Here is a 72,089-nt window from a genome sequence, read left to right on the forward strand (position 1 = left end):
AAGGATGCCGCTAACTCGAGGTATTAAGGAGAATTATCCACAAGGTGTTGGTAAGAAATACGAGCCTCTACCTGATGATGCTTCCAAATCTGTTCGCCTGTCACCTTATTTATCGAGAAGGGAAAGAAGTTTTTCTCCCAGTTCTGGTAGAGGCGTTCATATTCCTTTAACACGCAGAAGATCTCGGTCAAGATCGAGAACACGTTCCCCAATAGCCTGGCATTCTAATAAAGGACGGGAAATGGGTAGTAGAAGGCACATCAGATCTCCAGATTTTAGGTCTGAGGCGAGGATGGATAGAACGAAGTTTCCGAGTTCGAATTCCACTTTTACATCAGATTATCGTGAGGGTTACTTGTCCCCACCGAGGGGCCGTTTCTCCCCACAACACAACGGCCGATGGTTCGATGATCTTGATTTTGCAGACAACCATTTAAGATGGCGGAGATCACCGGTCAGATTATTTCGACGCTCTCAAAAGTTTGATGCTATCGGTTCTTCAGGTCGACTAAAATCAGAAGGCTATTTTAAACCCGCAATTCGCCCGGGAAGATTCTCCTTGGCTAATGATGGCAGGGAAGGTAAATTTGAGACCGACTATGAGCATAGAAGGCATGATGACCGAGGTGAGGTGATGCATCGAAGACGGGATGCTGATGATGGTGGAAATTCGAGGCGGTTTCGGCAACCTGCAGAAGCTGATGTCATCGAGATGCCCAACTTGAATAACAAGGATGATGCCCGAGGTACTGACCCAAGTAATGTGCCTCAGAGATAGAATAACGAGGATAAGGGAACATTTCAAATAATCTGACCTGCTATATTCTCTTTCGAGATGGAGAAGAGAGTGGTTATATACATATAATGTATATATGACTAGGAGCATTGATGTAGAAGAGAAACGGCGATTGAATTCGAGTGTTCATTTGTTCATTTCCTCTCGAGGTCGATAATTTGTGCTAGATAGTATTCGTGTTCCTGTTGGTTTTGTTTTGCCCTTTCCTTTTTAACATGGGTATTTTTTTTTACTAATTTATTTTACTGATTTCTTTCTTGATGATCCAATACATGGAGAGATGGGAGCTTGTTTGAGTTTAAGCTGCTGATGAGGTCAGTGTAGTGACTGTTTGTGGAATCCAGTCTGATGTTTATGGTTTGGAAGAGTGAAATCTATGAGAAGAAAAAGCTGCCATGGGTGAGGCCAACCCATGGGTGCGGTTTGTTGGCCAAACCAACTCGTTATCATTCTTTTTCGTCTTGTACAATATATTTCTAGAATTGATGGTGAATCTTTCGTAGCAGTAGATATCGTTATTTATTGAATTTGTCACTTACCTCCGATAAATACAAAAAATATAATAACAAAGGGAGATAAAAGTGTCAAATTCATTGGAAGATAATTGCCAAATTCCATTATTATATAGATAGATATTAATTGCTAAAAAAAACCCGATATCGAAATATTGCAATCAATACAAGTTTTCGACCATATATGTAACGTACCGTACTTTTACTACTCAAAATTTGCGGAAGAAATTAAAATTTTTCTTAAATAAACGTGAACATTCAAAATTTGCTTAAAATAAATAAACTGTACGCCTCACAAGTTGTTGCAACAACAGATTTGAAAGTTAAGGTTTGACAAAAGTGTTCAATATTTTCATAAAGCTTAAAACATGGCGGTCCTCGGGTTTAGCCTCCCGCTCAGTCCAAGCCTGCTCCTCGGTCCCCACCTTCGGTCTCCTCATAAACATCCTCACATGCATCGATCAAGTCTAGTGAGTCTAAAGACTCAACACGTATAAACTGGAAGTAACGCGTAGTACATAATAAAAGCACATGCAACTTTAAAATAGGACATACATACTGAAAACTTGAACTTGCATAATAAAATTGAACATACGTACATACATACTTAGACGTGCCATCAACATAAATTTTTCTTAAACGTGCTTGTATACATGAACATACTTGAACATACATAACTTCATCATTTTGCGTAGAGGATGTTTCAAAGCAAGTGACCCATAACATAATTCGCATGATCAGACTAAACCACAGTACTGGGATGACATGGACGTATCCACTGCCACATACATGAGATCCCCGTTCATAATTTAACGGGTTGATTGGTCCACGTTCATGATTTAACGCTATCCAATCACGATCTAAACCCGTTCATAATTTAACGGGGTGGAGAGGTCCTCGGCCACGTTCACCGACTTCCAAACTCATTCATAATTTGGTCACAAGACATTTAGCATACCTCAAAAAGACTTGAAATATTTTCTTTTGCACGTCAACATACTTACTTGGCGTTGATGGATTCGTTGGACTTCGATTGGGGCCGTTGCTGCACATACTAATCATGAATTTACATGCTTAACTTGCATAACTTAGACGTAGGTAATCATGCTTACTTACGAGTTCATTCAATTCCTTAGGACGTTCTAAAATTCCCATGACCCGACCTTGTAAATCATCGTACTAAACCATGACATCAAACCCCGAACATGCTATATAAAATTTTTCCCAAAGTATGAAGGACACGGACCCCGTGCCTAGGTCCGGGTAAGGGTCCGTGTTCGTGCGCTAAAATGTGTCGTGCAGAAGGAGGAAGGCACGGACCCCGTGTCTAGGTCCGTGTAAGCGTCCGTGTGTGTGCGCATATTGACAGCGAAAATAATACAAAGGCACGGACCCCGTGCTCTGGTCCGTGTAGAGGTCCGTGTCCGTGCGCAAAAATGACGATCAAGAATAGACAAAGACACGGACCCCGTGCCAGGGTCCGTGTTCGGGTCCGTGTATTCTCGTTGGACGCGAACTCACGAAAATCCTGTACGTGTCATGCTTAACATTCTAGACTCGTTTGTACGGACCAAGAACCGACACCTCGAGACACATCCTAACATGCCAAAACATCGAACCAATTACATACAAGCACCGAATGCAACAACGTTCACCCTACGACACATACAATTCAAAAACGTGGCAATTGACACCAAATCGGTTCCTACGACTTCTAGTGTATTCGAGTGCCTAACAACACCGAACGACATGTCAAATAACAACCCAACATCATACTAATCATACCTAGACGCAGCAACGATCACCCGTCGATTCCCAACGAAACCTGCAACAATAAAATCTCAAAAACGCATCAACACATAATTTTCTGAAAAACGAAGTTTGAGTAGTCCCACAAAAAACGTCATAACTCAATCAATTTTTATCCAAATATTTCGAATTTTATATCAAATCGAATGTATCAAAAAATTCTACAATTTTAACGTTGAAAGTTTTCTCAGAATCCCGACCGAAAAATATCAGTTTTCAAAAGAACAGCAAAAAAGGGATTTGAGATCTAAACTTATTTCAAAACTGATCCAAATCGTTTTTCGCTCAAACAACGAACGTCACCCATGAATTTTTACACATAAATAACAACGCAACACATAATATGACGAGATCGATGCAGAAATAACAGAATATACGTGCCTTTTGATATTTAAAATACCGTAACGACGATACCGAAGCGGAGACGGAGTGAGGGTCGATCCGGGACGAACGTGGCGCTAAAATTCTTGAAGAAAACCAACGAAAACTCGCTAGGAAATATATAGGGATGAGGTGGCTGCTTCTAGGAGCAAGAACCCTAGTAATTCTCCTCTCAAAAGTAATAAAAACTGAATGAAATAAGTGTGTGTGTGTTTTGATCGGTTCTAGGTGTGTGTAAAAGTGTGTGTGTGTGAGATTAGTAATTTAGGGAAAAATTGCTTAATTAAATAATAAATAAAACTATTTAAAATACTAACACTCTTAATTAAATCCCCTTATAAAATTAACATACTCAAAGTGCTAACTTTAAAAGTTTCAAACTCTAAAATTACTGAGTAAATAAAATTAGGCTTTAAAATATTACCAACTTAATAAATTAGTTAAAATGCCCCAACCTCAACTTAAAGTAAAATACCACATTTTAAATTGCCAAAATCGTCACCGGTCTTTTCCTCGATCCCGCCTCGAGTAATCGCCTGAAACATGACTCGAAAAACATTTTAACGTGCATCACATAAACATAATTAATTTAAAATAATGCATTTAAATAAATCATGCATGGCTAAAAACTCAATTTAAACTTAAATAAATGCTTTAATAATTAAATAAATGCATGAGTTATACGTGTACTGAATCTGGGCACTACAATATATCTAGTTTCCATCTTTCGCACGACAGTGATTCAGAAGATCTATACCCGAGTAACGAGAGTTCAGTGTCACGGACCCATTTCGGGAGTGAGCGTCATGGAGCCGTGATGCACTCGCAGTCTCGCTCTCATACAAACACAAGTCACGAATCTGTTTTTGGTTGTCTTCATGAATCTGTTTCGGAGTGAGTCAGTAAGGGGCGGAGCCAGGATATTGGTTCAGTGTAAGCAACAATATATTATAATTAATAAAGCAAAAAAAAAAAAGCAATGATTAATTGATAACTAAAAATAATGTGTCATAAAGTTTGAACACAAGTTACGCACAGCCAATAACATTGATAATTGATGGGAAAACGTCAGAAAAATGACGAACAACAGCGTGCACAAAATCCGAAATCAAAACAAAATATGATATAAAATATACGTTGAAAAAATAAGCATGAATTCATTATCGATTTGAAAAAGCATAAAATTATAAAACAATTGAATGATCGACAAATATTGAATGAAAAAACGAACCTAAAATTTGGTAACATTTTGGATTTTTTAGAGATTATGAAAGATGAAACAATAATTAAAATGAATTGGAGTGATTGTTAATCAAAGTATATGACGTTCGTGACTCGAGAAGAGAAAACATATACAGAAGACTATAAAGTGTATACTTGGATACTTGGCTCAGTGTAGGCATCGGCCCACACTAGGCCTATGCTGGCTCCGCCAGTAGTGTGGGCCTATGATGGCTCCGCCAGTGGGAGTCACGATGCTCGCTTTCAAACACAAAACCCGAGAGATGCGAACATACAGCCCGAGAGCTTACTATCGTGGTTGTAGTCCATTCACTCGAGACAAGTATTTCTATTACATCTATGTAAATGTGATTTTGATGCCCATTTTAAGAAAATAAATATAATATGGTGATCTACTCGCGGTAGACATTACATCACCTGTTCTAAATTTACCAATATATCGTTAGTCAAGTCAATTCTCATTTTTTCAAGTTTCCGTGGGAAGATAATTTTACTAGTGTATGCTTGAACTTTCTTTGAAATAGTTATTATGGTCTCCTTTGTCTTGTCGATGAAGTGGTTGGAAAATGACGTTGGAATTATTTTGAGAACTTGGTCAAATATATTTACTATCTTGATACAATTCTCTAATAAATATACACACCTAGAAGATCAATTCGCGTGTTAAAAACCTTTATATATATATATATATATATATATATTTCATTATTTTTTTTCTTTCAACCATTAATTCAATCTACGATACATCGATAAAGTTCAGATTTATTTTTTGTTTGAGTTCTTGAATATGAATATAATTGAGTTGTTTTAAGTTTGATATACATATAAATATATAGAGTTGTAATATTCTATCTAAATATAAAAATATTTATTATTGTAATCACTAATCAAAATCATATTTTTACTATCATTGTGTCGCCTATTTTAATATCAAAAACCTTAAAATTATACAAATAATATGGTTAGACTACGTGTATTCAAAGTAATAAAATAAAAACAAATATATCAATTGTAATTTTTTTTTACATTAATCGTAATTAAATTTTTCTTGATATATTTTGAAGTTATAAAGTTTTCTATATAAATCATGTCCTTGAAAAAGTAGCTAAATGAAAATTTGAGAGATCATAAAATATGAATATAACTGTAATTTTTTTAAAAAAATTTTATTTTTAGAGCAAAAAAAATATTTAAACATAAATTTTTTAAAAATCTTAAAAATCATTTTAAGTAACTTAGATGTAAGATTAATTTTTTTTAGCATCAAACGATTTGAATTCATTTTGATTCTTCATTTTTGTATCATTTTGATGTATATAAGAGTAACTGTTTCACACAAAATCAATTTAAACTCATTTTGATTATTTTGAAGTATTTTATTATGGAAACAATTATTTGTGTTTGTCATGCCTAAAATTTTTATAGTTTGGCCCTGATATTCATCATCATCATTGTTGTTGTTGTTGTTATTATATAATGAAAATAATAATATATATGTAAATTTCCAATTCAATGTCATATATTTATAGTGTGTATATATATAGATTTGATTTATTTTAAAATTTATTAATTAATGGAAAAAGAAAATTCAAATAAAAAAATGGAGTTAAATTGCATTTCGAAAAAATAGAGGTTAAATTTCATTTTTCTTCAATTTATTTGTAAATTTCATTCTAAAAATGAAGGAAAAATTTTATTTTCTTCAATTTATTTTAGAATTCAATAATAAATGCGAAAAATAAACAAAAAACATGTATTTATTATTATTTAATATTTAATAAGAGCTAAATTTCATTTTTTTTTCAATTTATTTGTAAATTTCATTCCAAAAAATAAGACTAAATTTCATTAATATATGTGAAAAAACAAACAAAGAGATATTTATTTATTTATTTATTATTATTATTTAACAAAGATAATGATATAGATATAAATTCACAATTTAAGTCATATATTTAAAGTGTGTGTGTATATATATATATATATATATATATATATATAGTGTTTATTTTAAAATGCATTAATTAATGGAAAGAGAGAAATCAAACAAAAAATGGAATGTAAATTACATTCCAAAAAATGGGGGTTAAATTTTATTTTTCTTAAATTTATTTGTAAATTTTATTCAAAAAAATGAAGGTTAAATGTCTTCAATTTATTTTAAAATTCATTAATAGATGTGAAAAACAAACAAAGAGATATGTATTTATTATTATTTAATATTTATTAAAGAGTTAAATTTCATTTTTTTTTCAATTTATTTGTAAATTTAATTTTAAAAAAAGGTTAAATATCATTTTCAATCTATTAGTGGATGTATGTATAAACTTAGTGGTAAAGTACCAAGATATGTAATAGAATCTGATGCACACAATTCAGAGATCGAGTTGATACAAGCTGCGAAGACTAAAGAACATAATGACCATTAAAGATTGGATCTATTCTATTCTCCTTTGCTCTTTTGCTTTCGTCGACCGAGAGAAAGGCTTCTGGAAATAGCATCAGATGCTTGGGCAGGGAAAGACAAGCTCTTCTCTTGTCAATGAACATGGCCAACTTTCGTCTCGGGAAACTGGAGAGAATAAGAGGGAGTGCGGCAAATGGAAAGGTGTTCACTGTCATAACTGGACACGTCACACGGTTGAATCTTAGAGGCTCGTCATGATTTAATGGCTTTTATGAAATTGGCAACACCCTTCATCAAACAATTTCAGGGGTCTTCTACCCAATCCGACCTTTTCTCCATCCCTAGAAGTGCTGTTCTTTCGTAACTGTTGGACTGTGGAGGGCTATTGGACCTTTTCCATTTTGAATGAAAATTGGATTTCCGAAATCAAGTCTATTCCTCAACACATGCATTGGTCTTTTGAGCTCTTTGGATTCTCTTGATCTCTCAAGAAATCACCTTTCTGGAGGCATTCTCACCAGCATTTGGGAACATATCTTACAACAACTTGTCCAGAAAAATTCCAGCAAACTCACACTTCGATGATTCGGCGTATATAGGGAACCTTTCACTTAATTTGTTGACGTCCTATACTCAATAAGTCTTTCCCCGGAGATTATGGAACACATCAAGATTCAAACTTTAACAGTGATGACACTGCACCAACATATTTGGAGCAGGAGGGATGATTCAGTTACCACACAAGTGATTTAAATCTTAACCGTGGAATAGTAGGAATGATAACTGCGAACAAATCAATCAGATATGCCTTTCATAGATCCATTAAATCTTATGTTTGCTTATTTTTAGAATCACATACATCAATGTTCATATATGTAATGGCAGATCTTCATCTATATATCTACAAATGTATACAAATGTGAAATATCGATAAAGTTTCATAGAAAAAAACAAAAAAAAAAGTGGAAAATGAACAATTTTTGTTTAAAATTATGTAAAGCCCCAATTAATATTTTGTTGAGAATTACAATTATCAATGCTAAGTTAAAATATGACGTTTGAACCGTTTTATAATTTAAAAGTTTTGAGTAATACCATCATTACCAACTTTGATTTTTAGTAATGCGGCAATACTCGATTAAATAAGGGGTATCAGAATTAAGGTTATATTTTTAATTTTCACGTGGTGCAAGTCGATGTAATTATTAGAGAAAATATAAGTGAAACTTATTGTATTGTACCAAATAATTTGAACAGAAGAGACATTAAAGATAACACAATTAGTTAGATGAATTTTCCTATTATATTGTGTTAAACTTCAGGATAATTAAATATGTGAAGTTTTGTTGATTTTTTTTTTTCCAGTTCGGCTTTGCTGAAACTTTTTGGAACGCACTATCAATTATAAAATCAATGTATATTTTAATGATAAATTTATTTTTTGACAAACACTTGAAAACAAAGGACATAGCTAGAAGATAAATTTTTGGCAGTGATTTAACAATTAAAATATAAAGTTTTGGCCTTTATAGGACTAAGATTTTAAAGTATGTCATTTTTCAGTTGCGAAAGTAATTCAAATTTGTCTCAAACTTAAAAATTGGACAATGTAATTGAAAGTTCCGTTTCCATAGAATGAATGTGACGAGGGTGAGTGTTGTGTGTATCAGAATATAGGTGTTGTGCGTAGGTGTTGTAACACCCACGAAAACATGCAACGGAAATTATAGTTTGACACACTAACACGCAACTTGAATGATAACAATACGAGATACGAGAGATAAATCAGTATAACCAGTGCAAAATAATTCACTAGAAAAACTTGTAAGTTTACAAAAATCAATACTAGTGAAAGAATAAAACTCCCTTATTAAGGCTGAGTAACAAATTGCATCCTAAACCTCTAACAAACCGTATAACCAAAATACATAGGATGCATCAACTGAGAAGTGAAAAAGTCTTCAAAAATCAGCGCACTAATCAAAACAGTGATTAGGTGTTGTCTTCAGATGTTGTCAGCACTTCACAGCAACACTTTATCAACGACGCGAGATTGCTTCAATCAGAAAATATTTTCTTCATACAAATGCATCTCTGTCTCTCCGAAAGTTTTATGCTCTATATCGTCCCTCTCTCTCGTTTCTTCTTCTTTGAGTCCTATTTAACATAGAAACGCAATTTCATTAGGAAACAAACTCTTTTTAAAATAAGGATAATATCTTAAAGATATTGTGATATCATATCTTAAAGATATTATAAGTCATATCAAATATAGTCTTATATCACATATTGAATTTATACGAGATCATATCATCAATTTCGAGATTATTCTCATGTCTAGAAAGGTAAAATATTAAAGATAAAAAAGGAAAATATATCAAGGAATAAAATTCCTTTCAATCTCCCCCTTTTTGCCTTTCTGGACAAAACAACCCAAAAATGGTTGTACGGCTCAGCTCCCCCTGAGTTAACAAATCAGTGACTCAGCCAACTTTAGTTGACTCCCCCTGAATTCTACCGTTAAGCCTTCCCCTGATGAAAAATACAGTTCACACAGGTGTTGTATGTTAGATGTTGCAACATTCAGATCATAACACCGAAATAGTTCATTAATCAGGAGGGACAAAGATCAGAGAGAATAAAAGGACAACTAAAATACTAAAACCATCAAGAGAGACCAAAACCATCAAGAGAGAAAAAAACTCAAAATCTCATTATCCTTCATTACTGCCATCATCATCATCATCATCAGCCATTTTTGCTCCACTGGTTCCAGCTATATCTGTAGGCACATGTTCAGATGTTGTATCATCAGTGTTGCCAACATCCGGAGCAACATTTGAATGCAGCCAAGGCAGATCGATCTTTCTGTTGCCTTTGAAATAAGCAGGAGAAATCTTCAGAGGATCTCTGACAGGGCAATGATCTTCATCAATATCCCTAATGAAACCTTGAGATTCCAAGATTCCATAAATCAGTGAAGGGTAGGGCAGCTTTGTTTTCTTGAAGTCTACTTCAGCATATTGCAATGCTGTCCTGAACACCAGATTTCCAAAGTTAAAGGCCCTTCCAGTACCAATAGCAAACAACACCAGGGCCTGAGATCTAGTCACAGTAGTAGAATTGGTTGACGGTGTCCAATTCCAGATTGATGTCTTGTGCAGCACGGAGAAAAAAGAAGTGAGATTAGCAGCACTCAACTTCTTGGGATAATCAGGGAATACTTTGATCAGGCCTCCAGTGAGCACAGAGGTTACAGCATCCTCTTCAACTTCCTCAATATCCGGAGTGTTGTAGAATGCATTGATCACAGAAGGTGAGAACTTGTAGATACGATCACGAACAAACACTCTCCCATACTTCACCGATTCCTCATCTCCAACACTGCCCAGGAGATTGCAGTAGAATTCTAACACTACACGGCGACAGTAGGGCATAACAGTAGTGACTGTGGATAGCAACCTTCGGTTCTTGAGAAACTCAATCAAATTGTATTTTCCATATGCATTATCATCAATATTTTTCTCCTCAATCAGCTCTCTCTGAACAAACAGCGGCCATAATGCCAAGGCATCCTCAGAATAAAATTTGGGGGAAAAAGACTTACTTAAATCATAGTCAGCCGAGTCAATGTGGTGCTCGGTGTTGTCAACATCCACCTCAACACCGGCAGCAGTAGCAGCAACATCATCAGAAGACTCACTAGCTTCAGAGCCAATATCCTCAGATTCAGCATCACCCTGTTCCTCAGATTCAAAGTCAGATACAGACGATGAAGAGGAAGAAGCTCCAGGTCGGTTTTGCTCAAACTCCTTCATCATTTCTGAATCAGGTTTATCATCCATAGAAATTTGTTTCTTGGCAGCCTTTTCTTCCTTAAGGTGAGCAAGAAACTCGGCCAGAGATTGTTCATCTTCTACAGGCTCATCAGGAACTCTTTCTTCTGCAACATGTTGAGTATCTGTGATGGGGTTTTGTTTTTGAATACCAGAAGTAGAACCATGTTTCTTTGTAGCAACAGTTGGTTTGGGGCGAGCCACCAACTCAAAATCATCATCATTGGAGTCGTCTCCAGATTAGAAATCAGGGTCCAGAAGATTTGAGGAGGTAGATGCCCGTGGTTTCTTGGTTGGAACAAAGTCAGGATCGAACCCTGCTTGTCTCTTTGACCTTCGGCGCATAGGAGCAGTGGGAAAAGCTTTATTCAAGACTTCAAAATCCGGTGGATTCTCGACATTGATCTCGTTCCCAGGTTCACCAGGAGCGATTATTTCCAGCGGAGTTGGTTCTTCTGACACGCCCACAATTTCCATCCCCTCAACATTGGTTTCGGCTGTGGGTGTTGTGTCAGGTGATTTTCCACCCATGATCACAGCCATTTCAATCCTAATGTCGTGAGGATCGAAGCCAGCCATCTGCGAAATCAAGAACAAAAGAAGTAGATCGGTTCGAAGGACACAGAAAATCGCGAAGAACAGAGATATTTTAAGCAAAAACAATGAATAGTGAGGGCAGGAGAAATTTTAGAATGTGAGGGAAAATACTAAACAGTAAAGTTATTCTTCGTCCATTCCTAATTATTTAAGCACAACTCTCCAACAGTAACATTCTGTTGAGCCGCAACTTCAGCACCTTTTCAACTCAATTTTTACTCTCACCCAACGGTAACTTTCTGAAACAGTGCCATTATTATTTCAAGAAATCAGGCAGGATAAAACACCACGTCGAATTAACCTCACAAACAGTTAGAAATCAAGAAATTTCAAAATTAATTCGGTTAGGGTTTTCTTCGTATTTCATGAATTAAAAACTGATAGCCCACTGGTCATGATGAATTCACATAACAGCAGTATGAATGACTTAAATTTATGCCTAAAATATGATCAAAAATGAAATGCACACGCATGTGATCAAAATGTGATCAGTCTGTACTTAGGTGTTGGCAACACCTCTTGGCAACACTCACAAGTTGGACTCAAACTTTCTTGAACATTTTTAATTCAGACATGGTAGCTCCCACTCTAGAAGAACGATCTTCATAGGACTCCTCTAGGTAGCTTTTTCATCTGTATTTTGAATTAGAAGTGGTAGCTCCCACACTAGAAGAACGGTCTTCATTGGACTCCTCTAGGTAGTTTTTTCCATTTTCTTCTAAACAACAAATTTTTTTTATTTTTTTTATTTTTCACCTTATTGCTCAAGAATTTTCTAAGTCATTTTCTACATTGGACAAGATCATGTGGTACACGAACATCCTCACAGCTTAATGACTTAGATTGAGCACACTCCATACTTTAGAAAATTTTGATAGAAAGTTTGATTCACAACTGAGAGCACACCATTCAGTATCGTTCACTTTTACAAGCTTCACACAAAACAGGATGTATGCAATATGTCTAGCATCCTAAAAATAAAATGCACATGCATGCTGAGTGTTGTCCACAGGTGTTGTAACACCGAGGACAACATCCGTGAGTGATCATTGTGCACACAAGCTGAGAGACTTCCTAAGATTGGAAAATCTCTCAAAATCCAATGGTTTTGTAAAAATATCAGCCAGTTGGTTCTCAGTTCTAACAAATTCCATTCGAATTGTACCCTTATCAACCAAATCTCGAATAAAATGATGTCTAATGTCTATGTGTTTCGTTCGAGAGTGTTGTACTGGATTTTTTGAAATATCAATTGCACTTGAATTGTCACAGTATACAATTAAGGTGTCACTGTTGAAACCATAGTCTTTAATCATTTGATTCATCCACAAAAGTTGTGAACAACAGCTAGCAGCTGCAACATATTCAGATTCAGCAGTGGACAGAGATACACAATTTTGCTTTTTACTATACCATGACACCAAATTGTTACCTAGATAAAAACATCCTCCAGTGGTACTCTTCCTATCATTTAGATTTCCAGCCCAGTCAGCATCACTAAACCCCACTAGATTTGTGTTTGTTTCTTTGGTGTACCACAAACCTAAGTTAACTGTCCCGGCTATATATCTCAAAATTCTTTTGACAGCTTTTAAATGAGTGACTTTAGGATCAGCCTGGTACCTGGCGCACAAACATACACTAAACATGATGTCGGGACGACTTGCACTTAAGTAAAGAAGACTGCCTATGATTCTGCGATACTGGGTGTTGTCAACACCTGCAGCAACATCGTCTTTGGACAATTTTTCAGTCGACCCCAATGGTGTTTTCATGTGTTTAGTGTTCTCGGTAGAAAATTTCTTCACCAAATTCTTGGCATACTTGGATTGACACAGAAAGATACCATCATGCATTTGTTTAATTTGCAATCCAAGAAAGAAACTTAATTCTCCTACCATGCTCATTTCAAATGTGGTAGACATGCATTTAACAAATTCATCAACATGCTTTTGAGAAGAAGCACCAAAAATGATGTCATCCACATAAATTTGACACACAAGAATATCATGCTTCGATTTTTGAAGAAAAAGAGTTTTATCAACCTCACCTCGTTTGAAGCCTAAGTCAAGCAGATATTTAGTAAGCCTACCATACCATGCTCGTGGAGCTTGTTTAAGTCCATAAAGTGCCTTCTTCAACTTGTAGACATAGTTCGGGTGGTTTGGATCTTCGAACCCTTTAGGTTGGCTTACATAAGATTCTTCATTCAAAATGCCGTTCAAAAAGGCACTTTTCACATCCATTTGATATAGTTTTATGTCCATGTGACAAGCGATAGCAAGTAAAAGTCGGACTGACTCAATCCGGGCAACAGGGGCAAATGTCTCATCAAAATCAATTCCTTCAATTTGAGTATACCCTTGAGCAACTAACATAGCTTTATTTCTCACAACAATCCCAGATTCATTAGTTTTGTTTTTAAAAATCCATTTGGTTTCAATAACATTCACATTATCAGGTCTGGGAACCAAATCCCACACATCATTCCTAACAAATTGTTCAAGTTCCTCATGCATCGCATCAACCCAAAATTCATCTTTTAAGGCTTCATTTATATTTTTGGGTTCAATGAGTGAAACAAAACAAGAATGACTTACTTGAGAGTATACGGAAGTCATGCATACTAGACCCATCATTTTCCGATAATCTACATTATCCTTTCTTCTAGTTTGCATTCCTCCAAATGCTTCTCCAATGATCTGAGATGATGGATGATTTTTCTGAATCTTACTGGGAATATCAATCCCTTCATTGGTTACAACATCATCATTTTCAGTATACTCTCCTGGTTCATCATTTGATTCTGCCAGTGCAGGTGTTGTCTCAGGTGTTACAACACCGGGTGCAACATCTGTGTTAGGAGTGTCTCACTTATGTTCAGTAGCCCATCAATATCATCCTCGATTGTTTTTCCCGTTAGATCTGCAAGATCGTCAAAAACAACGTTAATAGATTCCATAGTCGTTCTTGTTCTGAGATTATACACGCGATATGCACGACTATTGGATGAATAACCAAGAAATAAACACTTGTCACTTTTAGAGTCAAACTTTGCAAGATGGTCTCGGTCATTCAAAACATAACATACACACCCAAAGACATGAAAGTACTTCAGGTTTGGCCTCTTTCCCCTGATGATTTCATAGGATGTCATAGTAGAACCACTCCTTAAGTACACACGATTTGAAATATGACATGCTGTGTTTAAGGCCTCGGCCCAAAATCGTTTTGAAATATTCTTTGAACTCAACATGACCCTAGCCATTTCTTGCAGTGTCCTATTCTTCCTTTCGGCTATTCCATTTTGTTGAGGAGTCTTAGGAGCCGAAAATTCATGAGTTATCCCTCTCTTTTCACAGAATGATAGAAAGTGTGAGTTTTCAAATTCTTTACCATGGTCGGTTCTTATCTTACCAACCCTCAAATCATGTAGATTAGTAATCTTAGCATGTAATTTCTTAAAAACAGCAAATGTGTCGGATTTTTCTCTAAGAAAACTTACCCATGTAAAGCGAGAGAAATCATCCACACACACACATGAATACTTCTTACCTCCAAGGCTTTCCACTTCCATTGGACCCATAAGATCCATGTGCAAGAGTTCAAGACACCGAGTTGTCCCAAAGTGTCCCAAAGTGTTGCAACACTTGATGGGGAACACGTGTTTGCTTACCCTTTTGAAATGCACCACAAACATAAGGAATTCCAGAGGATAAATTAGGCATACCTCTCACAGCATCGTACTTACCAAGGTTCTTTAATGTCTTGAAGTTTGCAGGACCCAATTTTTGATGCCACAAGTTTAGTTCACTCACTTTTGAATGATTGCACACAAGGTCCTCTCCAAGTTGATAACAATTGTCAGCCGACCCTGTATCTGTCAAAATACATGTATCAGTATTATCAAAAACTTCACAATTGTCTTTATCAAACTTAACATATAAACCATCATCACAAAGTTGACTTATGCTTATTAAGTTTGAGTTAAGTCCTTCGACATAAAGCACATTGTGTAGACTAGGTAGTCCATCAACATTCAAGGTCCCTTTGCCAGCTATTCTTCCTTTAGCACCTCCACCATACGTCACATGACCATTACTTAGTTCAACATAGTCAGTCAAATAGTCTTTAGAACCTGTCATGTGGCGTGAACAGCCACTGTCAAAGTACCATATTCCTGCAATGTTAGTTTTTAACGAAGTATAAATAACAGAACATTGAATATTAGCCTTTGGCACCCAAACCCTTTTTACCGATGGTTTCCTATTGGCAGTGTTACGCCGGGTGTTGTATAACACCTGTGGCAACACCTGTTCAGATTCCCATATTTTGTAGTCATCTCTCAGTTTAAAACAGTAGGGTTTGATATGACCAGGTCTAAAGCAATAGTGGCAGATAAAGTGGCGTTTTCTGGACTTGGACTTCTTTGTAGATATTTGCCTCTTTGATGAAACACCTTTTTCAGTGTATGTAGCATTCGAGATTTCAGCACTTCCTTTGACAAAGACAGTTGGTTTTCTTTCAGTGTTGGAAGACTCTCCTATTTCAAACTGGTGATTCGTATAACCAAGTCCAGCTTTGTCATTCTTTCCAATCATCAAGAGTGAATCAAGTTTGGATTAACTTGAATTAAGCTTCGCAAGAATTTGAGTTGCTTCTCCATGCTCTTCCTTGACTTTGCATAATTCCAGATCTTTCTTGATCAAGATTACTTCAAGTCGTGATACTTGTGACTTCAGCTCAGTGTTCTCTTTGGAGAGAATTGCATTCACTTTATTTCTTTTGATCCAGTCTTCATACAATTATTCATACATTGTCTGCACACTTTCCAGAGTGACTTCATCATCATCTACTTCTTGGTTTTCAGACTGACTTGATTCACCAAGGGTTGTAGAATTAAGACACACTGAATTTGAAGAGATGTTGCGACCAGGTATTGCAACACCTGTGGCAACACCTAAAGGATTGATTTGCATTGAACGCTTCTCCTTGATCACAGCAGACAACGATGTGTGATTTTCAGATTCATTTGATCCTTGATCATCATCAGACTCTTCATCACTCAAAGTGACAGGCATGCCTTTGTTTCTCCGAAGTCGATTGGCACACTCATTGGCATAGTGTCCAAATCCAGAACACTCTCTGCATTGTACTGAGTCCAAATTTCTGACATTTGATTGGATTTGCAATTCAGTTTTTGGTCGAAATTGTCCTTTCATTGGAGTAAACTTTTGAGCTTTTGCAGAAGTGGTGATATTGGGCAACACAGATTTTTGTCCAATTTTCTTCTTCTCTTTCATTTTCTTCAACTAATCACCGAATTTCTTAGTAATTAGAGAGATAGAATCTTTACCTAAATCAGATTCATTCACTTCTTTAGATATTTGAAGGATTTCATCATAAGAGTCAGTTGAAACTTCAAGGGCTATTGTCTTCCCTTTATCCTTCTTTTGTAAAACAAGATTCATCTCAAAAGTTCCGAGGGAACTGATTAATTCATCCAGGTTGATTGTTGAAGTGTCTTTAGATTCTTCAATTGCACAAACTTTGACATTAAATTTCTCAGGTAGAGATCTTAAAACTTTGTTCACCAATCTTTCATTGGACATGGGATCTCCAAGACTGTGAGCTTCATTAGAAAGTTGTCTCAACCGGCTATCATACTCAAGAATAGACTCCTTGTCCTCCATTCTCAGGCTTTCAAATTTTGATGCCACCATCCTTAGCCTAGTTTTACGCACACTCTCGGATCCTTCACAATGTTTCTGAAGTATATCCCAAGCTTCTTTGGCACAGACACAATTGGTGATTAAATTAAACATCCTTGTGTCAACAGACGAGAATATAGCATTGAGAGCCTTGGAATTAAAATTTGACGTTTGCACTTCATCGATTGTCCATGTACTTTCAGGTTTGAGACGAGTGTCTCCATCAACATCCTCAATCTTTGGTGGACTCCAACCATCAAGTACACGCTGCCAAGCTCTTTCTTCAATTGATTTAATAAAAACCCTCATCTTTACTTTCCATAATGCATAGTTTGATCCATCCAATACGGGAGGTCTAAAAACAGTGTTTGTTGATGCTTCCATGATCCTTTTCCACCTGAAAAACAAAACAAAACAGGATCTCACTTAGTAGCGTCAAGTGGAGGCTCTGATACCAATTGAAAGTTCCGTTTCCACATAGTGAATGTGACGAGGGTGAGTGTTGTGTGTATCAGAATGTAGGTGTTGTGCGTAGGTGTTGTAACACCCACGACAACATGCAGCGAAAATTATAGTTTGACACACTAACACGCAACTTGAATGATAACAATACGAGATACGAGAGATAAATCAGTATAACCAGGGCAAAATAATTCACTAGAAAAACTTGTAAGTTTACAAAAACCAATACTAGTGAAAGAATAAAACAACTCCCTTATTAAGGCGAGTAACAAATTGCATCCTAAACCTCTAACAAACCGTATAACCAAAATACATAGGATGCATCAACTGAGAAGTGAAAAAGTCTTCAAAAATCAGCGCACTAATCAAAACAGTGATTAGGTGTTGTCTTCAGATGTTGTCAGCACTTCACAGCAACACTTTATCAACGACGCGAGATTGCTTCAATCAGAAAATATTTTCTTCATACAAATGCATCTCTGTCTCTCCGAAAGTTTTATGCTCTATATCGTCCCTCTCTCTCGTTTCTTCTTCTTTGAGTCCTATTTAACATAGAAACGCAATTTCATTAGGAAACAACTCTTTTTAAAACAAGGATAATATCTTAAAGATATTATAAGTCACATCAAATATAGTCTTATATCACATATTGAATTTATACGAGATCATATCATCAATTTCGAGATTATTCTCATGTCTAGAAAGACAAAATATTAAAAATAAAAAAAAATATATCAGGAATAAAATTCCTTTCCGTCGTCTTTTTCACTTGACATTTGTTTTTAGTTCGGAGGTCATTATGCAGAAATAAATAAACGCAAAAGTACAACGGTTTCGTAAACGAAAAGGTTGTTTCATTATTTTATATAAAATTTTATTTTCTTTATCTGTCTTAATTAATTGGAAAAGTCAACCTTAAAATTTCTAGATACATTAGGAAAAGTCAGAGATGATGATATCTAATTATATTTAATTAAACTTGGCGACATATTCATGTTCAATCATGTATGAGCCGACAACTCATCCTTTACCCCAAATTCTCTGCATAATGATCCGATTTGTCACGAATTTTATTTATTACACTTGGGAAATCATAGATGCTCAATCACAATACAAATATCACATATAGATATAGATATATGATCATACCATGTTGAAATTTCAAATGTGTGTGTGTGTGTGTGTAAAATACACCCATTGAGCTAGAATTTTCATATTCAACTTCAATTCGTACTCAAAGATCCATGCATCACCATCTTCACCAACTGAAACTGATGGACTCAAAATGCAGGTTTTTGGCCAAACCAGACGCGCATATTTTAGCGACTTCATGTCTCATGCTCTTAGGGCCACTCACCAGAACTCCAACATCGGACTCTTTGCATTCAACGAGTATCCCTGTCAATGTCAACGTTTTTATTAACAACAATCATTAAAGCATGTCTCATTATTGTAAAGAGCACAAAATCTTCTATTGCAATAAAATTTCTGTTGAGTTAAACAGATCTTCATTCCGCGTCTGATCACGAAGTCTCGAAAACCCGAGTTCATGAAAGGTGACCTGCAATAGTTTTCATTTAGAAAAACATCTTTTTTTCCATTAACTTGCCCCATTTAAGAAGTTATTTTCGATTTTCATTTTAATATACATTCTCACATGTAAGCCAAATATTATATTGAGAGTGTATATATATATATATATATATATATATATTCAAGATTAATATATAAAGTGTAATACCAAAGGATAAGGAGAGAACTTACTCTTCAGATTAGGTCTTTCACCAAAATGCACCTTAGTGGACTCAACAAGAGACTGATGAGGAAGGCTTTCAAGCTCCCTATCCCCAACACATAACCAAGAAGCAGGCGATGTGGTCGGTGTCGCGAAATCAACATTCTGAATCTGCTTCCCTTCAGCAGAAATCATCTTCTTTTGCCACAAGAAAACAACACTAGCTGATACAAAGATACAAGTGCATACAAGAAACATATCCCAAAGAATCTTGAAGCTGTAATGGTAATTCTCCCCTCTACGTTCCACTGGATAGATATGATAGCGCGTGACAAGGCCTAGAGTTATCAAAAACAAGACAAATGATGATGATATTATCGCAGCAAGACATAGCCAGCTATTCTTGCCAAGAACTGGGGAAATTGGGGAATCAAATGGATTAGGCTTGAACAGTTTGGCTTGGATCTGTTTCTTGGCATCTTCTACGGGTTTTTCCGTTTCTCTTGTGACATATGCTTCAATCTGTAATTGTAGATTGGAGAGGTCTGAAGGGGTGCCAGATAAAGGGAGCAGAAGGTCGAGCATTGTGAGATCGGTTTTGTTCTTGAAGGCGGAGACTAGGAGAATTTTCGGAGCTTTAACGTTGGGTTCTGTTGTAGTTTTGTGGATGATTTCACGTATTATGGAGATGAATGGAGCGATTCCACTTCCTCCACAGATCATCACCAATGCCTCGTGGCTGTGAAAATTTTAACTTTGTTAGTAGGTTCTAATATTTATGGTAATTATATTAATAGCACAATTACTTAAACACTATATAGAATACGAAGTCGTTCGATGTTAGAATAATGATATTCAGCAGTCAGCACCAGTACCATTCTGCTAGCATCAGTGATGAATGGTCCGAACATGTGCCCAGATCAATTGAGAGAATCGACTCACTTTCAGTGCTATTTATATATTACTTAAATGAATTACACAAGAAATCTGATGCCTGATTCAATTAAGTGGCTCTATTCAGGAGATTCAATAATACACTATGCTTAATTACCTCATAATATCAAATGATGCAGGTCCATAAGGTCCTTCAGTTGATACTTCAAGATGATCGGAAGAAGAAGAAAGCTGTGCATACAGCTTTTGAGTCCAACTTCCCTCGCTTTTAATCGCGATACTTAGGGTATGTGGCTCCAGGTTAGAGTTTGAAATCACAGTAAACGGATGCCACTGCAACTTGCATATGCTTGGAACATGCAGAAACAAGACGCTAGTGAGGCTATAACTCAAATCTACAAAAAAAAAAGGGTATATCAATATATATGATCCAAAGACTGTTTGTACTAATTATATCTTTCCTTAATTAGTTTCCGGGCTTATTGAAAAAGAGCTCTTGTATAATTCACCTGGATTCTTGGCAAAGTTGAGCTCCAATGTACCATTAGGCAAAAGGCGAGTAGAAACCAATCTAGACCTGCGTCTCGATTGTAAGAACCTCAAGTATCTATCGATAATGAACAGAAAGATTCCGGGGAGAATCAAGCATGTATATGCTACTCCAACATGGAACAAGTAGAAGAACACAAAGAGAATATATAGATGGTGAGCGTAGAAGAAAACTTCGAAAGCTTTCCTTCTAACACGATCAAAACTGGTGACCCAAATCCCTAACGAAATCACAAACGCGATTACTCCAGCTACATTTGATAAATAAGTACTGCTCCATTCAAGCATCTGCAATACAAGTTTCCTCGTGATACTATATTCTCCTATCCTCAATCCGAGGAAGAAATATGAAACATTTGTAAAAGAAAATAAAATAAAGGATTAAGTATATGTACTTACCAGGTACATTTGACCTGTCAATGCCCCCAGTATATCATGAATCCGATGGAGTGGGCTGCAAAAAGAGCATTTGAAATATGGCCCAGCCAAATGTGATATTTGATACTAGACTCTGACGTAAGTCCAACCAAAGGCAAGAGAGACGACCAACGAGTCACGGGAAAAAACAGGAATGCCCAACATGTGTTACCAAGGTATCCGAGCCTCAAGGATACGCTACGGAATTTCAACTTCCACCTGCAATTAATACCCAAGAAAATGATCATCTTTCCTTATAACATAGATCGAGCATATTGAATTTCCCTATTACGCCTGCATGTTAAAGTGCGGAACTATTGTCAGCTGATCACATCCGTATTTGAGTTTTTGGAAAAAGTTATATCTGATATTAGCAAAAGATCATAATCGCTATAGTAATCCTTTTCCCTTATATATTTCATTTAGTTGATCTCGACCAACATGCACACGGACACCTTAGACATTAATTTTGGACGACGTATACTCCGTAATCTCCAGTTTAAAGTATTTAAGCAGGAGATGCATCAAAACTGATATATTCATCATATATACACTCAGCTCGGAATTCGGATTGATTAAAGTTGAATAGTTTTAGAAACATACACTTCCACTCCTGGTCGCATGTGGAGATGCCCAAAGCTAACATACAAATAGTTCCCCAAGGACCAGATCAAAAGTGCTAGGAACATGGCTGCAAATGTAACTTCCACTGCACTGACTACACCCAACGGCCACGTCACCAGTGCTGGACGTCTCAGGGGTCGGAAACAGCGCCAATTACTGTGACGATTTCACACATCAGTCATTAATATATCAGATCAAAGACATGCATGTTAGCGAGAAGATGTCATGTAGTCAACATCTAGGGTAGATTGAAATTCGTCAATTTAATCATTAATTATCTGGAAGTTAAGTCATACGCTTAGGGTTCGTCCGCAAGAGCATGTAAAAATTGCTCAAACTTCTATTTTACATTCGATTTTAGAAAAGGGTACGTACTATACAAAACGTTAACAAGAAATAAACCGCCAAACCTCTGGTAGTTCGATTTCTTCTTGAAATGTAGATATACACATCCAAGAACAGCAATAAGCATGATTGGAAAACTGAATAAAAGAAGATTTGTCCCTGAAAAAGCATTTATATGCATAACAGATGGTAATTAAGCTTCAAAAGGTTGGAAGAAAGTTAACAAGTTAACATCAATATTAATGCATGGCAATATCCCATCCTGAAACAAATATTAAACCTTGTTCTCTGAAGTAAGTGGAGTTGAGAGCTTTCTTAAAATCAGGAGTCCAAGAATACTTGTAAACTTTTGTAGGAAGCATAGTCCACATAAAAATATACCCTACAAACACCATGAGGAAGAAAATCTGCCATGCTGCTGGGGATTTCATATTTTTCTGTCTGTCTAATCTTGGATTTTCTTAGATTACATGCATTCAATAAGGATGTCTCTTGTATTTATAGGAGAACCCAAAAATTCTTGTCGATCATTTTATGCGAAGTCGAAGAAAAAGCATGATTCATGCAAAAATACAAGGGTTTCTGTACTGTGAGTTCAGTTTCAAGGCATAAAAAAACTGCGGAGTGCGAACTAGTTGGACTAGTTGAGTTATTTTTTTATTAATGCCAAAGTCATAAACTCACTTATTGTCTTTTATATTCAGGAAGAGTCATTTGTATACTTGTTTACAATTTCTTCAAAAGAACATGATTCATTGTTACAAATTTAATGTACATTGGGAAGGTTTCACTTTTTTAGGTTTCCATATTTTGCTTTTTAGTCATGTAACTCGTAAAAATTTGATTTTTATCCAATAACATTTTTTTTTGTTTCAGTCATTTTTTCCTCGAAACCACTAAATTCATCAAATATCAATTAATTGACATCAATGCTCTCCTATATTGCTCATATGACAAGAATAAAAATTATATTATAAACATTAAAATTTAGCTAAACGAAAATAAAGACAAAGGACAAACTTTTTTCCATTCATTTTGAATTATCGAGATAGTTTTACTTCATTTTCCTCTTCTTTTTGCTTACATGAATTTTAGTGTGTGAACTTTATTCTCATCATATTTGCCACGTAGTTGAACATCGATGTCAAATAAATCATATTCAATAGATTTAGTGGTTTCATTACAAGATTAAAATCTAAAATAGACTAATTTACGGGGACTAAAATTACAATTTTTCTATGTACATTTGCTTTGGTAAGATTGGTTCTATATTAAATTGAAGAGTACTTTGCATCTGTAGTTTAGTATGAACGGTGAGACTTTAAAAAGACGGCACTATAATTTATTGAATCATTTAGGTTAGTACTTGGTCTCATTCCGAACCTCGAGATTAAATAAGATGATTTTTCATTCAACAAGAAACGATATGTTTAATTATAGATCATGAAATGAAATAAAAATATATACTGTTCTATAGTACACCATGCAAGTACAGTTGACTTTTGGTTCTTGAAGTACTTGCGGCTGTACATATATGCAAATTGCGAAGGATATAGAAGTTGACAATATATATGCTTCATGTCAAAGCATAGATTAATCGATGTCATATGTTGTACTAAATGGTTATATAATGAATAACATAATATTATTATTTCTTTATTATAATATAATTGAAACACATGGCGTCTGTCTCTCTCAGTAACAAATAGCTTGCATTGTCTAATATTGTCTACTTCACGGGGATGATATTAACTCTCTTCTCTATTAACTTAATGCGGGGGAGAACATGATGTAAAACTTGGAGATATTAGGTCGTATTTGCAAACGCTTAAAAAAAATATGATTATGGACTTTTCATTTAAAAAGTTTTGCAAATTTGTGAAGGAAAAATCTTGGTAAAGAAAAGTTCATAATCTATTTTTAAAGCATATATAAACACTATCGTATTCTACTAGATTCCTTACAATTATCGGATGTTCTTCTCTACTATCACGCACAAACATAAGTGTAATTAATATAATTTTTTTAATATAAAAAATAAAATATCAATTATATCTCGAGATCGAGTGCTCGTCTGGAACATCAAAACTCGAACTGATAAACTCGAGCTTTAATTAGCCTGCTTTCCAGTAGCTGGCTCGGTTGCATCCATGAGCTTAACTGATATAAAAGGTCAGATTTGTAAATGTTTCTCTTATATGATGTATAAGTATTGTTTTTCATTGTGTCTTTAACTGATACTGTAAGAGTAGTATTGTTCGACAGATACTAGTGAATAATAAAAATATCAGTATGGGATGTAAAATCGTGACTTTGTGTTTTATCAGAATTAAGTGTTGTGTCAAATGTTACAACATTTGAGACAACATGCAGCGAAATATTGTATTTTGTAACACAAATTGACTTTAAATAAATAGATGGACAATATTAAATTTGCACAAGTATATACTTGTGCGGTGCCTCAGGGCAAAAATTAATCACTAGAAAACTTAACCGTTTACAAAAACCTATCACTAGTGATTTTCACAAAACTCAATTTCCTCAACAAGTTGAGAAAACAAATGCTTTCTAAAACAAATAACCAGGATAAAAACTAAAACAAGAAAGCAAAACGTGATGCCAAAAGGAGATCCACGAAAAACAGTCTTTAGCCAACTTCTTCATAGATGTTATCTGCAGATGTTCTCAACATTCACGGCAACACGCTATCACCACTCTTCAAAACACAGCACGGCTCTTGAATAGGATTTTCTCTGAAATTCTGAACGTGCACATGTGAGTGAATATTGACCGGGGAAGAGAGAGCATCAATGATGTCCTTGGTCTCTTATTTATAGATGTAGAGTTTTACCTTCATAAGGAAACCTATAGCACAAGGGAAGTAAGAGTTTTATTAGGAATAAACTATTTTTAAACACCAATATCATATCTCATCAATAAATAACATATCTTTAAATATATTTGAATGATTATCTCATTATCTAAGAAAGACAAAATCATATTAAATATTATACTCAATTAGATCAACAAGGAAACATAATATTAGGAAAATAATTTAAATCATTAAAATATATCAATTAAAATCGAAATATTATTTTCCTTCAATCTCTCTCTTTTTGCCTTTCTTGGACAAAATGAGATCAAACTCATTTATCCTTGATTAGCTCAAATCAAATCCCCCTGAGTTAGACCTATTTTCTTCCCCTGAATAAACTACAGACATAAAAAATGTTGTTAGAAATGTTGGCAACACTGGAGACAACATCGGTAACATTCCATTAGCAGTTACATAATCAACACATAGACAGAACCATTAGTAAAACAAAAACAACACAGAAAAATAAACTCTTAACCAAAACACTTAATTCCTCTCATCTCCTTCATCCTTGGTCCCTGAAGGACCAGCTTCGGTTTGATCATCTCCATCTCTCTCTTTTTGTCCGGGAAAGACTGCGACATCCAAAAGTAACCGAAAGTTTCTAGCCAAGGCTTCATAGTAGGCAATATACGCCGTGGCTTGTTCAACTGTTTTCATAGCATGATCAATAGCAGCCCTGGCTTGCTCAATCTTTGCTATAGCGTGAGCAATGTGGGCATGTGCTTCTGGGACAGAGATCATGATATAGTCAGTAGGATGGGAAGGAGCAGAAGGGCTTGGTGGTGGCTCCGCAACATGTGGTGCTTTGGGAGATTCACACCATGGAAGATCAATTCGGCGATTGGCCTTGAAGAATGCAGGAGCAATCTTGAGTGTATCACTGGTGGTGGATAATTGCTCATCAATGTCTCTAATAAAACCTTGAGAGACAAGCATTCTATAGATCAATGATGGAAAAGGTAGCTTGGAAGCTTTGAGTCTCCCTTCGGCATACTGAAGAACCGTCTGGAAAACAAGATTCCCAAAATAGAACACTCCTCGTGTCCCAATGGAGTGCAGTACGAACGCCTGATGTCTTGTCACGATGGTGGAATTTGTCGAGGGTGTCCAGTTTCGAATATCCACCTTGTGTAATACAGAATAAAATGATGTCAACTTGGCAGCTGATAGCTTCTGTGGGTGTGCTGGGAAATGAGTAATAAGACCCCAGTGAGAGTAGAGGTGACCTCATGGATGTCAGGAAGGAGTCCGTCTTCGGAATCAGCTGGTGTGTTGTAAAGCAGATTGACAGCAACAGGATTGAAATCAAAAATTTTGTTACGAACAAATACCTTCCCGTATTTGTCTGACCTCTCATCACCTACCTCGGGTGATAGGTTTGCATAGAATTCCAGAACAGATTTCCTGCAGAAAGGTGTACCCGCAGAGACAGTTGAGAGAAGCTGAGCTTGCTGGAGGAATGCGATCAAGTTCTGTCTGTCAAAAGCATCCGTATCAATGTTCCTTTCTTCTATGAATTCACGGTGAGCATAAAGGTGCCACTGAGAAACCTGCGTGCTCAGTGTAGAATTTGGTAGAGAAGGTAGTGGCCAAGTCATAATCACTGAGGTCAGTGTTGTCCTCAGTGTGGACAACATCCTCAGCAACATCCTCTTCCAGAGGCTCGTGTTCTTCAGGGATGTCATTTACCTCAGCAGGGTTATCAGGAGAACTGCTGGATTCAGTAGAACTTTCAGATTCTTGGGAATCCACAGGAACAGCAGAATTTTCAGCTTTTGGATTTTTCAAGTTGGCCATAAACTGCGTCAACGTGATTTCCTCCTCTCTGGTGGGTGAGGGCTGTCGTGGAGGAACATGGAGTGCTTCCTCATAGGGGTGTCAAAAATGAACCCGACTCGCTAACCCGACATGGGACGACACGAAAAATATCGGGTTTGAGTTTATGATTTTCGGGTTCGGGTTGAAACGGGTCGGACCCGAATGCAAACCCGTTAAAAAAAAATTCCGGGTGGGTTCGGGTTGACCCGGGTTGACATGAAAAAAATATCATGTCACCCAGTGACCCGAACCCACCCGACCCATCATGTTTTTTTTAAAAAAAATAGTTTTACAATTTACACAACTATTTTCTAGGCCTAGAGTTTCTCATTTCTAAACTAAAATAAAGCCCAACCCATTAATTCTCTAATGTATCTAAAGATTAACCCTTGTAGTTGTTGGCTTCTCATTTCTTATCTCGTCCAGCCTCCAGACATATCTTTCTCCGCTTCTCACTCAAGAGTCCAAGTGAAACCTTTCACGGCTAATCCGCTTCATTTAAGCTTCTGCTTGGAATTTTGTGTGTTGTTTTTTTACTCGTAGTGGTTGTGGCCTTATTTTTCATCTGCAAAAGCAGAGCATCGAGAAATATTGGTCCTTGGAATACTGGATTGAGTGGGCAATTGCAGAAAGCATTCATTACAGGTATGCTTATCCATTTCATAGAATAGTAGACTGGATTGAGTATATTGGAAGACTGGATTGAGTGGGCAATTGCATACTGGAATTGAGTGGGCAATTGCAGAAAGCATTCATTGGAATTATTCGATTATATGCTTGTTGAATTATTCGATTATGGATTATTGTGGGCAATTGCAGAAAGCATTCATTGTGAAAGCATTCATTATATGCTTTCAACATATATATGGTCCACTTTACTATTCTATGTATGCTATGTAAATGCTTTTTGAATTATTCGATTATATGAGCTGCAATTTTCGTAAATCATTTCAATTTTCCAAGAAGTCATATAAATCTGCTTTCATAGACTTGTATGCTAGAAAATATTTTGACATTAATTGGAAGAAAAACAATAAACAAATAAAATCAAAAGATTGACCCATTTGTAACAGATGTAATATAATATGCATTATTGTGAAAGTGGGTTTTCTTGGAGGAAAAAAAAGGGAAAGAGTGATATGAGTTGAATATATTGGTCCAAAACAGGATGTCTTATGACTTAAAAATTTCCTTTACACCGAAAGAAAGAAAAGATAGATGTATATGGAGTTCCTTTTGGTTGTATTAGTCAATGACAATTGACAAACACAAATAAGACAATCTCGAGTTGACCAATATGATTTCAAGTATGTGCTGAGATTTGTTCAAAGATTTATATAACAAATAACAATCAATATCTTTATACAATGCCTTGTTTATTTTTCCCAGGTTGTTACTTGTTTTGAAGGAATTGTTAATTTTTTGCTTGTAACTAATAATATTTTTATGCCTTTTAATTGATAGAATGAGTTCAGAACCTATTGGTCTTGTTCACGAGGAGGATAGTGTGGAAGGTGTACATGTGTTGGATTTAGATGTTGATGAAGAAACAGGTACTAACTTGCAAGGCCGGGCCTCCGGAAGTGTTAAACGAAAGAGACCTTTAAAATCACAATGGTGGAAATATTTTGAGATGCTTCCAGAAGTAGAAGGAGAAGAAAAGCGTTGCAAATGTAAAGCATGTGGGACTACGTACAAAGCATACAGTAGCATGGGGACAGGTAATCTCCAACGCCATATTCTCAAACAGTGTCCTAGACAGAGAACTCGTGATATTGCTCAGGCTTTGTTAGAACAAGGCGATAAAAGTCTTGCCACAAGGTCACAAAAGTTCAGCCAATAAAGATTTAGAGAGTTGCTAATATTAGCAATTGTGAGACATGATTTATTGTTTCAGTTTGTGGAATATGAGGCAATTAGAACAATTTTTACATATTTGGAACCTCAAGTCAATCATTTCACTAGAAACACCGCAAGGACTGATATTCTCAAGATGCATAAAAATGAATACAATAGACTAGCTCAAGAAATGCGTTCATGCCCTGGAAAAATTTGTTTTACTTCCGATTTGTGGACTTCTATTGCCACTGATGGCCATGTATGTTTGACAGCGCATTTCATTGATTCTAATTGGGTTTTGCAAAAAAGGATTATCAACTTCTCTTACATGCCTCCACCTCACTCTGGTATTGCATTGTGTGATAAAATCAATAGCTTATTCAATCTTTGGGGAATTCAGAGAAAGGTTTTCACAATTACGTTGGACAATGCCGCTGCAAATGATGTGTTTGTTGGTCTTTTAAGGGATCATCTTAGTTTAAATTGTTCATTAGTGAATGGTGGCGAGTTTTTGCATGTTCGTTGTTGTGCACACATTCTCAATTTAATTGTCCAATAAGGTTTGAAAATAATTGATCATTCTGTTGATAAGATTCGTGAATGTGTAAAGTATGTAAAAGGCAGTCAAGTGAGAAAGAAAAAGTTTGTAGAATCTATTACCCAAACTTCGCTGGATCCTAAGAAATCACTAAGGAAAGATGTTCCTACCAGATGGAATTCTACTTATTTGATGCTTTCTAGTGCCATATATTATCGACGTGCTTTTAATTATTTGAAATTGACTGATACTAATTTCACACACTGTCCATTGGTTGACGAGTGGGTTCAAGCTGAAAAAATATGCAAATTTCTTGAGGTTTTCTATGAGACAACAACTTTGTTTTCTGGGGTGAAATATCCGACTGCCAACCTTTATTTTCCTCGTGTCTTTACGGTTCAATTGACATTAATTCAAGCCTTGCAAAGCTCTGATGATTTCATGAGATCAATGGCCAACCGGATGTTTCAGAAATTTGACAAGTACTGGAAAGAATATAACATTTTGTTGTCCATTGCTGTGATAGTTGATCCGAGGTTCAAGATGCAGTTTGTTGAGTTTTGTTACAACAAGTTATATGGACATGGTAGTAACGAATTAAGTCTGGTGAAGTCTAAATTAGTTTCTTTGTTTGAGGAATATATAGGCCTTGCTTCTAAATCAAGTAGTAGCAACACATCTACGAGTTCTCACAGTGGCATTGATGATAATGCTTCTCTTCCTCTAAATTCAAACAGTGGATACATGGATGTTTTGAAGGTATTTATGATAATTTTTTATTTTTGTCACTATTTTTTACTTTTCGTTACCAATACATTTAATTTATTATATTTAATTTATGATGTAGGAATTTGACACATTTCAAAGAACAGAATTAAATGATAGAGCTCAAAAGAGTCAATTAGATCTTTATTTGGATGAACCGAAAATTGACAGATCTTCAAATTGTGATGTTCTTGCATTTTGGAAAGCTTACCAATTTAGGTACCCTGAACTTGCACAAATGGCCAGAGATATTTTGAGTGTTCCAATTTCTACAGTTGCTTCTGAATCATCTTTTAGCACGGGTGGTAGGATACTTGACCAATATCGTAGTGCAATGAAGCCTGATGTTGTTGAGGCGTTGGTTTGTTGTAGAGATTGGTTAGTTGGACAGAAAGGTTAGTGATTCTTCTTGTTATTTTCATTTTAAAGTTATCTGTTTTACTAATATTTTATTTTTGTAGAAACTACTGAGGTGAGGTTGTATGATTTGACTGAAAATGTTATGAATTTATTCATAAATGAGGATGCTGGATCAAACAATGCTGCAACGGATGATTGATGATTCTAACAATGCTATGATACCTAGTATTGAAAAGTAAGTTAAATTTTATAAATTCATAATTTTTGAAAACTTTCACCCTTTCTTATTTTTTTTAAATGTTATTTAAAGGTTTGACTTCTACAAACAAATGTAAAACAATGAAGAAGTCAGAAGACAGAAGTGGAGCTTGATTATTGTCACTTAAAAGTTGAAAATTATTTTGTTATGTTTGAAGACTTTTTGAATAGCTTTTGTTTATATATTATAATTAAATGTTATTATTATCATTATGTGTTTTGAATATTTATCTAATTATTGTGTTGGAAAATTAATACTACACATAGACAACTAAAATTCTATTACACACAATCACAACATTACACATTCTTAATGAGAAACTTGTGAGGATATTATTAGAAATGTTAGCTATATACTCACATATCTCAGTATATTATAGCAGATGGTGTTTTTTTTTTCTTCACTTGAAATAATTTATGTTTTATTTTGTATTTTTACAAGAACCAGTTTGTGGTACATATTACTTAAATTTTTTATATTAAATTACTTCTATTACCATGCACTAAGGTTTAAAAATTGAATGGAATCAATATACTTTGGAGAATTGAAATGTCTATGAGCCAAAAATAGAAAGTCCGTATCATACTCAAAATTTAATAAGAAAGCAAGTAGGAGTAGCCATCTGTGCCTTGAAAATATCAGGTAATGCTAGTCCTAATTGTTGGAATTTTGATGCTTAATAAATAAAAATTAAGCAAATAAATCAATGTGTTTGATTGGAAAAATTCGAAACGAAGAACGAAACTTAATGAACGAATATTAAGTTCGGTGGTTCTGAATAAAACTCGAAAAGAATTCATCATATGTTGAACGAAATTAAAACGAGTAGTCGGAACATGTAAGGAACGAAAATCGAAAGAAAAGAAAAAAAAATTTGCGCATGATAAAAGTTTCATTTCAAAATACCAAAGAGACACGTACCATGTAATTTTTTTAAAAACTTTTCCCCCCCAACATTTCACGTTGATTTTCAACAGAGACACTTTCTGAAAATTTTAAATTTGAAAGTTTTTTTTTCTATATTTTTTATTATTTTTTATTTTTTCGATTTTTTTTCATTAATTTTTTTTAAAAAATAAATAAAATTCGGGTTAGGCGGGTTAGACGGGTTAGATGGGTTCGTGTTCGGGTTGGGGGTTTTCGGGTTGCTTTGGGTTCGGGTTGGGTTCAGGTTGAAAAAAAAATAGCGGGTTGACCCGAAACCCGACCCACCCAACCCGATTGACACCCCTACTTCCTCATTGGATTCAGTGGCTTCGCTGGAGGAGGTACTACTGTCCTTCGGTGGAGTGACAGTTTTCTTGCGAGCCACAAATTTGTAATTCGTATCATCCGAGTCATCCCCCGAAGTATTCTCTTGGTCAACAAGAGATGGTCAACTCGGCCCTTCTCCTTTGTGACGAAACCGCTTGGATGTAGTAAAGTCAGGATTATACCCCTCCTGTCGTTTTGATCTTCTGATTGGAGGAGGAGGCGGACACGCCTTATTGACAGTAGCAAAATCCGGTGGATTATCGAGATCAATTTCATTCCCAGGCTCACCTGGGGCAATTACTTCCAAGGGCACGGCTTCTTCAATAGCAAGTACCAATGTTAGAGGCGGTTCGACTGTGGGTGTTGCAGCAGATGTTGTCTCGTTAGGAGCAACATCTTCTGTGTGTCCCATTTCACTCCGAATGTCATGGGGATCAAAGCCCTTTCCTGCCATTGATTGTAAATTGCAAGTTAAGTGATGACAGTAGAAGGAAATTACGGAGAGAAAAGAGAAATCGCAAGTGTAATTTTTCGAGGTTTTTAAGAACAGTAAGAATGCGGATGGTTTGAGTTAATCGGTGTAAAACAAGTGGATAATCATGAAATCACAGTGCAACGGTAATATAATTCAGTAACTTATCAGTGCCAACGGTAAAAAAAAATAACGGGTAGAAGAAAATAACCGTTACTCTCTTCAGACTTTATCGAGATAATTAAGAGCAATGTCTATTCAAAAAGATTTCCAGAAGTAAAGCCCACATCGAATTAACTCCACTTAACATCAAAGAACACATGAATTCAATTTCCGACAAAAATTGGATTTTTATAGAATTTTTCTTTGTTTGCATACGAATATCCTTATGACATGAAAAAATTCACAAAGTTATGTTTATGCATGACTTATGGATGCCTAATAATAGAATGTAACATAAATAGAAACATGAGAGCAAATATGAGGTATGTGTACAGATGAAGTGTTGTCACAAATGATGGCAACATCTTCCGACAACACGCACAATTCCAGAAAAGCAATTTCCAGTTTTTCTTCACACTTACTTATCAACTTTCTGAACATAGAAGTGGCAGCTCCCACACTAGAGGAACAGTCTTCTTTGGACTCCTCTAGGTAGATTTTTCCATTTTCTTCTATTTATGTGTTAATATTTAGAAGGGGTAGCTCCCACACTTAAAGTTCAGCCTTCATAGGGCTACTTTAGGTAGCTTTTTCCATATTTCCTTCTAATCACAGACCCAATAATTTTAAATAATTATATATCAATTTTACTTGGGTTACTTGTCATATTGGTTAGAGTCAAGTGATCATTATTCAAATCCTTCGTGACTTAAGTTCACATGTATATAAGTGTGAGGATTTAAAATATAACATGGAATTGTGGGTGTATCAGAAAATTATTCTACACAGTTTCAACAAAATATATCACAGTATGAATGCAATGTAATATGACTAAGTCCTAAAAATGCACATGCAAGTTAGGTGTTGTCCGAGATGTTGTAACATCTGAGACAACATCTATGTATGATCAGGCAGAACACATGCTGAGAGATTTCCTAAGGTTGGAAAACCTCTCAAAATCTAATGCTTTTGTGAATATGTCAGTCAGTTGGTTATTTGTACCAACAAATTCAATTCGAATCAATCCTTTTTCTACTAAATCTCGAATAAAGTGATGTCTAATGTCAATGTATTTAGTTCGAGAGTGTTGTACTAGATTTTTTGAAATATTGATTGCACTAGAATTATCACAATACACGATTAATGTTTCACTCTTCGGTCCATAGTCCTCTATCATTTGGTTCATCCATAGAAGTTGAGAACAACAACTTCCAGCTGCCACATATTCAGATTCAGTAGTTGAAAGTGACACAAAATTTTGTTTCCTACTATGCCATGAGATCAAATTATTGCCAAGATAAAAACAACCTCCAGATGTACTCTTCCTATCTTCTAAATCACCAGCCCAATCAGCATCAGAAAAACCTACTAAGTTCGAGTTGGTTTCTTGAGTGTACCATAGTCCTAATTCAATTGTGCCTGCTATGTAGCGAAGAATACGCTTCACAGCTTTCAAATGAGAGATCTTAGGATTAGATTGATATCTAGCACATAAGCATACACGAAACATGATGTAAGGTCGACTGGCTGTCAAATAAAGGAGGCTGCCTATGATGTTGCGGTATAAAGTGTTGTCAATATTTTCTGCAGCATCATCTTTGGATAATTTTTCATTTGAGCCCATAGGTGTCTACATGTGCTCGGTGTTCTCATTAGCAAATTTCTTTATCAAGTTTTTAGCATACTTACTTTGACACAAAAAGATGCCATCATGCATTTGTTTGATTTGCAAACCAAGAAAGAAACTTAGCTCATCAATCATGCTCATTTCGAATGTGGATGACATGTACTCAACAAAATTATCAGCATGCTTTTGAGATGAGGAACCAAAGATTATATCATCAACATAAACTTGACAAATAAGAATTTCACCTTTGGATTTCTGAATTAAAAGGATATTGTCTACCTCACCTCGTTTGAAGCCAATTTCAAGAAGATATTCCGTTAGTCTGTCATACCATGCACGTGGTGCTTGCTTCAAATCGTAGAGGGCCTTTTTCAATTTGTACACATGATTTAAATTATGTAGATCTTCAAATCCTTTAGGCTGTATGACATATGCTTCCTCACACAAGGTACCAATCAAGAATGCACTTTTGACGTCCATTTGAAATAATTTGATTTTTATGTAGCATGCAATGGCTAGCAGAAGTCGGATTGACTCAATGCGGGCAACAGGAGCGAATGTCTCATCAAAATCAACCCCCTCAACCTATGTGTACCCTTGAGCAACCAACCTTGCTTTGTTTCGAATGATGTTCCCTGACTCATCGGTTTTATTTTTAAAAATCCATCTAGTTCCAATTATATTGACGTGATCAGGAGGTGGAACCAGATCTCAAACATCATTTCGAACGAATTCATCAAGCTCATCATGCATAGCATTGATCCAAAACTCATCTTTTAAGGCTTCGTCAACATTTTTAGGTTCACATTGAGATACAAAACATGAAAATCTAACCTGTGAGTAAGCCGAGCTCATGCATATTAGTCCAGCCATTTTTCGGTAATTGACTTTCTCTTTCTTTCGAGTTTGGACTTCACCTTGCACACTTCCAATTATTTGACATGATGGATGATTTCTCTGAATCTTAGTCGGTATATTCTGTCCATCATCTGCTGTGTCATCATCACTATTTGCTTCGTCCTCAAATTCAGTGACTTCAGTGTCACATGTTGTGCTATGTGTTGCAACATCTGGGGCAACACCTGCATTTTCCAGTATGGTCGGGTTTTCCAGAAGATCATCAATGTCATCCTCAGCAGTTTTCTTCTTGAGATCTGCACAATCATCAAAAACTACATTAATTGATTCCATAATAGTCCTTGTTCTTAGATTAAACATATGATAGGCTCGACTATTAGTGGCATATCCTAAAAACAGACACTTATCACTCTTTGAATCGAATTTAGCAAGTTGATCCATGTCATTTAAAGTGTAACAGATGCATCCAAAAATATGAAAATATTTGAGATTAGGCTTCTTTCCCATGATTATCTCATAAGATGTCATGGTTGAGTCACTTCTCATATACACTATGTTTGAGATATGACAAGCCGTATTTAGGGCCTCTGCCCAAAAACGCTTTGATATATTCTTTGAGGTCAGCATCACCCTTGCCATTTCTTGAAGTGTTCTATTTTTGCGTTCGGCAATTCCATTCTGTTGTGGAGTTTTTGGTGCCGAAAACTCGTGTGAGATACCTTTCCTGTCACAAAATGATGAGAATGAAGAATTCTCAAATTCCTTACCATGGTCAGTCCTGATTCTTCTTACCTTCAAGCAATGAAAGCTTGTGATTCTAGTGACCAATTGTTTAAACACACCGAAGGTATCTGATTTCTCTCTAATAAAACTAACCCATGAAAAATGTGAGAAATCATCAACACATACGAAAGAATATTTCTTACCTCCAAAGCTTTCGACTTCCGTAGGACCCATAAGATCCATGTGATGTAACTCCAGACAGCGTTTTGTCCCAGATGTTGCCAACATCGGGTGTGACGCGCGAGTCTGTTTACCTTTTTGACACTCACCGCACGCATAGGGTATTCCAGATAAAAGATTGGGCATACCTCGCACTGCCTCGTATTTAATCAGATTTTTCAAAGTTTTGAAATTAACATGGCCGAGTTTTTTATGCCAAAGGTCAAGTTCAGTGGTTTGTGCCCGTTTGCATGACAGTTTTTCACCAATTTGGTAGCAATTGTCCGAGGACCTTGTACCTGTCATGATGCATATGTTAGATTCATCAAAAAATTCACACACATGCTTATTAAACTTAACATGCAAATTATCATCGCATAATTGAGTTATGCTTATCAAGTTTGAGTTTAGTCCTTCAACATGGAGCACATTGTGGAGCTTTGGTAGTCCTTTGACGTTCAAAGTTCCCTTTCCAACAATTTTTCCTTTAGCTCCCCCTCCATAGGTTACTCTGTCATATTTTTGTTCAACATAATCGATGTGATATTCTCTTGACCCTGTCATATGGCGTGAGCTTCTACTATCGAAGTACCAGTAACCTGCAGTGTTGGTTTTTAATGAAGTATAAACAACATTACATTGAATTCTTACCTTTGGTACCCACACCTGCCTTATGTAGTTCAATTCTTGGAGGTGTTGCGGAAAGTGTTATGCAACATCTGAGGCAACATCCGGCTTGACTTTTGGTTCATGCGGTCGTCCCTGAGTTTAAAAAAATATGGCCTGATATGTCCAGGCTTAAAGCAGTAATGGCATACATACCTTCGTTTTCTCTTCTTAGGAACAGGTGCAGTGGGTTGTCTTTTCGGTGGAAAGCTTTTGGTTAAAGGTGTAGGTTTTGGCGGTGTGAATGTTTTAGTTTTTCCTTTCACAAAGACAGTAGATTTTGAAGATTCATCAGTTTCATGCATACTGTCTTTGAACCCTAGACCCTTCTTGTCATCTCTTCTCATCGAAAGTATGGATTCGAGCTTTGATGTGCTCGAATTAAACTTGGACAAGGTTTCAATTGCTTTTTGAAGTTCTTCTTTGATCTTTCCTAGTTCTAAGTCCTTTTTGCTCTGAATTACTTCAAGTTTGTCAACCACGGCTCTTAGATCAGTATTTTCCTTTACAAGAGTGGAGTTAAGTTTGTTTCTTTTAGTCAATTCCTCAAACAATTCTTTATAAAGCTTTTGAACACTCTCAAGAGTCATCTCTTCATCATCAGCTTCTGATTCATCATCCCCACTCGAATTTCCAGAAGTTGTGGATTTCAAACACACTGATTTTTTGCAGATGTTGCGGCCAGGTGTGGCAACACCTAGGGCAACACCTAAAGGATTCACCTGCAGTCTGCAATTTTTTGCCAATAATGCAGTCAAGGAGGTGTGATTGTCTTCATCATTGGATTTCTCCTCCTCATCAGATTATTCATCGCTTAGAGATACATTGTAGCCTTTGTTCTTTCGCAATCTATTGGCACAATCATTTGCTTAGTGTCCAAACCCCTTACACTCTCTATACTGCACTGAATCATACTTCCTTGAGTTAAATTGTTCTCTGCCTTCATTCCTTGGTTGAGATTGTTGCTTGTCAAGAAACCTTTGTGGTCTTTCAGGTGCAGAAAGATTTGGTAATTTTGAGGGTTGTGCATCCTTCTTCTTATATCTAATTCTATTCAAGTAATCCCCGAATTTCTTTGTGATAAAGGAGATGGAGTCCTCACAAAGGTCTGATTCATTGACTTCTTGGGATAGTTGAAGGAGGTCATTGTAGGTGTCATTTGAAGTTTGAGACGCAATGGTTTTCCCTTTATCCTTCTTCTGCATGTCTATGTTCATCTCAAAAGTCCGAAGTGAACTGATAAGGTCTTCCAAAGCCATTTGCGTTGTATCCTTAGCTTCATCTATCGCACATATTTTTATGTTGAATCTTTCAGGCAAAGAACGGAGAACCTTACTAACTAATCGTTCATTAGAGATGGGGTTTCCAAGACTGAACGCCTCATTAGCAATTTACCGTAAGCGGCGATCATATTCCAATATGTTCTCAGACTCTTCCATCCTCATCATCTCGAACTTGGATGTGACCATCCTCAGTCTTGTTCGACGCACACTCTCAGAACCTTCACAATGTCTTTGTAGAATGTCCCATGCATCTTTGGCCGAGACACAATTAGTAATAAGCCCGAACATGTTCGTATCAACTGAAGAAAAGATTGCGTTCAGTGCCTTCGAGTTGTAATTTGAAATTTGCACTTCATCAGTAGTCCAGTCACTTTTCGGTTTTATCAAACTATCACCATCTTCATCTATTCTCCTTGGTGGAGTCCAACCGCTTAGAACTCTTTGCCATGCTCTCTCATCTATGAATTTTATATGAAACCGAATTTTGACCTTCCATAGACCATAGTTGGTTCCATCTAAGACTGGTGGACGAAGTGCGGTGTTTGCGAGTGATGGATCCATTTAATATTTCTGTCAAACAAAACAAAAACCAGAATCAGCACTTAGTATATCAAGAGTAGGCTCTGATACCACTTATAAGAGTAGTATTGTTCGACAGATACTAGTGAATAATAAAAATATTAGTATGGAATGTAAAATCGTGACTTTGTGTTTTATCAGAATTAAGTGTTGTGTCAAATGTTACAACATTTGAGACAACATACAACGAAATATTGTATTTTGTAACACAAATTGACTTTAAATAAATAGATGGACAAGATTAAATTTGCTCCTCAGGACAAAAATTAATCACTAGAAAACTTAACCGTTTACAAAAACCTATCACTAGTGATTTTCACAAAACTCAATTTCCTCAACAAGTTGAGAAAACAAATGCTTTCTAAAACAAATAACAAGAATAAAAACTAAAACAAGAAAGCAAAACGTGATGCCAAAAGGAGATCCACGAAAAACAGTCTTTAGCCAACTTCTTCACAGATGTTGTCCGCAGATGTTCTCAACATTCATGGCAACAGCGCTATCACCACTCTTCAAAACACAGCACGACTCTTGAATATGATTTTCTCTGAAATTCTGAACGTGCACATGTGAGTAAATATTGGCCAAGGAAGAGAGAGCATCAATGATGTCCTTGGTCTCTTATTTATAGATGTAGAGTTTTACCTCCATAAGGAAACCTTATAGCATAAGGGAAGTAAGAGTTTTATTAGGAATAAACTATTTTTAAACACCAATATCATATCTCATCAATAAATAACATATCTTTAAATATATTTGAATGATTATCTCATTATCTAATAAAGACAAAATCATATTAAATATTATACTCAATTAGATCAACAAAGAAACATAATATCAGGAAAATAATTTAAATCATTAAAATATATCACTTAAAATCGGAAATATTATTTCCCCTCAGATACAAACCAACATTAATTTTGAACAAGTGATGTTTTTCCATTGTGAGTAGACAGTAATTTGTAAATATTTACTTGACATATAATATAATAGTGTTAGCCAATTATATTTGTGACTTTTAATTAATCGTTTCATGTATGATTTTTCAGTTCTTTCGCGACTGTTCATTGTGTTTTTATTTTACTTTCTCAAGATAAAGATCGCTTATTCGAGACTTAATTATAATAAAAAAAATTGAGAAAGAAATTCTCGAAAATTACATGCATGATTACCGTATGTACATTGTTCGTCTAATTGTATGACCCAATGTGCATGCATGATTCATAATATCTATCATTAAAAAATTACTAGGGGGCAAAAATACTTTGGGAAAGTTGTTTTTTTTCCTGTAAACGTCTTTTACAATTTTGGTCATCTATGCCATTAAATTTCAATTTTAATCCGCTATATTTGTTTTTTTGTGTGGTAATTTTAGTCATTTTCTGACACATCGTTCATGTGACGCAGACGTCTATAGTGCTACATCAATACTCCAGATAAAAAATAACTAAAATTGTTAAAAATCATAAGATTTATGACATGTCATGTTCATATTTTAACTGAATAATTATGACCTTACAATTCTCTAAAACACAAAAGCTCTTGTGAGACGATCTCACGAATCAATTTCGTGAGTCAAATCTCTAATTTGGGTCATCAATGAAAAAGTATTACTTTTTATGCAAAGACTATTATTTTATTGTGAATATCGGTAAAGTTGACATGTTTCACAGATAAATATTCATAAGATAATCTCATAAGATACTGCTCTCTCTAAAATATATACGTGATATCTTCGTCTTGACTATTCGCTATTACAATTCTGTACTTTGAACATGTTGGTTTTTTCCAATTATATCAGGTAATTATTTTTTCTATCAAATAATTTTTTAATTATATTTTTAGTTATTATGTTTTTGTTTTTTGTTTTCCTAATTAGGGATGACAATGGGCCGGGGCGGGGATGGATTTGTCATCCCCATCCCCATCCCTGAATTCCATCCCCACCCCATACCCGCCCCAATCCTCGCTTTTTCGGGTTCGGGGAATCTCCAAATCCGAAACTTCGGGGATCAACTTCTCATCCCTGCCCCCATCTCCATTTCAAAAATATTAATATGACAAGACGATGACGAATTCGAATATTTTCTCAAACCAAAACTTATTATTATCTATTATTATTAGAGATAATATTAATATTTAATATCAATATTAATAATAATAAGATTATTAATATTTTAAAAAATAATAATATTATTGATATTATTTTCGGGGCTCGAGGATTTCGGGGATGGAGATAGTAATCACATACCTGTCCTGAATTACATCGGGGATTTTTTTAAATCCCCCAACCCGAACCCGAACCCCAAAAAATCGGGGATCCTCATCCCCATTTCGGACTTTCCACCCCAAACCCGTGGAAAAATTTGCCATCTCTACCTAATTTCTTGTTCAATATCGCATTGGATGAACAATTAATCGACACACAAATTAAATAGCTCTTCAAATAAATGGAAACAGAAACCCAATATTAGAAGAACGATGGTTCAGCCTTTATGTTTAATATTTATCAGTTAATTTTTATATTAAATAATTTAGTGAATGTTTTGGTTAAATATATATATTTCTAAAAAAATACTTATTAGGTACTGAATACTCCCTACATCTCATATATTTATAAGATGGTTCGAATTTTTTTATTTAATGTACTTTAATTAAAATACCCTTAACACAAAAGCAAGATCACTTTGATAAATAGAATAGATAGTTGGGTAAACTATTCTATATCCACTGACCTTCTATATTATAAGCAGATTATCTCACAATCAGTATGATTGTTTCTTATAGATCAATTTTTTCTTGATAATATAAATTCGCAATGATTTTTATTTATTACATTTTCAATAGAGTTTTCGATAATGTGACAATATTTTTTACAAATTTTAGCAAATAACATAACATTGAAAAAAAAGTAATTAAACTTAAAAACAATTTAAGTTAAAAATAAAATTGATTTTTTTATTTATTTATCAAGTACTAATTTAACAATTTATCAATAATTCATTTACTAATATGATTTTTTATCAATAATTTATCATAACTCTGTAAAATTAATTACTAACAATAACATGGACAATGTAGATTTTCATTAAATTATTACTTTTATTAGAACCACATTTTTTTTAATACACGTACTCTTACACAAATTAATGCCATGCATTTTATTTTACATTCTAACATTAGGACATGGCATATTATATTATAGTACAAAATATTTAGTCCTTGGTTTGAGTAAATTTAGGCTGTCTCTGCATGAAGGCTTTGGCTTCTTGGGCGCTGTAGCAACATCGGCAACCAAAACCTCCGCCTTGGCCCGACATCTCCCATCCACGTCCGCTGCCGCAGCAGTTCCCCCATTTGCAAGATCCCCATCCTCCATCACCACCACCATATCCACCGGTGCCTCCCCCACCACCATATCCTCCACCACCACCATAGCCACCACCTTGCCCACCGCCACCATAGCCTACACCTTGTCCGCCACCTTGTCCGCCAAATCCGCCACCTTGTCCGCCGCTACCATAGCCTCCACCTTGTCCTCCTCCTTGTCCACCACCCCCACCAACGCCTCCACCTTGTCCACCGCCACCACCATAGCCTCCACCTTGTCCGCCACCCTGTCCACCACCGCCACCACCATAGCCTCCACCTTGTCCACCACCCTGTCCACCACCATAGGCTCCACCTTTTCCGCCACCCTGTCCACCACCAAAGGCTCCACCTTGTCCGCTACCATAACCACCTGCACCCTGTCCGTCACCGCTATTAACTACATAGTTTGCTGGTCCGTCTTCATTTCCTGCGTCACACAAACAATTAAAATGAATTAATAAACATGCCTAGCTTCTACATGAATGCTTCTATACAATCTCAGCTCTCACCAGAGCTATAGCAATAACGATAACACCGGCCGTTGCGCCAACCGCCGCAGCACCATTGATGCCCGTAGTAACCAGCACCTCCTCGACCAACTACGAAATTTTGATCAAAGTTTAATCATTTCCAATTAATAAACCCCTCATAATTAATCATATTAATGGAGGATCAAATCAGAACCAACCCTTTTCTTGATCTCCTTGTGCCGATTCCTGAGTCTCCTGCTGAGATTTTTCCTCTGCAAAAGCTGAGCAAACAAGAAGAAGAACGACCCCGTATACAGTAAAAACTAATTTAGACTTCATTTTTAGTCTCTTTGATGGATATTATACGTAAGAACAGATATATGTTGCAATATGAATCGATCCTTATTATTTATAGGTATACTGAACCAGTAAAAGACATGAAAGATGGTGAGATCATGACAGTAGACGCATTAATGGTGGATAGGTAGCAGTTTAATTAATTTCACCGATTCAATATAGGTAAGTAAGGTCGAAGCATTTGTTGAATTTTTGTGAAGATTCAGGGTTCTTATCAAATTGATTACGATTAAATCCGAAGAAAAAATGTCAATGAATACATCAGGAGTTTGAAAGTGGCAATTCACAGTTCACATGCATCGTTGCCGGGTATGAAACCCTATGTAAGAGAGAGAGTGTGTGTGTCTATATATATATATATATAGACACACACACATGAATGTGGGTAGAGTAGTGATCAGTCTATTAAAGCTCCAAAACTTCTTCTAATCTCTGCCTTTAATTAAGAACACAACCGATATCACATATACATACATACATACAAAAATATATATATATATATATATATATAAAATTGGATTCACGTACAATATAAAATATTTGAATGAGAAAATAGTTTTTCTTAGTCTAATAACTTGTTCAATTTTAGGTTTTAATCAACTAATTTTCAAAACGAGAACAGTTTTTCTTGGTCTAATATCTTGTTCGATTTTGGGTTTTAGTCGAATAATTTTCAAATTTAGTTTTGATACATTATTTTTTAATTTCGACTATTTTGATCCAATTCTTGACGTGACACCGAAAATATTGATATGACATCAAATATGCTTGTGGTATTGAAAATTTATGACTTATCAAATGTTAGTTCAAAAATTAGACCGAAAATCCGAAACTAAAAGTACATGAAAGGTATGCTAATTTTTGGGTAAAAGCTTAGCTTTAATAATATACAAATTCATTCAAAAAATAATAATAAACAAATAAAATATTTGTAGCGATAATATAAAATTTTATCTACTATAAAAGCATTTATTCTCTCTTTATTCCTATTAGGCTTGATATTTTTTATATTTGGAAACTTTGCTAACATTTTAATTTATATCAACCTGGAAAGCTGCATTAGAACCAAATTTTGACTAATTAGAATTCCAAAAATCATTGAAGATCAAATTAAAGAACTAAATTTTGACTAATAATTAGAGGACCAATTTTAAAATTTTCCACCTATATATAATATCGTATGTGGTGAACACTCAAGGTACAACATCTAATTTTTTTTAGGGAAGTACAACAGCAAAATTGATGTAAAGTTAGCAACTATATATATGGAGTTTTAATATGTTCTATATCTATTGTGTAAATTTATGTGAGCACCGATGAGATGACACTCATCTATGAAATATATCAAATTTGTACATCCAACAAATATGTGACATCTCATCGGTGTTCACATAAGAGACGACCAATGTGACGTTTCCACATAATGTTTGTGCAAACCAATATGGTCCCATGATACAACATAAATATTTGCTTTTAAACTTTTATATATTTGGCATATTAAAATTTTAAATAAAAAATCATTGAAATAAAATAACGACATGTTTGAAATACTTAGTGATAAATCTATCAAATTAATTAACGTAGAAAAATTTATTCTTAAATTGATTCAATCAGTTATTGAAATTAAATATATTTTATATGTCCTATAAAAATTTAAGGTGGATTTTAGATTATATTAATTAAAGAATTAGGTTTTTTCCGAACAAATAAAGAATGATGCTATAGTTATATATCATCATAGGAGAAACTGTGATTATAAATTGATTTTAAAAAATAATTCTTTTTAAAATAAAAATAAAAATTGCTTCATTCTCCATTTTTGTCACGCTCCGGATCTAGGCTCACGCCTGCGTCGCTGCACAATAGGCTTTTATAGAAGCTACTTCGAATCAATCATCGTTTTACGAAAAATTGTTAACTCATATTACTATAGAAGTTTATTGTAAGTCCTTCTAAAATATTCTAAACTTCCATTTTTAACAAATATGGGATAAAAGTATCACAATTTTTCTATGCATCACATGTGTGCTTGGTTTGCTAATATATCACATGAGTTTTAGTCAACTAAATTTTCAAAGTTTGATTTTGGTGTTTTAACTTTCATTTTTTTTTTTTTGATTTCAGTCGTATTTTGTTGGAATATTGTTAAAGTGGCATCGATAATTTCTATTGAGATGAACAGCTATTTGGGAGGAAAACAATTTCTCATATTGAAAAGAAGTTGTGAGTTACTGTTCATGTGCGGTGCTTCGTATATTAGACCAACTTAAAGTAAAACGCGTAAAATAAAAAACACGACTTTTAATACTAAGACTACTAACACTAACTAACATGCCCCATTCAAGCTTGGAACATGATCTGTACACCAAGCTTGGACAACGAAAATGTATGTTGATCCTCACTCAACTCTATGAATATATTTGTCAATGGTTGAGAAGTAGGAATGTGTGCAGTCTGAAGTAAACCGGCTTTAATCTTATCCCGGAATAGGTGACAATCAATATCAATGTGTTTTGTACGCTCATGAAACATAGGATTGGATGCAATATTGTGCAAAGCGGTCTTGTTTTCACAATATAATATTGATGGTTCTGCAAATTCAACCTCCATATCATAAAAAAGACCAGCAAACAATTTCACAAGAAGTATTTTGTCATGGCTCTATATTTTGCCTCTGCAGAAGATCTGGAAACAATGCTCTGTTTATTTTTTTTCCAAGACACCAAAAAGTTACCCAGTTTGACACAAAACCAGTAAGTGACCTACGGTTAATGGGCAAGAAGCTCAATCCGAGTCACAATACGTAGGTAGACAAAGTTAGAAGACTTTGGGTAGACAGTAGTATCCCCATTCTAGGAAACCCCTTGAGATACTTTAAAACCCTTATGGCTGCATCCATATGTGAGCATTTAGGAGAATGCATAAACATACTCAAGTTTTGAAATCTGTGGCAAATTCCAGGACGAGTAATAGTTAAGTAAATTAATCGTCCAACTAGTCGCTTGTAAGAGTCAGGATCATCAAGAATATCATCTACTTTACTAATTGGTTTCTCATAATTTTTGAAACTGAACAAGAGATCAAACTCATGAGTGGTAAGTTTCTGATGTTACTCTGTTGGGATGTCAAAAGGTTTAGCACCTGAAACTTCTGCATCATCAATGAATTCTAAAGAATACTTTGTTTGATTAAGGAAAATGCCCTCCCTCGAACTTGCAATCTCGACTCCCAAAAAATATTTCAATGAGCCTAGGTCTTGAAGCTGAAGTTAGGAATGCAAAAGCTTCTTTAAATAATCAATATCATGCATGGTGTCACCAGATACGGCAATATCATCAACATAGACCACCAAAAGTGTAATGTTGCAATTATGATGCCGAAGGAATAATGAATTTTTGGTTCCACTGTCTCAAGACCTGTTTAAGGCCATATAAAGATTTACGTAATCTGCAAACCTTGTTTGAATCATGGTCTTTATCACCCAGAGGACAACCACATAAAGTTTTCTTCATCCAAATATCCTTGAAGAAAGCATTAGCCACATCCATCTAATTTAAAACCAAACACAAATAGCAGGCAAATTTAATAAACTGTGAACGGTCACAATCTTAGCAGTAGGGGTATATCATGAAGACCCACTGCAGTGTGTTGCGTGTAACCCTTCGCTAACAAGTGCACCGTAAACTTATCCACTTTACCATTAGGCAGAAATTTTAGTTTGTATACCCATTGAAAACCTATTGACCTGACATGATGAGGTAAATCAACGACATCCCATGTATGGTTAGATTCTAATGGTACATGTTCTAAGTTCATTGCATGCCTCCATCTAGAATAAGTAGTTGTTTCATGGTAAAATCGTGGTTCGGCGGGGGAAGAAATCTCACCTAGAAAACTTTGATATGCTGAAGAAAATTTAGAATAACAAAGATGGTTAGAGATGAGTTAAGGACAAGAAGTAGTATTGGCTTGGGACAAGCTAGGATGGGAAAGCAAAGTATTTGGTCCAAATAGGAGGCCGAGTAGCCCGAGAGGATATTTGCAAGGGAATAAAAGATGTGGGAGGTGAAAGAGGAGGACAAACATCAAGGTTGGATGGGTAGAATTGTGAAGAATCTGAAACAGTAGGAAGACAAGGATCCTTAGGTAAAGAACAATCTACAATGGAAGAGGACTTGGGAAAAACGGAATAAGGCTGAGAATTTTTTGCAAATGGAATAAATTCTCGTGAACACAATGTCCCTTGAAAAAAAAAACCTTTTTGTTTGAAGATCCATAATGTGACGTCCCGAAAATTTGAGTTCCACATGAACCACGTGCGTGCAAGTTATTAAATTCCTCATGTATTTTATTAAATGGTTTTAATGCATGTTTATTCCATTAATTTGTGTTTTAATTCATGATCTACGAATTTGCATTTTTTTAAATTATTATATGATGCACGTTAAAACGTTTTCCTTGAGTTTCATGTTTCAGGCGATTACTCGAGGCGGGATTGAGGAAAAAAGAGACCGGTGATGATTTTGGCGATTTTAAATGTGGTATTTTATTTTAAGTTGAGGTTGGGGCATTTTAACTAATTTATTAAGTTGTTAGTGATTTAAGATTTTGAAACTTTTAAAATTAGCATTTAATGTGTGTTATTTTAAATTAGGGGACATTGCTTTGTAGTGAGAAATTAACATTTTAATTAGCATTTTGATTAGCATTTTAATTAGCATTATTAATTCCTAATTAAGCAAATCAATTCCCTAATTTATTCTATTAACTCACGCACACACCACTAACACACACATTTACACGCTTTTTTTCACACAACACACACATACACATTTCATTCCATATTTTGAGAGCAAAACCTAGGGTTATACTAGCAAGAGCAGCCGCCCCTTTTCTTCAGTTTTTCCAGCAAGTTTTGTTACTTTTCTTCAAGGAAAATGAGCCACTAATCGATCCGGATCAAGCCTCGCTCCGTCTCCGCTTCGGTATCGCCGTATCGGTATTTTTAAATATCAAAAGGCACATATAATCTCTCCTTTGCTGCGTCGATCATGTCATATTATGTGTTGCCTTGTTTTTATGTGTAAAATCATGTGTATGATGTTCGTAGTTTGAGCGATTAATTAATTGGATCGGCTTTGAAAGAAAAATTTTAGATCTAAACCACGTTTTTACTGTTCTGATTAAAACTGCGAATTTTCAGTCGAGATTTTGATAAAACTTTCAGCACGAAAAATGTAGAACTTTTCGATGCCTTCGATTTGATATAAAATTAAAGATTTTTGGATGAAAATAGAGTGAGTTATGGCGTTTTTCGTGGGACTGCTCAAACTGCGTTTTTCAGAAATTTTATGATATTGATGTGTTCTTGAAGTTTTTGTGTTGCAGGCTTCGTTGGAGATCGACGGTGATTGTTGCTGCGTATAGATATATTGGTAATGATGTTTGAAGTATTTTTGAGGTTGCGTTTCATGTCGTTAGGCACTTGAACTAGTGGGAAGTCGTAGGAAATCGATTTGATGTCAATTGCCGTATTTTGTGTTGCATTGGGTAGTAGAGTGGACGTCGTGTTTTGAGGCGTTTGTACGAGTTTTGGTGCAATGTTATGGTGTCCTAAGAAGAGTCTTAAGGTGTTGAATCACATCCTTTAAGTGTCAAATTGGGTGAATAGACATTGCATAAGTTTTCTCGCAGGTGCAGAAAAATCGAGGACACACGGACCTGCACACGGACCCTGACACGGGGTCCGTGCCTTTATTTTCTTTTTGGTGTCTAACTTGCGTAGGTACACGGACCCTTTGACGGACCTTGACACGGGGTCCGTGTTCCCTTTTTTTTCAGAGTATAACTTTAGCGAGTCGACACGGACCCCTACACGGAGGCAGGCACGAGGTCCATGCCTTCCCTTTTTCCTTCGCACACATTTTACCGAACCTACCCGGACTCGTACACAGACCCATGCACGGGGTCCGTGTACTGCTTATTTTGGGAAAAATATTGATGTAAGCTTTGAGGTTTGATGTCTTGGTTTAGTGCACTGATTGACATGGTCGAGTCATGGGAATTTTAGCATGCCCTAAGTAAGCGATTGAGCTTAGGTATAGGCATGATGATTACGTCTAAGTCACGCAAGTTAAACTTTTGAGCTCATGTTAGCATGTTGCAGCAACGGCCCCAAACGAGATCCGACGAATCCCTCAACGCAAAGTAAGTATGATGACGTGCAAAAGAAAACATTTTAAAGTTTTGAGGTATGCTAATTGCTTTGTGACCAAATTTATGAATGGGTTTGGAAGTCGGTGAACGTGGCCGAGGACCTCTCCGCCCCGTTAAACTTATGAACGGGTTCAGATCGGGATTGGAAAGTGTTAAACTTATAAACAGGGACCAATCCACCCGTTAAACTTATGAACGGGGATCTTATGTATGCGGCAGTGGATACGTCCCTGTCAGCCCAGTACTGTGGTGTGTCTGATCAGGCCTTATTATGTTATGGGTCACTTACTTTGAAACATGCCTCTACGCAAAATTATGCTTTATACGCTCAAGTTTATGTTACGAGAATGTTTAAGAATAGCTCATGTTGTTGGCACGTCTAAGTTAAGCTCACGATGTTCAAGTTTCAAGCATGTTAAATTCAAGTTCAAGTATGTATATTCTATTTTTATAGTTGCATGCGGTTTTATTATGTAGTACTCGCTATTTCCCAGTTTATACGTGTTGAGTCTTTAGACTCACTAGACTTGATCGATGCAGGTGAGTATGTTGATGAGGAGACAGGAGGTGGCGACCAAGGGGCAGGCTTGGACTGAGCGGGAGGCTAACCCGAGGACCGCAATGTTTATGTTTTTATGCAAATGTTAATTTACTCTGATTTCATGTTTTGAGGGAAACACTTTGAGCAAAGCTTTTGTGAGCAAATTTTATTGAAGTTATTTTGAGCAACCATGTCTTATGAGGGACTTGGTTGAGATATTTTATGGCAAACATTGAAGGTTATGTTATGTTTAAGAAAATTTTAAATTTTTCTGCAAATTTTGAACGGTAAAAGTACGGTACGTTACAGTTGGTATCAGAGCGGTGTTCTTGTAAAGGGTTATGCCTACTGCCAGTTGCGAGAAGCTCACGAAGTCACACCTCAAGTCTGTAAGTTTTAAAGTTTTAAAGTTTTTTAAGTAGTAAGCATCAAGTCATGATTTCAGCATGTGCATGTTTTATTTCTATTACCTGTATGTTTACATGACATATGTTTTAGAGTACAGGTTTTCCTGTCGTTATGATTTGAGAATGGATCTTTAAAGTTTTATTGCATGTTACGACATGAATGTGAAATCATGTGTATGATGTTCGTATTTTGAGCGATTAATTAATTGGATCGGCTTTGATGGAAAAATTTTAGATCTAAACCACGTTTTTACTGTTCTGATTAAAACTGCGAATTTTCAGTCGAGATTTTGAGAAAACTTTCAGCACGAAAAATGTATAACTTTTCGATGCCTTCGATTTGATATAAAATTCGAGATTTTTGGATGAAAATAGAGTGAGTTATGGCGTTTTTCGTGGGACTGCTCAAACTGCGTTTTCAGAAATTTTATGATATTGATGTGTTCTTGAAGTTTTTGTGTTGCAGGCTTCGTTGGAGATCGACGGGATGATTGTTTCTGCGTATAGATATATTGGTAATGATGTTTGGAGTATTTTTGAGGTTGCGTTTCATGTCGTTAGGCACTTGAACTAGTGGGAAGTCGTAGGAAATCGATTTGATGTCAATTGTCGTATTTTGTGTTGCATTGGGTAGTAGAGTGGACGTCGTGTTTTGAGGCGTTTGTACGAGTTTTGGTGCAATGTTATGGTGTCCTAAGAAGAGTCTTAAGGTGTTGAATCACATCCTTTAAGTGTCAAATTGGGTGAATAGACATTGCATAAGTTTTCTCGCAGGTGCAGAAAAATCGAGGACACACGGACCTGCACACGGACCCTGACACGGGGTCCGTGCCTTTATTTTCTTTTTGGTGTCGAACTTGCGTAGGTACACGAACCCTTTGACGGACCTTGACAAAGGGTCTGTGTCCCCTTTTTTTTCAGAGTATGGCTTTAGCGAGTCGACACGTACCCCTACACGGAGGCAGGCACGGGGTCCGTGCCTTCCCTTTTTCCTTCGCACACATTTTACCGAACCTACCCGGACCCGTACACGGACCCAGGCACGGGGTCCGTGTACTGCTTATTTTGGGAAAAATATTGATGTATGCTTTGAGGTTTGATGTCTTGGTTTAGTGCACTGATTTACATGGTCGAGTCATGGGAATTTTAGCATGTACTAAGTAAGCGATTGAGCTTAGGTATAGGCATGATGATTACGTCTAAGTCACGCAAGTTAAACTTTTGAGCTCATGTTAGCATGTTGCAGCAACGGCCCCAAACGAGATCCAACGAATCCCTCAACGCCAAGGAAGTATGATGACGTGCAAAAGAAAACATTTTAAAGTTTTGAGGCATCCTAATTGCTTTGTGACCAAATGTATGAATGGGTTTGGAAGTCGGTGAACGTGACCGAGGACCTCTCCGACCCGTTAAACTTATGAACGAGTTCTGATCAGGATTGGAAAGCGTTAAACTTATGAACATGGACCAATCCACCCGTTAAACTTATGAACAGGGATCTTATGTATGCGGCAGTGGATACGTCCCTGTCAACCCAGTATTGTGGTGTGTCTGATCAGGCCTTATTATGTTATGGGTCACTTACTTTGAAACATGCCTCTACGCAAAATTATGCTTTATACGCTCAAGTTTATGTTACGAGAATGTTTAAGAAAAGCTCATGTTGATGGCACGTCTAAGTTAAGCTCAAGATGTTCAAGTTTCAAGCATGTTAAATTCAAGTTCAAGTATGTATGTTCTATTTTTAAAGTTGCATGCGGTTTTATTATGTAGTACTCGCTATTTCCCAGTTTATACGTGTTGAGTCTTTAGACTCACTAGACTTGATCGATGCAGGTGAGTATGTTGATGAGGAGACAGGAGGTGGCGACCAAGGGGCAGGCTTGGACTGAGCGGGAGGCTAACCCGAGGACCGCAATGTTTATGCTTTTATGCAAATGTTAATTTACTCTGGTTTCATGTTTTGAGGGAAACACTTTGAGCAAAGCTTTTGTGAGCAAATTTTATTGAAGTTATTTTGAGCAACCATGTCTTATGGGGGACTTGGTTGAGATATTTTATGGCAAACTTTGAAGGTTATGTTATGTTTAAGAAAATTTTAAATTTTTCCGCAAATTTTGAACGGTAAAAGTACGGTACGTTACACATAACATATATCCCAAGAACACAAAAGTCTTAGCTCTAGGAGAGAATTTGTAATCAACATGCAAGGTTGTTGCATAGTAAAGACACCCAAAAACTCTTAAATGAGTATAAGAAGGAGACTTGCAAAAGAGGACTTCAAAAGCAGTTTTGTTGTCAATGGCGGGACCGAGAGTATGATTTATAAGATATAACACAATTAAAATACAATCTCCACAAAATCGAAGGGGAATGTATAATTGGAAATGTAATGACCTTGCCAACTCAAGAATATGGCAATGTTTGAGTTCAATTACCCCAATTTGTTGAGAAGTCTATGGACAAAAAATTTGATGCAAAATGCCAAGAAAAGCAAAAGGGAGCCAAACTTGGATTTAAAGAAATCTGATGCATTATCAGTCCTAATGGTCTTGATTTTCAAGGAAAATTGATTAGCAACTAGGAATTCTAAGTATGTCCAATTTGGATTGCATAAGACATGCTCATGTCTCTCTATAAAAATCACCCACGATTGTCAAAAAATATTTATCTCCATTATAGGTGGGTGTTTTAAAGGGATCCCAAATATGAACTAATTCAAATAAAGAAGAAGTTTTAGAAAAAATTGGCTTTAGAAAATCTCAACCTTGTTTGTTTGATTAGGACAAATGCTACAATTAATTTAATTCAAGTTTTTGGACAGAAATGACAACACATGCATCCTAGAGATGGACATATGTCCAAGTCTCTGATGTCACAAATCATTATTAATAGAACTAAAGAAAATGAATTACATTGTGGTATATTAGAAAATGTGTGATGAACAACTTGAAGAGAGAAAGTTTGGGACAGAGCTGCGAATAGGTGATAAATGCCATGTCACTCCAATCCAAATTATCATCCTACTTTTGATGAGGTCATGAAATGTACAACAATGTAGATAAAATGTAAAAACAATTGTATGACTTTGTCAATTTGGAAATAGAGAAGAGGTTAAATTGAAAGTTGAGAACATAAAACACACGGTGGAGAAGAATATTATTAGAAATGACTACAGATCCTATAATGCTAACTTGAAATTGATTACATTTTGGAAACCTTACAGAACTAGGGGAAGTATACCGGGACTAAACAACATGAAAGAATGAGAAATTATCAGCCATGTGTTCGTTAGCCCTGAGGTCAATTATCCAGTATATAAAATTACAATCAGTATAATGTCATGCCATATTTGCAACATTAGTGTTCGAAGAATGCAGAGTACTTCCTCCCAATAGCTGCAAAATCTCAACATATTGGGCAGGAGTAAAACTAGAACCGACACCAACATAGGATGTCAAAGAAGTCTCATTATCTCCCCCAGCAATTGTGTGAGCAACAATCCATTTCTTTTGATTATCAAACTCTTTATCAATGCGCTTAAAATTTCCTTTCCCTTGTTGTTTATGCATGTTATGACCTGGTGGATAGCCTATCAATTTTAAGCAATTAGCCTTGATGTGTCCATTTCAGTGGCAATGCTCATATTTAATCACATCCTTCTTTCAGTCATAACTCCAACCTTTCTTTGAATAAAAGACAGTAGCAGACGGATCAATTGAGGCTAATGATCTATTTGATTCTTCTTGTGTGAGCAGGGAAAAAACATGTCCAACTTTCGGTAGAGGAGTCATCATCAATATTTGGCTTCGAATATGCATGTAACTATCATTCAAACCCGTAAAAAATTGCAACAATCGCTTCTGCTGATCATGCTCTACATACTTACAGGTCATGGAGCATTCACAAGAAGACAAATTTACCAAAGAACTGTAACCATCCCACAACTGCTTGAGTTTACAAAAATACACAGAAATCATGTTATTTCCTTGAGTCAGCCTCCCAATCTCTCGATGGAGAAAAAATCCACTGATTTTATCGAATTGGTCCTTTAAATCCGTCCAAACTGTGGAAGCATCAGTTGAATACATGATTCCACCAAATAAACCTTTCGAGACAGTGTTCATAATCCAAAAGAGAATCAACACGTTACATCTTTCCCATTGATTCAATGTAGCACTTCCAATAGCAGGACGCTTACATGTACCGTCAATTAATGCAATTTTATTTTTGGCAAAATGAGCGATTAAAATAGCACAGCTCCATTCACCATAATTCTCAACTCCTGTTAATTGCTCAGTAACAATGTTCATACATGGAGTGTCCGAGGGATGAAGGAACAATGGATCATTGAAGCTATTAGTGTTAGCCATAGATCTAGCAAATCGCAACTTGCTCATGTATAATAAACAATCTTTATTTTAATATAATTTAAGTTTTTATGGTTTCATTTTACTTTATCTGTATACCTATGCAATCAGCATAAATAAAGTCCTTGGTTATACTTTAATACAAATGAATCGTAATTCGATCTTTAAACTCATTTGTAAATATTGTATATTCTAAATTCGTTCCTAGTCAATTCAGCCGCCTAAAATAAGGATAAATGCCGCTTGAGCTTGAGACTAGCATATGTGATGTTGTGTACTGTGTTTCATGGTATGGGCATAGAGATGTTCAATAATACAAATGGGTAATCATACAATGATTGTACCGAACAACCCTCCCTCGGACTTTCCAAGTGTTTATCATTCATCGAGAAGAAAAGTCTGTGGTTGTGATTGTACATGATTAGTCCTTACGACTCGAGACAACACTGAGGCTCTACATACTATGATTGTGTTTTGACTCGTTTACCGACTCCACTAGGGTCACAAGATGGCGATGTTAGGTGCAATTGCGAAATATGTAGGAGCTAGTGCATTGTAGTCGGGGATTCACCGCACACCTACGGGTGTTGATATCCTATGTCATCTAACAAAATAGTAGTGCATGAAATCTCTGGCCAGAGTGTGAGATGTACATTAGAGAAAGAGTTTTCTAGTTGTGCATGCGATGACACTATGTGTAACGTCCCAGATTCGATGATTGTCCTCACTGTATCAAGACGAGTCTTTCCAGCGTGCTTATGTCCTCACTCACACGCACCCTGGGTAACTTCCCAGGAGGTCACCCATCCCAAGATTGCCCCAACTCAAGCACGCTTAACTTTGGAGTTCTTATATGATGAGCTACCGAAAAGAAGATGCACCTTCGTGATATGAGTAGTACAAATCAAATCTTTTAAGCCCTCTTTAACTGTACAGTTCATTACATTGAACAGTCTCGGAATCCCTCTCATTCCTGTGTGGGTCGGTTCATTCATGTTCCCTCCACCTAGAAGCCTGCCAGGAGCCGCTCATTGTCCGTGCAACTGATGGCACCGGCGATCACCCCCCGCCCTCTTCGGCCCCGGGCCTCACACTATGAATGTTTCGTGATTGTATCACATACACTACAAAAAAATACCCAACGACAACGGTTTTTAACCGTTTTCGTAACCCTTTTAAAACTGTTGTTAAAGCTCATGTTGTTAAAGGGTTAGCTCAAAGACAACGGTTTTTCACCGTTGTTGTAGCTAAAATTTGCGACGGTTTTTTAAAAACCGTCGCAAATAATATTAGCGACGGATTTAGGCAATTAGCGACGTTTTAATAAACAGTCTCTACAATTAGCGACGGTTTTCCATAAAGTTCGTCGCTAATTTTAGCGACAGTTTTTTCATGATTTCTGTCGCTAATATTTTAGGTAAAATAAAAAAAATACTTTTAATAATTTAATAAATCTAAAAAAAACTTACAATCTTACTATGCTAACAATATTCCTGATCTTAACTAACACTTAAAAATTTACCAAAAATTAAAGCAAATAAATTTACCCTAAATCGAAACTAAAATCATGTAAAAGAAAAATTTTAAGTGTTGTAAAGTCGTAAAATTGTGTAAGAGAGAAAAATTTTAAGTATTGTGAAGTGGGTGGAAGAAAATGGATCGAAAATGCGGGTATTTATAGACAGTTTACGACGGTTATTGTTAAAACCATCGCTAATTATGGCGGTATTTTCAAAACTATCGCATGTTTAAATTTTGCGACGGTATTTAGCGACGGTTTTGCTAAAACCGTCGCTAAAATTAGCGACTGTGTTAGTAAAACCGTCGCTAATTTAAAAGTGCGAAGGTACAGTTTCCATATACCGTTGTTGTTTGTCCAAAAAACACTCTAATGTCTAAAAAAACACGCTAATATAGAACCGTTGTCATAAACGCTCAAAGATAATGGTTTTATAGAACCGTTGTCATTGACTCTAAAAACCGTTATCTTTGAACCCCGAAAGACAACGGTTTTATAAAACCGTTGTCTTTTACTTAAGGTTGCAGATTCGATCGGGATATATGAGATGAAGCGACCGTACTGTACGCTAATCATAACCGACTGGTTCTTGCAGGCACTATAGGAATCATGGGGCCATGCTACTAGACGCTCTTATTATGATTCGATGTGTATAATCAGAAAATGATTTCTAACATTCTCATGATCAAATGTTGGTGCATGGAATGTGGGAAAATTAGGGTAAGCCCGACTAATGGAAATTGTCCTGAATCACAAAAAGTTGTGAATCAACGGCTAGCTGTATCCCTGAACCATTTAGTGTCACACAAGCACTGGTTTACTTGTTCCCGTTGAGATAATAAATTCAATGAGTTGAATTTATAAGAAATAAGTTTGATATGATCAATCGATAAGCTTATAAATAAAGTTTATAAAAGCTTATAGAAATTTTTAGAGCATGACTGCTAAAACAATAAAAGGGAGTGCATATGTCTTATTTAGACATTGATGATCTCAAAACTAAAGTGTGCGTCATAATAACAAACATGTTGAAATTGTCACATCGATGATATTGGATCGTCAATCAGGATTATGAGGAGATCAATATAATGGGGGCATGAATCGTGAGCTTGCAAGAGTATAAGCACATCATGCAAATTTATTAAAGTTCAAATGAGATTTAATAATTAAATTATATTTAATAAGTTAAAATATAGCCTATTAAGTTTTTATAGAATATGGTATTGATTTATGTAATATGAAAATATTCATGATATCATAATTTTAGAAACTTGCACACAAAGCAAAATAATATTAATGCATGATATTCTCAAAATATATGTATTAATATACGAGATTGCATTTAATATGGCATGGATTTAGAATCTTTAGTTAACTTAATTATTTGGATTAATTAAGTAAAAAGAAAAGTTAGAAATATAATTAGAATATTTTTTATTCTAATTGAATGTCATGCATTCGATAGTTTTAATCGAGATTGGCAAGAAGTTGGCATGCACTTTAGAATCTTTAATATATTAATTAAGTAAATTAAGGATTAGAAATAATAATAAGAATTTTGATTTTTATTGACAAGATAGCAACCGAAAGCTTTTGCAAGAAAAAAGATTTATTTCGGCTCTTCCCAGGATCATCGTGTGCAGCTCTCAAAATCCCAAAAATTCGGCTTATAGTATTGAGTCGATTTTTATTCGTGTTTTATCTTACGTAAAACATCTTCTGATTTTCTAATGCAAGTTAGAAGAGGAATTAGTAATTCGGTCGTGGACCTGATTTGAAGATAAAGAAGGAGATTTGAAGAAAGTTCGTAGAGATTTTCAACAAGAGATATATCCACTAACACTGAAATAGTTGGAGCCGAATGAATCTGAAACATCTACTAATTTTAAAAGCGTGGAAATATTTTTTTTTTAAATCAAAGCTCGCATTTTCGAAAAAACATTTAAAAATGTCTCAAGTATTTGACAATAAAAATAGTGCGTAAACATAAACGAGTAAAAATTGTGAAAATCATCAGCGTCTCAAAACCAGCGTATAAAAATGTTCATATCATCTCAAATCTCATAAAAACAAAATGCGGAAAACATGTGGTCCCCGGGTCGTGTCACCCCACCAGGTCTGTCTACTCAGTGTTCAGCACCTCCAGTCCTCTCAATAACAAGCTCACCTGCATCACACACGCCTAGTGAGTCTAAAGACTCAACACACCTGTACCGTTAATAACAAGTACATATACGTAGCACACAGCAGTGAAAAATATCATACTCAACATATCTTTCATGAATTTAAAAGCATAACGTAAACGTGTCGTATAAAATCATGTCGTGTCAACTCATGTCATCTCATATCATCATATACGTGTCAAAACAGCTCATCGTGTCATCATAAACTTAAACATTTTCTTTTAATTGAATTCAGTTCATTAGTTGTGACTTTCGTATCAGCTCTATCATATCAGCTCTATTCGATGGATCCATCTATAAAACCGTGGTACCCGGCGGTGGGGGACATCAGCGACAGCATTACCCGCCCACTGAGCCCGGGCCTCAGCTCATCATATCTCATGTCAATGGAAATACAATCGTCGGGCTCCCTCTGGGCCTTCTCCCATAAACGGGCTCCCTCTGGGGCTTTTTCCCTCATGATATCTCCAATCATATCATCGTATACATATACATCGTCAGTCACAACAAATTCACATCCTTCAAAAATATCATCATTTTCATCACTTAATAAAATATACATACGCGTAACTTTCTTTTAAACCAAGCATGCACCGTATTTATCATAATTGCGTAAAAATCGTAAACATGATGCATGAGCATTTAAAATATCATGAATTTGTGCTCAGGGCGCTGCCATGACCAAAATCTCACCCCGGGTGCAAAATGACCATTTTGCCCCTCGAAACCCAAAAATTATCATTTCACCTTTGGACCTCTAAAATTGACCTGAAGCTTACCAAATTCCTTAAAATATCCCAAAACATATTTAAAAGCGTTCCTAGACGTAAATTCGAGCCCACAAGCCAAACTTAATTAATTCTCTTTAAAACTCGAACCGGGGTCCCAATTTTAACCCGAATCGACTCAAAACACAACCAAATTTTTTTCCAACTTATTGTCATATCTTAGAACACTTTAATGATCCTAAATCAATGTCATTAGACCCTCCCACTCACGGCTTCTAATTTCCAGAATATGCTCCAAATCAATCGGTCCTATTCTCTCTTGCCACCTCATGTGCACCTATCTCTTTAAAACTCACACCACAAGCTACCCCTTCGTTTCAGCCATAACCCAGCCCACCCAGGACTTAGACCAGACCCCAAACCACGTAACCGAAACAAGCCCTCAGCCTCATGTACGCATCTAACTACCAAAAACCGAGACATCACTCCAAACCCCTTACCGAAACCAATTCACTCATGACTCCCCTCACGGCTGATAGGACAAGACCAGCGGCGCCCTTGCTTTTCCAGACCATGGTTCAGACCCACCAGGGTCTATCCATGATCTAGAATCACCAATGCACCACCAACCCGAGCCTATCCCTCGATCTGAAACAAGGCAGCGTGAATCCTTCTCTTCTACACCCCTCGGCCCATTGCTGCAACCTCTAGAATCTTACACCGGCCTCTTGACACCACAAACCAGCTCTAAGCTGTCCCTTAGCATCAAAATAACGGCAACCCTTTGCACCAAATTCAGAGACCGTGAGCAACAACAAAAAGAATGAGGGATACAAAAATGTTCGAAACTTCCCTTCCCTGCGGCTGGACCGTATCATACACACACAGATAAATATACATATATATTACGTGAATGATGCAGCAAAAGGGGATACAAAACATGCCTTGATAATTTGAAGACAAGAACGATACAAATGGAGATCCGGATGAAGTTTTTCTCTTGGAAACCAAGGGGAATCAAAGCCTTCAGCTATTGTGTTCTAATGCCAAGAAATTCTGAAAGGGGAGTCACGTATAACGGCTGTGGTGAGGGGTTACGGGAGTTTAGGGGTTTATTTATAATAATTATGTAATTAATCATTTAATTAATGGGTCCTATGATAATTAAGGGTTTGAAAAAGGGTTTTAAGCCCAATAAGCTTAAAAATAGGTCCATTGAATCCAAACGCACTCCCGAAAAATATTTCGTGTTGGAAAAATTTTGAAAATATTAGTCGAACCATTAAAAAATCATCCGATCCGATAAAATTTGCGTACCGTTAAAAATAAAATCATGCGAGTAAAAATACCCAATAAAATCTCATTTTAGAAAAATACCTTTAAAAACACCTTATATTAATTAATAAAATTAATCATGTAATTAAAATAATTTCCCTGAAAATTCTCCGGTCTCCGTTCCTCGTTCGAGCGTAAAATACACTTAGAAAACTCTAATGCATGAATTTCTAAAATTTAATGAATTAAATCCTAAAATGCATAAAAATAATTAAACATAAATTAATGAAAGAAACGTGCATTTTAGGCTTTAAAACAATTTAATAAAATACCAAGGAAATTTAATAACTTGCATGCACGTGGACCTTCAAATTTTCGGGACGTTACAATCAATTTACTAAAGGTATATACTAAACATCATTTGTATGTTTATGTTTAATTTAAATCATACGAGTGTCCAAATATTTTAAATGTCAAAATAAAATTTTTAAACTTTCGCTGCGATTTGGACACGAAAAAACTGATAACCCAAACTGTCAGAAATAAAATCACCATAATCTTGCTTTGGATACCATGTTAAAACGAGTAGCTATTTGGGAGGAAAACGATTTCTCATATTGAAAAGAATTGTGAATCAACGTTTATGTACATTGCTTTATACATGTAACCAACTAAACGTAAAAAAGCAAAAATTTATGTGAGACGGTCTCAGGGTCGTATTTTGTGAGACGGATCTCTTATTTGGATCATCCGTGAAAAATATTATTTTTTATGCTAAGAGTATTACTTTTTATTGTGAATATCGGTAGGGTTGACCCGTCTCACAGATAAAGATTTGTGAGACCATCACACAATAAACCTACTTAAGTAAAAAAAATGTAAGAGCAAAACACGACTTTCAATATTAAAACTTATAATATTATCTAATAATTTTGGATGTGACGTTGAAAAATGCTACTATAATATAAAAAAATTCAGACGTGCATTATATCAGATATTCTTGACTTGACTTATGACACATCGATAATTAGACAAAAATGGATGAAAATAAAATTTAGTATACCAAAACTGAAAAGTTTGTGAACCAAATGTGGACAATTAGAACAAAAAATTTGTTTTCTTTTTTGTAGATGAAAGAACTTAATAGTGTCACCAGACTTAAAAGACATTCAACAGCAAAATTCATTTCTTACACTATGAATATCATGTGTTCTCACTCACAAGGCAAATATCACGCATGCGTATATACACACACACACTCATTAAAGACTATACATATTCAACTTCGTATTCAAGCATCGTCATCACCAACTGAAACTAATGGACTCAAAATGCAGGTTTTTGGCAGAACCGGATGCGCATATTTTAGCAACATCATGTCTCATGCTCTTAGGGCCACAAACCAAAACTCCAACATCTGATCCTTTGCATTCAAGAAGTATGCCTGCCACAATTGTACCAAGTATCTCTCGTTATTATCGGGAGCGAGAATAAAGCAGTGCAAAATCTTCTGATACATTAATTAAATAAATGTTTATCCCGCGTCATATTATGAACAATTTCAGTTTGTCAAGAGTCAATTTAGTCTCTGATGTTTCCATGTATTTTGTTTCTAGTTTTGGCCTAATCCCACTCTCATTTTTCGTTTTGTTTACGGGTACGTATCTATGTTTAAAGGCGATACCCTGCTAATGTCTTGATCAACTTACAAAATTGTATGTATATATTTTGATAGCAGTGTCTAGGCATGATTGAAACACCGAAGGAAAAGATATCAAATTAGAAGAAAGAGAGCACTTACTCTTTACGTCAGGTCTAGCACCAAAATGCACCTTCGTAGACTGTACAAGAGATTGATGAGGAAGACTCTCAAGCTCCGTATCCCTAGTACATAACCAAGAAGCGGGCGACATAGTTGGTATCGCAAAATCGACATTCTGAATCTGCTTCTCTTCAGCAGATATCTTTCTCTTTTGCCACAAGAAAACAACACTAGCTGCTACAAAAATACTAGAACACACCAGAAACATGTCCCAAAGAATCTTGAAGCTGTAATGGTAATTATCCTTTCTACGTTCCACTGGATAGATATGGTAACGTGTAACAAGGCCTAAAGATATCAAAAACAAGACAAATGAGGACGATATTATCACAGCAAGACACAGCCAGCTATTCTTGCCAAGAACCGGGGAAATAGGGGAATCCAATGGATTTGGCTTTAACAGTTTGGTTTGGATCTGTTTCTTAGAATCTTCTACGGGTTTTTCAGTTTCTCTTGTAATATATGCTTCAATCTGTAGTTGTAGATTGGAGAGGTCTAAAGGGGTTCCAGATAAAGGGAGCAAAAGGTCGAGCATCCTGAGATCGGTTGTGTTCTTGAAGGTGGAGATTAGGAGAATGTTTGGAGCTTTAATGGTGGATCCTGTAGTGGTTTTGTGAATGATCTGGCGTAGTATGGATATAAATGGAGTTATGCCGCTTCCTCCGCTAATCATCACCAATGACTCGTGACTGTGACAAGTTTTTAACATTGTTAGCATGCGTATAGTCGTCAAGATTAAAGAAATAAATAACTAAGATTTGAATCCAAGCAGCTCAATACCAGTCTAGAGCTTAATCGAATTATACGTGTTTGAACATGACTATAAGAGTCGCACAAGCAGATCGAGCGGTTAAAACATATCATTGATCGAATTGCATGCAATATACAAATGATCGAGTGGCTCGACTTACGTGGAAATTGATGCCTGATACTATTGGCTTAATTCTTTCAGTCTGTTATGCTTACCTTAGAAAATGAGACGATGCAGGTCCATAAGGTCCTTCGGTTGATACCTCGAGATGATCAAAAGAAGAAAGCTGTGTATATAGCTTTTGAGTCCAACTACCTTGGCTTTTAATGGCAACGCTTAGTGTTTGTGGCTCCAGGTTAGAGTTTGAAGTCACCGTAAATGGATGCCACTGCAACTTGCATACGCTTGGAACATGCAGAAACAAGACACTCGTCGGAGTGTAACTCAACTCTGCAAGCAAAAAATTATTTAAGTCGAGGGCTAGCAGGAAATTTAAGGTGAAAAAGTTCGATGAAATATATCTTGGAGAAACGTGTTAGGATATTAAACGAAGTAATATCGTAGCGGAACACCACAAGTAATATCAACAATGAATAAGATTGCCCAAAATTTACGTTCACTCTAAACATCTCACGGAGATCACTTCTTTATTAATAACAAAGAAACAAGATAATTGAAAATACAAAGTATTTCACTCAGAAAATTCTGATTTTAACACTCATTTTCTCTCCCAATTTCTTCCAATGATAAATACTCCTTAAGAAATCTCACACTAAAACATGTATCTCACTTCTACACTAATGATGGTAGATGAGAGGATTTTTTGTTTTGATGTGATTTTGAAACGAAGAATCGATGAATATTTATACGTGAAGTTTAGGTAATTATTTGTAAAAAATGAAGTGGTTTGAATTCAAATTTGTTGGCTTGATTTGTTTAAGAAAACTAAACTTACTCTTTCTACAATACTAGTAAACAGTACGTGGGCAACACCTGAAAGCAGTTTGTTTGTGCCATAATTAGTTACCCAACATGCTATGAAAATCATTACAGATTTTGTTCTCACCTGGACTTTTGGAAAACGTAAGTTCCATTGTACCGTTAGGCAAAAGGCGAGTTGAAACCAGTCTAGACTTGCGTCGTGATTGCAAGAACCTCAAATATCGATCGATAATGAACAGAAAGATTCCGGGAAGAATCAAGCATAAGTATGCTACTCCAACGTGAAACATGTAGAAGAACACAAATAGAACATATAGATGGTGAACGTAGAAGAAAACTTCGAACGCTTTCCTCCTGACACGATCAAAACTTGTTACCCACATTCCCAGGGACAAAACGAATGCAATAACTCCAGCTACATTTGACAGATAAGTGCTGCTCCATTGAAGCATCTGCAATACCGGTTTCCTCGCGTTATTAGTTTGTTTTTTTCTCGGTTCGAGGCATAAAGAAAACAAAACCTGGAAAAACCAAGTACATGTATTTTACCAGGTACATCTGATCTGTCATCGCCCACCAGTATATGATGAATCCTACGCTGTGAACTGCAAAAAGGAAATTTGAAACATGGCCAAGCCAAATGTGATATTTGATACTAGATTCAGATGTGAGGCCGACCAGAGGCAAGAGAGACGACCCCCGAGTCACCGGGAAAAACAGGAACGCCCAACATGTGTTTCCGATGTATCCGAGCCTCAGGGATACACTACGAAACTTCGCCTGCCACCTATAATATCCAAGAAAATGAAAATCTTTACTAAAAACTATAGTTCAAGCATACTGAGAAACTCATCATTCGACCATCTGTTGCATCACACACTGTTTTGGCTAGAAAACTTTACACATGAGATGCATCAGCACTAGTAACATGAACCATGATAGTAAAATTGGGTTGATTAAGATTCAACAGTTTCGATGTCGTACACTTTCTCTCCTGTTGTATGCATGTGGAGATTCCCAAAGCTGATATACAAATAGTTCGCCAAAGACCAGATCAGAAGTGCCACAAACATGGCTGCAAATGCAAGTTCCACTGCATTGACTATCCCCAACGGCGCCATTACCATTGCTGGACGTCTCATTGGACGGAAACAACGCCAATTACTGTGAGGAGTTCACGCTCGATCAGTAGTTAATATATCACATTTATCAAGGTTACACAACTCCGAAGTGAAAATGCCCAAGTTTACGCAGAGTGAAATTTGATGGTTGTGTATGAAAACGGACACTCGTAGATTCAATATCAAAATCATACGAACTGCATGCTCAAACTTTCATTTCACATTCAATGCATGTAAGTAAAGGGAACTTGGAAAAAAACTAACAAGTAAAAGACCCAACCTCGGGGAATTCGATTTCGTCTTGAAGTGTAGATGTACGCATCCAAGAACAGCAAGAAGCATGATTGGAAAACTGAATAAAAGAAGATTTGTCCCTGAAGATATCACAAATTTAATCAAATTATTAACCAACATCAACGGCAATAACATCCCCTATTGCATTAAAACAAATATTAAACCTTGTTCTCTGAAGTAAGTGGAGTTGAGATTTTTATTCAATTTGGGAGTCCAAGTATTCTTGTAAACTTTTGTAGGAAGCATAGCCCATATGAAAATATACCCTACAAACACCACAAGGAAGCACACTTGCCATGCTGCATTGGATTTCATATTTCAGAATATGTATGATCTTGGATTATTTCTCTATTATTACATTTATTAAATGGGATTTCCTGGATTCATAGGACAAAAAAAAAGTTTTATTGACCTTTATATATATGTCAAGGTCAAGTCGAAGAAACGGCATGATTCATGCGGAAGTACAAGGATATTGTACTGCAAGCTCGTTTTTCAGGCTTCTTGAACTCTGAACAAGTTAATTTGGATTCATTGAGATATTTTAATGATTTATATAAAAGTCAAAAACTCACGTTTTGTCTTTTACGCTCAAGAGGAGCCATATACAAACTTGTCCACAAATTCTTTGAACAACATCATTCTTTTTGTTAAAATAATCATAATCCCAAACTTGATATATTATGTGTCAATTTGCCTACGTTTTTCATCCAAATATCCCCATGATAGTTGCAATAAATTTAAGTTACTTTAGACATATTTAATGGTCATCCTTTGAGTGCTTTTCTAAACCTTGTCCACTTCCAAAGCCTCGGGCACAAATCATGTGGAGATACATGATCGATATTCCATCGACCCGTGTTATGTATTCGTCCTCGTTAAACGAAAATAGTAACCCCGTTTAAGTTCATTATATCCCCTAGCTAGCTAGTAAACAAATTCAAACAACTTTAAAAAGATGACTCTCGGGGGTCATTGTTAACGTAAAAGATATTGTTCATCTGTGATTAAGTCATCAAAGTACGATGCTATAATTTTTTATATATAAGAAATGTATTTTGGGATAAGATATCTATCACAAATTAGTTTCTAATTCGTTGACATTCATTTTTTTACTAATGCTGAATTCGTGAGGGATGATAGAAGAGGATATTTTGTAACAAAAACAAAATATGTACTGTAAATTATATAGTACATATATTCAATGCTAGTACAATCGATTTTTTTTGTTCTTCGAGTACTTGCGCTAAGGGAGTAATCAGTTGACATTATGCTTAAATAGAAAATATTGGAAATAATATATTGTAATAAATTAATATGGTCAATGTAAAATTTTGTTAGATAATAGATTATTTATTTGTTTATTTTTTTAAATGCATAACATATTAATTATATGGTGAAATGGATTTTTTTTTATATGTCAATTCAGATCTTGTAGGATTCCCAAGAAATTCTTCGATTTCTTCTTAATCATCTGCTTCTCACCTTCCGAGAATAGCCGGGAGTTTAATTTTGAATTTTGACCTATTTTGTCAAAAAAAATGTTTTCGGCACAATAACTTTAAATTCGGATGGTTTGATCTAACTGCTATAAGTCAGAAATTTTTCAATGACGTATCAGTATTTTTCCGTGTCACGTCGACAGATGAATCAAAATAGATGAAAATCAAAAATTAGTTTATCAAAATCAAACATTGAAAACTTAGTGAACAAAAACTCAAAATTAAATAAGTTAGTTGAAAAAATTGTTTTACTTAGTGAACAAAAACTCAAAATTAAATAAGTTAGTTGAAAAAATTGTTTTTATTTAAGTACATATATAATTATTTTATTAAATGGTTCTTCTAAGAATTATGAAGCCATGAATCTTTGAATGTTTACCTTGAATTTGTATCATTGAATTAATTAATCCAAATTATCACACGAATCTATTGTTCAGACACTCATAAAATCTTTTTCAAGTTTTTCTTTAGTTATATATACTATAATATATATACGAATGATCAGATTACCTCTCTAATACAATTAATAATTAAAATTTGACTTTTGACTCAATGATGTTTTCAAGTTTAATTACCATGATACCCATACCCAACAAAAGTAATTGCAATACTATCTTTTATTTTACAAAATAATCAGAACAACCACAAAGAAATTATAGAATATCATGAAAATTACATATTAATTCAATGTGTAATAGTATTTAACCCGATGTCCGTTTGCATGAATCTCTTTGCTCTCACATATATCTAAGAACTAAAGTTCCAAAACCAATACCAAGAAATGTAGCAGTTGATATTCCAAATATTCCCACAAGAATTCCAGGCATAACTAATGATCCCCACCCTTTAGCTGTGGCCATTCCACATGCTGTTGTAGGCCCTCCAATATTAGCATTTGATGCTAACAGCAAATGCTTTGAATCGATCCAAAATAACTTACCAAGACCAATTATAACGATGAGATGCGCGGTCACTTGTACAAAAGCGAACAAGAAAATACCCGGTGCTGTGTTGATTACGTTCCATATGCTGCCACTAGCACCCAAAACCGCAAAAAAGATCTGTTTGCAAAAGAATAGGCGATCCAGATATAAAAGTATTAGTCAACACAAGACGTGCTAAGAGAGTGTAATTTGGTGAAGATCTGGTTTGTCCTCGATTAAAAAGGGGGTTAGAAATGAATATGGAGTTATTTTGCTATGATAAATGTAACAAAATGCCAGGTTTTTTGGTATTAAATAGGCAGAATTGTTACAAGATTACAGCCACCTCAAGTCAAATGAAGATAGATACTGAAACTTGCAAATTCCTATAAAATACTGGAAGTTGTATTGCAGAGGCATAATCTCATAGTAAAATGCACTATGGTTACCTGCATTAATATCACAGAAAATGCATCACCAGCGGGTGCCAAGCGGCGGAAGAAACGTGGAAGCAAAGTTGCTAAAACAACAATTATTGCCGTGATTGCAGAAAGATCGCTTCCTTGAATCCTGAAGAAATTTGTAAGAGAAGTTGCAGCTTTGCAGATAGAAAAGGAAACAGCAATTGCTGTAGCAACGGGGAATACTGAGAGTTGGCTCTCATTAGACACGGGACATGAAGAAGCGTCTGCATAAGATAAAATGAAGGCAATTCCATCAAATGTTTGATTTACTTTGTATGTTGAGGAGGAATAAATAAATGCCTTTAGCTATTGTCAGCCGTGTGTTTGGCATTAACATCATAATCATCACTCTGGTTACATTTGGATCGATGGATTGAAATTCGACGATTTCGATTATAATTTTATTGTTAACCATGAAAAAACAGATGAAATCTTAAATCTATATCTTACTTATTTATACACCGAATTACACAAAATAAAATAGATTTTAAATGCCTCCATTATTATGTGAACCTGAAATATATCCTCATTAACAAACACTATATAAATATTCAAAAGCTATATTTGAAGTTTATGATCTTACTTATCTAGAACTAAAAAAATACATTTGAAATTCATAGTATGAAATCCATCGATCCAAATACAACCTTAAAGTATTTGGCATAGCAACAAATGCTCGATTCTAAAATTAGTATCTAAGCCAATGTCATGTGCTTAATTCTCATGAATTAATTAGTCGGAGCAATTATAGGGAATCTACCGGACAACATGATTGCCTATATGGCAAAATGATTGAGATGTGAGCTTGTGCTAATGTATCTTTTAAAAAGATTTTACTTGAACGCAACCATCAGCAACAATTTTTTGTAAGACAACAAAAATATTGATTCTATATTTAAGAAGTAACGATCGAACGTGGCAAAAGTTGTCGTGCCCCTCGTGCCCATTAGAGTTGAGGTTGCCTAAGTAACCATAAAGCTTTAACCATCATTAAAAATTGAACATCCGAGCGAGCACGTAACTTTCATAGAAAAAACTTATGCATTGGTCCAATTTTCTTTTTATACTTCCGCTGTCGGCAAACACAAATGCTTACACTTTCTACTATAGGATGAGAATACTTTTAGAATAAAGAGTTCTACTGATCAGTGTAACCATGAATTTCTTGTTTCAAATATTTCAAGGTTCAATTTTCTACCTTTACATACCATCATTCAGCTTTGATACCTCTGGAGGGATTTTGGAGGCTAATGAAAACAAGACAACGAAATACAGAGCACAGATGATGTTATCTGCTGCTACACCAGCAGCTATAACTGATGGAGACGTGCCAAGTGCCTCTGAGATTGCAACATAATTGATTGCTGCATGAAATGGAAACATGATCATGAGGATTAATTAAATGCATAAATCAAGAATAGCAGCGAAAGCGCAATATAACAGAGATTTATGCACAAATCATCAGCACAGCTTGTGTTATCTGTCATGGTTAGTACCTGTATGGATTTTCTTATTTAAATGCATAGAGTTTGAGGAGTCTAAAAGGATAACGTAAGGTGGGCTACAACCCTGCAGGTAGTTTCCAAATGTTATGATTTTTAAGTATGACTTTGTTTTGCATTCATGTAATTCTATACGTCTTTGTTTTCATTTTTTCGTCTGATTTTTTTTTTTGTTGTTCCTAACATAAATTAAGGAAAAGTGTTTCATTAATAAAAGAAAATGTTTTCTCGACTTGGAAGATATGTAAGAAGGTTGGATAAGGAACTACTTGCCTCCACCAATATAACTACCCATGAGAGCAGCAGCTATTTTCCAGTTATCCTGACCAAGTGAACGCATAGGCACCAATAGGAATGCCACTATTGTCCCAACGACAGTTGCAACTGAAATTTAAATTGAAGGAAGAAAAAAGTTCAGTTAATTTTTCAATGTATAGGACAAGATCAGATCTACATAACATAGTGCAGTTAAATGAAAAAAAAAATTACAATTACAAAAACTACTAGAAAATAGCGCTCTGGTGACTAGAAGATGATATTTGCATTTCCTTAGAAATTTGATAAAACTACAGTAAATAGGTGAATTGCACTTCTATGCGACTTCAGGAATCGGTTTGAAATTATACTAATCCAGAAACTATTTATCAAAGAAACTTACGCGTAATTACACTTAATAGTACGTCAATCTCCAAACCACCAAAGGGAGGACCAATGATTCCAAGTTAAGTGCCACTCACATCTACTAGTCTATCCAACCGAGCTGACAGCCTAAAAGACATCAAAGACACTCGTGTCAACGAAACACAAATTATGTAAGCTCTCCATAGGAGATATCAATTTCTAACTTTAAATATATTATACAAGTTCGGTAGTTATATTATAACAACAAAGATAATTCTCAAACGGCGATTTTCAAGGGCATAGGAAACCAACTTTTCATATCTTGAAAACTTAAATGAATGATATTTTCAATGAGCATGCTACCAATAACACCAACATGAGTCATCAATTTATATTATAAATGGATGTTGCTGTGCCCAACTTAAATACGACATGTTATTATCTTCCACTAAGTTTATAAAGATCTAAGAACATAAAAATCCAAGATTTGTCATGGAGTAGCGAACTTCAACAGCATCTCAATCAATACCAAATAAAGGAATGCATTCCTAAAAAGGGTATATCAAATACTGGATTTAAACTTCTACAGATGGATTCACAACCTATCGAATTTTATACTTGAGAAAAGACAAAATCTTATTGAATCAAGTCAAGCTTCTGGAATGAAGAAACACACCTGATCCTAACAGAAAAGCCAAGAACAAAGTCCCAGTAGACTGTACAACTTGTCGCAAATCAGCTCTAAACAGCAGCATTGGTATTGTTAATGGTAGCAAATACTGAAACACCGTCGAATATGCCGGTGCGTCGTGAGGAATTATCCCTAGATTACTTGCCGCAAGCCCCATTAAAATGCTGACCAATGCAGCACTTACCATGCTCCCAATCTTAGTCTTTTCCGACCTTCATTCAGTTAATGAATCTCGCCTCAAACAAACCATCTCAAGAGTCAAACTTTTCTCAGGATAAATGAAAAATCGGTGTTTCTACAAGAAACCCACAAGCTAAAAACCATAATAATTTCTCAAAAAGGGAAAAAAACAATCAAAGACTGAACAGATAATCTAATATTTTTCTCAAGAATGGAATACCAGAGGCCGAAGGTGCCGGTTGCCAGGAGTGCAGTCCATACACCCCAGTCATCATTAGGGGAAATCAATGGCGAATTATTCATATGAGAATTGAGCACTAATGGGGTGTCATTAAAATTTCTTTTCTCGAAAAAACTCCCTTTTGACGAAGGAAATACATACGACGACTGTTTGTTGATGATGGGTTTGCCTCCATTATGGGCTTTACAGTGAGTTTGTGACGACAGAGAAGAACAGAAGAGAGCACACGGCGATACTACCGTCGCCATTGACGGCGAGCTTAACAGAGGTGATAAATGCCGCCCGATACCTTCTGCAAGAATATTTTGGAATCTTCTTATCAATTTTCTTGGTGTCAAGGGTTTGGAAACAAATCCTCCTTTCGTTGTGCCACGTGGCAGGCAAACACATATAATAAATTTACGAAAATATCAAAAAATTTGTTAATGGGAGGGGCCGGAGTTTCGAAACCCCGGCACCTGAGTATTCTTAGATGACAAACATAATTATTTTTTACATTTTTTAAAGTAAAAAAACTTAATAATCTATTCTCCTATTCTATTTTATTAAGATTAAGCACATGATAGTAACTACTTAGGAGGACACTAACTTTTTCCTCCAATTTTACCATTATATGATATTAATATTACACTTTTGTTTTTTGTTATTTTGTTTTTTTTTTTAATTTCAACACACATTTTTATTTTTTATTTTTGTTATTTCAACAATTCAAATATCAATTTAGTCACTCCATAAATTGTCAAATTAAATTTTAGTCCATCGATAATGATAAAAAAAATTTGCGACTTAATAACTAGTATTAATAAAAGGAATAATAATAAATTATATTAAATAATTGGCTGATTATGGGGTCGACAGGCCTACAAAGGGGGAGGTTTTGTGGAACTTGGAACACACATATCAACTTCAAACAAATGAGCCACGAACTGTTACGGACAATATTTTATCTGATGATCCAGGAGCTCGAAGGCTCGTTCGGG

The 72,089-nt window shown here is 35.7% G+C and overlaps 6 protein-coding genes across 9 annotated transcripts in view; 2 read left to right on the forward strand and 4 right to left on the reverse strand.

The window, feature by feature from the left end:
- Positions 1-1,306, forward strand: part of LOC142539950 (uncharacterized) — a 5,502-nt gene extending 4,196 nt beyond the window's left edge. For both annotated transcript variants that reach the window (XM_075645737.1, XM_075645746.1), the window contains one exon: positions 1-1,306. This exon is cut by the window's left edge and continues 342 nt beyond it. In XM_075645737.1, coding sequence (XP_075501852.1) covers positions 1-778 — 778 coding nt within the window. In that variant the 3' untranslated portion in view covers positions 779-1,306.
- Positions 1,307-18,761: 17,455 nt separating this feature from the next.
- Positions 18,762-22,862, reverse strand: LOC142539987 (ferric reduction oxidase 4-like). The gene is given in 9 exon segments (XM_075645801.1): positions 18,762-19,151; positions 19,518-20,227; positions 20,540-20,777; positions 20,892-21,219; positions 21,331-21,356; positions 21,359-21,567; positions 21,952-22,128; positions 22,383-22,476; positions 22,598-22,862. Coding segments are annotated over 9 exon segments (2,073 nt in total). The 5' UTR covers positions 22,749-22,862; the 3' UTR covers positions 18,762-19,011.
- Positions 22,863-27,441: 4,579 nt separating this feature from the next.
- Positions 27,442-30,949, forward strand: LOC142539962 (zinc finger BED domain-containing protein RICESLEEPER 1-like). Of its 3 annotated transcripts, none has more exons than XM_075645767.1 (6): positions 27,442-27,658; positions 28,478-28,734; positions 29,125-29,299; positions 30,276-30,550; positions 30,617-30,750; positions 30,826-30,949. In XM_075645767.1, the coding sequence occupies exons 2-5, from the start codon at positions 28,479-28,481 to the stop codon at positions 30,712-30,714; spliced, it is 804 nt and encodes a 267-aa protein (XP_075501882.1). In that variant the 5' UTR covers positions 27,442-27,658; position 28,478; the 3' UTR covers positions 30,715-30,750; positions 30,826-30,949. The 3 variants fall into 3 exon arrangements, with proteins under 3 accessions (XP_075501882.1, XP_075501891.1, XP_075501873.1); XM_075645776.1 differs by lacking the exon at positions 29,125-29,299 and adding an exon at positions 30,037-30,149 and having other exon boundaries at positions 30,238-30,550; XM_075645758.1 differs by lacking the exon at positions 27,442-27,658 and having other exon boundaries at positions 28,647-28,734; positions 29,125-30,149; positions 30,238-30,550.
- A 10,883-nt stretch (positions 30,950-41,832) lies between these two features.
- LOC142520784 (uncharacterized) lies at positions 41,833-42,856 on the reverse strand. Its single transcript, XM_075623911.1, has 3 exons — positions 42,678-42,856; positions 42,499-42,588; positions 41,833-42,416 (listed from the first exon to the last, which is right to left on the reverse strand). Exons 1-3 carry the CDS (start codon positions 42,796-42,798, stop codon positions 41,833-41,835), a joined length of 795 nt encoding a protein of 264 aa, XP_075480026.1. The 5' UTR covers positions 42,799-42,856.
- Positions 42,857-61,191: 18,335 nt separating this feature from the next.
- Positions 61,192-65,352, reverse strand: LOC142539980 (ferric reduction oxidase 4-like). The gene is made up of 8 exons (XM_075645788.1): positions 65,150-65,352; positions 64,972-65,065; positions 64,555-64,734; positions 64,120-64,357; positions 63,695-64,022; positions 62,844-63,078; positions 61,857-62,566; positions 61,192-61,499 (listed from the first exon to the last, which is right to left on the reverse strand). The coding sequence occupies exons 1-8, from the start codon at positions 65,298-65,300 to the stop codon at positions 61,360-61,362; spliced, it is 2,076 nt and encodes a 691-aa protein (XP_075501903.1). The 5' UTR covers positions 65,301-65,352; the 3' UTR covers positions 61,192-61,359.
- Positions 65,353-67,010: 1,658 nt separating this feature from the next.
- On the reverse strand, positions 67,011-71,459 carry LOC142539992 (uncharacterized). The gene is made up of 6 exons (XM_075645813.1): positions 71,089-71,459; positions 70,674-70,900; positions 69,650-69,760; positions 69,083-69,238; positions 67,860-68,098; positions 67,011-67,548 (listed from the first exon to the last, which is right to left on the reverse strand). Exons 1-6 carry the CDS (start codon positions 71,355-71,357, stop codon positions 67,225-67,227), a joined length of 1,326 nt encoding a protein of 441 aa, XP_075501928.1. The 5' UTR covers positions 71,358-71,459; the 3' UTR covers positions 67,011-67,224.
- Between the last annotated feature and the right edge of the window lie 630 nt (positions 71,460-72,089).

The sequence above is a fragment of the Primulina tabacum genome, chromosome 1 (genome assembly GCF_025594145.1).
Source record: "Primulina tabacum isolate GXHZ01 chromosome 1, ASM2559414v2, whole genome shotgun sequence".
Classification (NCBI taxonomy): Eukaryota; Viridiplantae; Streptophyta; class Magnoliopsida; order Lamiales; family Gesneriaceae; genus Primulina; species Primulina tabacum.

What these genes read in the sequence shown, in the direction of transcription:
- LOC142539962 (XM_075645758.1), top strand. Translation starts at nt 29,583, where the DNA reads ATGCTTTCTAGTGCCATATATTATCGACGTGCTTTTAATTATTTGAAA. An exon ending in GATACATGGATGTTTTGAAG is followed by an intron (nt 30,150 to 30,237) that starts GTATTTATGATA and finishes TTTATGATGTAG; the next exon opens with GAATTTGACACATTTCAAAG. An exon ending in TTGGTTAGTTGGACAGAAAG is followed by an intron (nt 30,551 to 30,616) that starts GTTAGTGATTCT and finishes TTATTTTTGTAG; the next exon opens with AAACTACTGAGGTGAGGTTG.
- LOC142539980 (XM_075645788.1), bottom strand. Translation starts at nt 65,300, where the DNA reads ATGAAATCCAATGCAGCATGGCAAGTGTGCTTCCTTGTGGTGTTTGTA. An exon ending in TGACAGATCAGATGTACCTG is followed by an intron (nt 64,023 to 64,119) that starts GTAAAATACATG and finishes CCGGTATTGCAG; the next exon opens with ATGCTTCAATGGAGCAGCAC. An exon ending in GCATCGTCTCATTTTCTAAG is followed by an intron (nt 62,567 to 62,843) that starts GTAAGCATAACA and finishes AACTTGTCACAG; the next exon opens with TCACGAGTCATTGGTGATGA.
- LOC142520784 (XM_075623911.1), bottom strand. Translation starts at nt 42,798, where the DNA reads ATGAAGTCTAAATTAGTTTTTACTGTATACGGGGTCGTTCTTCTTCTT. An exon ending in ACAAGGAGATCAAGAAAAGG is followed by an intron (nt 42,589 to 42,677) that starts GTTGGTTCTGAT and finishes AAAATTTCGTAG; the next exon opens with TTGGTCGAGGAGGTGCTGGT. An exon ending in TCGTTATTGCTATAGCTCTG is followed by an intron (nt 42,417 to 42,498) that starts GTGAGAGCTGAG and finishes TGTGTGACGCAG; the next exon opens with GAAATGAAGACGGACCAGCA.
- LOC142539992 (XM_075645813.1), bottom strand. Translation starts at nt 71,357, where the DNA reads ATGGCGACGGTAGTATCGCCGTGTGCTCTCTTCTGTTCTTCTCTGTCG. An exon ending in GGTATCAAAGCTGAATGATG is followed by an intron (nt 68,099 to 69,082) that starts GTATGTAAAGGT and finishes TATCTTATGCAG; the next exon opens with ACGCTTCTTCATGTCCCGTG. An exon ending in TTTCTGTGATATTAATGCAG is followed by an intron (nt 67,549 to 67,859) that starts GTAACCATAGTG and finishes TTTTGCAAACAG; the next exon opens with ATCTTTTTTGCGGTTTTGGG.